The sequence below is a fragment of the Amaranthus tricolor genome, chromosome 1, assembly GCF_026212465.1.
Source record: "Amaranthus tricolor cultivar Red isolate AtriRed21 chromosome 1, ASM2621246v1, whole genome shotgun sequence".
NCBI classification, from domain to species: domain Eukaryota; kingdom Viridiplantae; phylum Streptophyta; class Magnoliopsida; order Caryophyllales; family Amaranthaceae; genus Amaranthus; species Amaranthus tricolor.
In genome coordinates this window covers 10,303,554-10,360,291 of record NC_080047.1, presented here as the reverse complement: position 1 = coordinate 10,360,291, position 56,738 = coordinate 10,303,554, and the positions used below count along the sequence as shown (strand labels likewise).

At 31.3% G+C, this 56,738-nt stretch overlaps 3 protein-coding genes across 3 annotated transcripts; 2 read left to right on the top strand and 1 right to left on the bottom strand.

Moving 5' to 3' along the window:
- Nucleotides 1-27,444: 27,444 nt before the first annotated feature.
- Nucleotides 27,445-33,506, top strand: LOC130825270 (wax ester synthase/diacylglycerol acyltransferase 4-like). Its single transcript, XM_057690412.1, has 6 exons — nt 27,445-28,797; nt 30,425-30,497; nt 30,747-30,814; nt 30,956-31,174; nt 31,886-32,026; nt 33,141-33,506. The coding sequence occupies exons 1-6, from the start codon at nt 28,045-28,047 to the stop codon at nt 33,285-33,287; spliced, it is 1,401 nt and encodes a 466-aa protein (XP_057546395.1). The 5' UTR covers nt 27,445-28,044; the 3' UTR covers nt 33,288-33,506.
- A 10,500-nt stretch (nt 33,507-44,006) lies between these two features.
- LOC130825263 (protein IN CHLOROPLAST ATPASE BIOGENESIS, chloroplastic-like) lies at nt 44,007-48,966 on the top strand. The gene is made up of 11 exons (XM_057690400.1): nt 44,007-44,227; nt 46,383-46,466; nt 46,828-46,902; nt 46,989-47,031; nt 47,134-47,191; nt 47,377-47,544; nt 47,630-47,692; nt 47,781-47,875; nt 47,989-48,070; nt 48,377-48,487; nt 48,619-48,966. The coding sequence occupies exons 1-11, from the start codon at nt 44,014-44,016 to the stop codon at nt 48,757-48,759; spliced, it is 1,134 nt and encodes a 377-aa protein (XP_057546383.1). The 5' UTR covers nt 44,007-44,013; the 3' UTR covers nt 48,760-48,966.
- LOC130825254 (filament-like plant protein 7) lies at nt 48,926-54,429 on the bottom strand. The gene is made up of 6 exons (XM_057690390.1): nt 54,145-54,429; nt 53,511-53,680; nt 53,260-53,392; nt 51,551-53,171; nt 51,313-51,379; nt 48,926-49,763 (listed from the first exon to the last, which is right to left on the bottom strand). Exons 2-6 carry the CDS (start codon nt 53,607-53,609, stop codon nt 49,317-49,319), a joined length of 2,367 nt encoding a protein of 788 aa, XP_057546373.1. The 5' UTR covers nt 53,610-53,680; nt 54,145-54,429; the 3' UTR covers nt 48,926-49,316.
- Nucleotides 54,430-56,738: the final 2,309 nt, after the last annotated feature.

Here is a 56,738-nt window from a genome sequence, read left to right as displayed (position 1 = left end):
TATCTGTGATGGAATTTGTTGATTTGAGAGCTACTAAAAGTAATGCCCACCAAATGTTTGTATAAATGATAATGATTTATCATGACATAATATCTATGTGATATGTTTTAGGGAATTTCTCAAATAGTAACTACTTTCAGGGCAGCATGTCCCATAATTAGTTTAATTCCTGTGAATTTGGCAAATTGACGATGTATCCCGGAGTGTCATTATCTTAAACAAACTTACAAGGACGGAGGGAGAGATTGAGTGATTTGGTGGTCAATGTAGAATAGTAGAGATTGAGATTTGTAGTGTGGTGTATTCATTTATCCTTTGTGATAGTGAAAATTTTTGCAAGACAATCAATTTCTCTGATTATTTTGGGGTGTTTTGGGTAGCGGAGGGTAAGACAATCATCCATATGTTGTTGCCCCCAGAGAGTTTGAACCTTGGATTCGCCATTGATGATAAGCATGCTTCTTTTTGAAGGAACAAATGATTTCCAATGTCCGATGTTGAATGCAGTTACGATTTTCTTCTTTTTATTTTTAAATGTATATTAAAGGACACTCTAATTAAATGAATTGGATAATTTCTTATGCAGGCTCCATTGAGGCATGTTGCGAGAGCTAAGATTGCAAGTTCTTTGTTGTTATCTCATTTCAACAAGAAAAGATCTCAACTTTTAGATGATATGTCCAATTTCAAGGGGAAAAGACGCTCCATTGCCAAACAAGTTTCAATTAGAAGGAAAAAGATTCGCCAATGGAAAAAGTTTTTAGTTGTAGAAAGCTGAACTTGTTTTGTTTTTGTCTACTAGTTTCAATTAGAAGGAAAAATATTACTAGCTAATGTGATTAGTATAATTACTTTAGTATTGTAAATGGTGTCTTTATCAAGAACATATTGATAAAGAACGAAGATAGTAACTATATACAGTCATAGTAACCTTTAATCATAACATAGTATCTTTTTCTAAGAACATAGTAGCATTCACTTTTGCAACAAAGATTTTTCAAACTTACAAAAGAGAAGACAGTAACTATACATAGTCATAGTAACTTTTAATCACAACATAGTATCTTTTTCTAAGAACATAGTAGCATTCACTTTTGTAACAAAGTTTTTCCAAAATAAAAAAAGAAAACAGTAACTATACATAGTCATAGTAACCATTAATCATAACATAGTATCTTTTTTTAAGAACATAGTAGAGTTCACTTTAGCAACAAAGTTTTTCCAAAATTAAAAAAAAAAACAGTAACTATACATAGTCATAATAACCATTAATCATAACATAGTATCTTTTTCTAAGAACATAGTAGCATTCACTTTAGCAAAAAAGTTTTTCCAAAATTAAAAAAAGAAAAAAGTAACTATACATAGTCATAGTAACCATTAATCATAACATAGTATCTTTTTCTAAGAACATAGTAGCATTCACTTTTGCAACAAAGTTTTTCCAAAATTAAAAAAAGAAGACAGTAACTATATATAGTTATAGTAACTTTTATTCATAAGATAGTATCTTTTTCTAAAAACATAGTAGCATTTACTTTTTGCAACAAAGTTTTTCCAAAATTAAAAAAAGAAGACAGTAACTATACATAGTCATAGTAACATTTAATCATAACATAGTATCAAATTACAACAAAATAGTGTATTCAAAACTTTTAAACTTCTAAATAAATAGTCATCTTAATAATCTCTTCATCTTCAGAATCTGTTCTTCAGCATCAACTTTTCTGCATAACAAAAATTTTGCACTTTCATTTACATAATCAAATTATTAAATAAGAATACATTAAAATATAAGAAAATAAGGATACATAACCAAGAACACAGTAACAAAAAAAATCTTGCATTGTCGCTCCCACATTCTCATAACCCCCAACATTTTTCTTAAACAATCTAAAGGATTTCACCGGTCATAGTAACTATACATAGTCATAGTAACCATTAATCATAACATAGTATCTTTTTCTACTAACATAGTAGCATTCACTTTTGCAACAAAGTTTTTCCAAAATTAAAAAAAGAAGACAGTAACTATACATAGTCATACTAACTTTTAATCACAACATAGTATCTTTTTCCAAGAACATAGTAGCATTTACTTTGCAACAAAAATTTTTCAAAATTTAAAAAAGAAAACAGTAACTATACATAGTCATAGTAACCATTAATCATAACATAGTATCTTTTTCTAAAAACATAGTAGCATTTACTTTTTGCAACAAAGTTTTTCCAAAATTTAAAAAAGAAGACGGTAACTACACAGTCATAATAACCATTACTCATAACATAATATCTTTTTCTAAGAACATAGTAGCATTCACTTTTGCAACAAAAACTTTTCAAAATTACAAAAAAAAAGACAGTAAATATGCACAATCATGGTTTCCTTTATTCATAACTTATAAAATGTACCTTCAAATTCAACCAATTGTAAAGGTGAATGTGATGATTCCTTTTCATGGAGGGTAGTTTCTTGTGAATCTTCCATTAATAGCACTGTCGAATAATTATAATTGGAAAAACAGTAACTTAGAATATTCATAGTATCCTTTATTAAGAACATAGTAACTTTTAATAAGGTTAAAGTTCAATAATTTCTAAGAAGATGGTAATCTTGATTACAGAATAGAGTGACAACATTGAATCCCAGTAACACTTTTTAAAATCAAACTTAAAATCAAAAACTATAATCTAAACATGACTTGAATCAAAACTTTTTAAACTCATAAACCCTAAAAATCGAACACAATAACATCAATGAAATCAAGAACACAGTAACACATAAACCCTAAATATTGAAATCATACTTTTAAACACATAAACCCTAAAAACAACAATTTATAATCACATTGAACAAAAACTAAGAAATCAATCAAAACAAATCTGAATTTATAAACACGTACACATAAGAAATCGAAAACAAGTGAAGATTTTTCGCAGACTAAGAAATCAAGAGAAGAGGAAGATTTTCGCAGAAGAAAACGAAAACTAAAAAATGAATCAAAACAAATCGAAAAATAAAAACTCAAAAATGGTAAATTTCTAATTTGCATACCTTAATTCAAGAGAAGAGGAAGATTTAACAGAAGAAATCGAAGGTTTTTGGACGATTTTGAAGGTTTTTCGAAGAGTATAGCTTGGAAGAGAAAGGCGCTATTGTTCTTCAAAAAAATCGAATCATCCTTTTTTTTTGACTTGCCCTATTTTTCCGGTTTGTTATCCAAGCCATTAGATCTTTGAGAAATCGAAGGCTCAAAATCCTTCTCATTTTCATATCCCTTCTCATTGGATCCCTCCCCTATATATATATATATATATATATATATATATATATATATATATATATATATATATATATATATATATATATATATATATATATATATATATATATATATATATATATATATATATATATATATATATATATATATATATATATATATATATATATATACATATATATATATATATACATATATATATATATATATACATATATATATATATATATATACATATATATATATATATATATATACATATATATATATATATATATATATATATATACATATATATATATATATATATATATACATATATATATATATATACATATATATATATATATATACATATATATATATATATATATATACATATATATATATATATACATATATATATATATATATATATATATATATATATATATATACATATATATATATATATATACATATATATATATATATATACATATATATATATATATATATATATATATATATATATATACATATATATATATATATATATATATATATATATATATATATATATATACATATATATATATATATATATACATATATATATATATATACATATATATATATATATATACATATATATATATATATATACATATATATATATATATATACATATATATATATATATATACATATATATATATATATATATATATACATATATATATATATATATATATATATATATATATATATATATATATATATATATATATATATATATATATATATTAACTTGAAACAACCTTCCTTTGTGTGACAACTTCCTCCATAGTAACTGCACTTGAGGTGAGTCTTGTCCTTCATGTCACGCCGGGATGAAGAATCTAACCGGTGGTGTTTAACGACCAACCCACTTTCGATTTCTAAGGGATTTTTTCCCGGTGATGAAGCGTGGGTCATGATGCCACGCCTTGAAATCTCACGCTGGATTGTAGCATATGCCATTTCAACTGTTGGAAGTGGGTCTTGATTTAATAAGTCTCTTTTTTCTTTGTCAAAGGTCTCGTTAATTCCGGCCAAAAACTAGAATAAACGTTGTTTTTGAATGAAAGTGTTGAAGATTGTGATATCTTCAGCATGTATCATCGGGTTTTGTTGCCGTCAATCCATCTCCTTCCAAATTGTGGTTAGTTTTCCATAAAAGACCTCCAAAGGGTCTCGATTCTGTTTTAGACTGTTGACTTGAGAACTCAGATCAAAGATCTGGAGTTTGTCCCTTCCACTGCTCAAAAAGACTTCAATCCCTTTCCATAAGTCCCTTGCAATAGTGTAATCTAAGAACTGGTTCATGAGATCTGTGTCGATATTTGAGATAATCCAAGACAGAACTATCGAGTCCTTTTGCTTCCATGTTCTGAAATTAGGGTCCGAGATGCTAGGAGGATCGTCTATAATGTGGCTGTGACGTCCCCTGCATTCTAAAGCAATCTGCATCATTTTACACCAAGTTGTGTGATTTTGGTAGGTTAATTTTTCGGCCAATTTCAATTCTGGTGATGTAGTTTCAAGGGTTGTGTTTGGTTTGTGCATCTGTTGAAACAGTTTGAACATATGTTCCACCTGTTCCATGGTTATGAGTTGTTTTGGGTCGGTTATTGTTTCAGGTGAGGTTGTTAAGGTAAATGATGATGACCAAAGGTGTTGTATGTTCCGAAAAACACCTTTGGCTCTGATACCATGAAGAAAAGAACAAGTGGAATTTAGTATAGGTTAAAGATGAATACTCAGTTTATATTACTTTTAATCACAATTACAACTCCAACATATACAAAGACTATGAGCTAATTGAGGAAATACTTAAACTAGGAAAACAAAAATTGCCTTAATACATTCGACTAATTAGAGAAACTAAATATCTGCAGAATCATATAACAATATTCCCACAAATCATAATTATATTTCCACATAATTATGTATAATAAAAAATTATAAAAATTTTATATTAATAAGCTTTATATGAAGACGAATAAAAAAAAATCTCACTTGACTATGTTTTAACTTATTGATTAAAAATTAATCACAAATTAAGGAAGATAAATAAACAGAATAAGTATTTCCAATATTGAATGGTTAAAGTCTAAATATTTGCCTCCTCAATTTTTCACGCTAGTTTCATACTTTTATTATTCATGCTCCCTCTTTCCTTATGAATTACGCCTATTTCATTTATATTATGACACTTAATTAGTTTCATTTAATTATTTCATATTTGTACTTATTTTTCATATTTTATATTACATTAGTTTTTTTATTCTCATTTATTGATTTTCGATTCACTTATGTGTACTCCTTGAAAGATGAACCTAATTAAATTCGTTATGATGTTCCAGCTCTGAAAAAAAGAATTCACCTCACTTCCATGATTGCGGTCGATCTGCGTCAAAACCCTTGCTTACATATACCGGTAATTAATACTTCCTTCATTCTATCTTCATTCTACAATAGTGCATTGGATATCCAATATATTTCATTCGATATACATTTAACTCAATAATGTTCGATATTTTATAAGAAAAATTATCGTAAATAGTATAAATTTTTAGTGATGTTCCTAAAATAATACTAATTTTTGTTTATACTTTATAGTAGTATTAGGTTATTTGAAAAAAAACTTAATGGTTAAACAAAAATTGGTATTACTTTAGGAAAACACCTTTAATTTTGTACTATTCATGATTAATCAAGCGATGGTATTATTGTAGAGAAATCCACCAAAATTTGTGTTATTCGCAATAGTTTTAATTTCCATATATTATTTTTGAACCATTAAATTTCAAAAAACCTAATGAAAAATGTTGTAGTAGTCGTAAAGATTCCAATCCATTGAAATATCTGTTTTTACTTCTAAATTGTTGATGTTAGAATTCTTTGGATGAACAGAAGAGAAACAAATGCAGAGAAAATAGGAAGTATCAATCAACCAAAAACAGAGAAGAATTTCTCTTATTATGATCCTCTTGAAATGCAGAGCTATACATGAATATATATAGAAGGAATTAATACAAGCCTAGTAATCAAACAAAAGAGAACTCAGCAAACAAGACCGGAAACCGTTATGACTGGTTTCTAATCTAAAGCTTATCAGAATGTCCAACACCCCCCCTCAAGGTAGGCAGGGTTGTAAACATGCCTAACTTGTGAAGAAGTGTATGTAATTGAGCAGAGGGAAGAGCTTTGGTGAGAACATCTGCTAACTGATTGCAAGTAGGTAAATAAGTCAGTTGTAAGAGTCCTTCTAAGACCTTTTCCCTTGTGAAGTGGCAATCGAGTTCTATGTGCTTGGTTCTTTCATGGAAGACTGGATTTTTGGCAATGAACAGAGCACTTTGATTGTCACAATGTAAGGTGACAGGTTTTAGTTTGTCAACACCCAACTCTTCAAGCAGTCGAACAATCCATGTTACTTCAGCTGCAGCACTACTCATGGCTCTGTATTCTGCTTCTGCTGAAGACCTTGAAATGGTACTCTGCTTCTTACTTTTCCAGCTAATTGGTGAGTTGCCTAATAAAAGAATATACCCAGTAATGGAGCGTCTGGTATCAACACATGCTCCCCAGTCACTGTCACTAAAAGCTTGAAGGAGTAGTGTGTCACTGGCTTTTAGAAGAATACCCTGGCTGCTGGTATTGTGTACATATTGCAGAACATGCTGTAGAGCAGAATAATGAGAGATCTTTGGTGCTTGTAAGAATTGGCTTAGTGTTTGCACGGAATAAGCCAAATCTGGCCTGGTATTTGTTAAAAAAATTGAGCTTGCCAACTAAACTTCTATAAAGAGTTGGATTATCAAAATCAGGACCTTTAGTAGCACTTAACTTGAGATGCAGTGGTAAAGGAGTGTTTGTTCTTTTTGTAGTGGTGAGGTTTGCCTCAGTGAGAATCTCCTTTGTAAATTTGTGCTGTGTTAAAGAGATACCTTCAGGTGTGTAACCAACTTCAAAGTCAAGAAAGTAATGAAGTAAGCCCAGATCTTTGATACCAAAAGCATGATGTAGGTGATGCTTGAGATTGTGGATACCAAGCTGATCAGTGCCAGTAAGAACTATATCATCTACATACACTGCTACAATGATGACCCCAGATGTTCTCTTTCGAATGAACAAGGAGTGATCATTTTGTGATTGATTGAACCCTTGATGTGTAAACTCATGAGTAAGCTTAGCAAACCATTGTCTGCTGGCTTGTTTCAGACCATAGAGGGACTTCCTTAGCTTACAGACTTGATCTAGTAAATGAGGATGACCAGGGGGTAGTCTCATGTATACTTCCTCGTGCAAATCCCCATGGAGAAAAGCATTATTCACATCTAGCTGATATAAGCTCCAACCCTTGCTGGCAGCAATAGCCAAAATACACCTAACTGTTGACATTTTGACGACGGGAGAGAAGGTTTCTGAATAGTCTATGCCATATTTCTGTGTGTATCCTATAGCTACCAAGCGAGCTTTGAGTCTCTCCAAGGTACCATCAGCATGGAGTTTCGTTTTATAGACCCATTTACATGCAATTGGTTTCTTTCCAGTTGGTAAAGAAACAACATCCCAGGTGTGATTCTTTGCTAAGGCTTGTAATTCCTTTGTCATTGCTGCCACCCACCGAGGATCCTTTGCTGCTTCTTTATAGCAGGTAGGTTCTTTTGGGATGTCCAATTGAGCAAGAAGAACGGAGTGAGATGGTGTGTAAGAGGCGAATTGACACCAATGGGTACTGGTGTTAGCTGAGTGGCCAGGAAGAGAGTAAATAAAATCATCAAAGTGTTGTGGAATTTTAGTTTGTCTCTGGGATCTTCTGAGGGCAGGAGCATCAGGTGCAGAAGAAGAAGTTGGGTGGGAAAGGTCTGAGAGATCTATAAGGTTGGAATCAGAGGAAATATTTGAAGTAGAAGAGGAGTCTGTGAATTCAGAAGCAGAGGAAGGAGAAATGTTGTTTGTAGACTGAGTGTTATGTGTTTTTTGGTTGAGGTTTGTGAAAATATCAGGAATGTCATGATCAAAGAAACTTGAATTAGTGGTAGTGGAAGGGAGAAAAATTTGAAAGAGAGAGGTAGAAGGAGTTGAGGGAGATTGAGAGAAATGAAATGGGAAATGTTTTTCGTGAAAGGATACATCTCTTGTAATATGAACTTTGAAAGTGTTGAGATTTAAGACTTTATAAGCTTTCTGATTTGGCGGATACCCAATGAAAGCACATGAAGCAGCCCTAGGATCAAATTTGGACCTTTTTTGTTTCAAAGTAGAGACTTAACAAAGACAACCAAAAACTCACAAATGATGCAAACTAGGTGATTTTCCATATAATTTTTCATATGGACTAATGTTGTTTATGGATTTTAATGGGGTTCTATTTATGAGATGAGTAGCAGTAAGAACACATTCATTCCAATAATAAATAGGAAGTTTGGATTGAAAGAATAAAGCTCGAGCAGTTTCAAGGAGATGCCTGTGCTTTCTTTCAACAATTCCATTTTGTTGAGGAGTATCAGCACAGGTTTTTTGTAAAACAATTCCTTGTGTGAAGTAATATTGTAAAATTTCACCCTCTGTGAGTTCTTTAGCATTATCACATCTTACAGTTTTAATTTTCAATTGAAATTGTGTAGAAGAATAGGCAACAAAATTTTTCATAATGGAAACAGCATCAGATTTGTATTTCAAGAAATGAACCCAAGTATGTCGTGAGTAATCATCTACAATAGTAAGAAAAAAATTACATTTGGTATAGGTAGGAACTCTATAAGGTCCCCAAATATCAACATGAATAAGCTCAAAAGGTTGAGTTGTTTTTATTGTACTATGGGAAAAAGAAGATCTAGTTTGTCGTGCTATAGGACAAATTTGACAGATACATTCCATAGAAGGACAAGAAACAATATTCTTGGTAGCTGTTTGTAGTTGAGGAAAAGGCAAGTGACCTAAGCGGAGATGCCATAGTTTAGCAAGATCTGCATTGGGGAGATGAACAGCGTGACAAGAGATACGGGGAACTGGAGTGGTTGGAAACTGGAATTCATGTTTTGTGCAGTAGAGGCCTTGATGAAGATTACCAAGAACTTGAGGAAGGATCAAGTGAGGGCCCTGGATCATACAAGAAGAAGCAGAGAAAGTGATGTCACATTTGAGGTCAAGACACAATTTATGTATGGAGATAAGATTATAGTGAAAATCAGGAACATGGAAAACATTTCTCAAAGTGATATTCCCTGGTAAAAGAACATAACCTATATGTTTAATTGCAACTTGTCTACCATCAGGTATAGTAATAGTATGAGCATGGGATTGTAATGGGGTATAAGTAGAAAAGAGACTTAAATCGTGGCAAATGTGGTCTGTGGCACCACTATCCAGAATCCAAATAGGATTTCTACAGCTTATCATACAGAACTTATAGCTAGAGAAGAGGGCCGGAGAAGTACCTGCTTGCATTATTGGTGTTTCGGTATTATTGTTTTCAGAATTCTGATTCTTAGATAAAAGACTCATGAGTTGATTGTATTGATCAAGATTGATAGGTGGAGGAATATCAGAGGCGCCTTCTTGAGAATGCATATCAGATTCATCAATATTGTGACAAAGATTGGCAGATTTTTTATCCCTATTCCATGTGTTGGGGTATCCATGTAGCTTGTAGCACCGTTCAATGCTATGGCCTGATATTTTGCAGTGATCACAAAACCATATTGAATTCCTCTTGGTCCCAATCATTTTATGTGCAGCAGTAGTTGAATTGGTATTATAGTTGTTGGTGGGGTAAGTGTGTTTGCCATATTTATGAGGATCAGTAAAACGTCGTCTGTCAACTGCAAAAGCCATAGATTCAAGTTGTGTGGCTGTTGTAGCCTTAGTTACAGCCTTTTGATTTTCTTCTTGTAAGCACATTCTATACACTTGATTTAGAGGAGGTAGAGGTTGTATCATTAGAACATTACTTCGAACTTGTTTGAAATCATCAGTTAACTTCATCAAAAACAGCATAACTCTCCTTGCCTGCTGGGATCTTAGATTGTTCTTGTTAGAAGTGCAATTGCAAGCATTACAGGAACATACAGATAAAGGTTCATGCATATCAATTTCATCCCAAATGCTTTTGATTTTGGTGTAAAAATCAGCAACTGATTCATCAGGTTCTTGTTTAACATCCAACAAACTTTGCCTTAAAGAATATAATTGGGAGGCTATAGCTTGACCATATCTTTCTTCCAAATCATTCCATATTTCAGCAGCAGTTTTGCAATAATATACACTCTTTGCAATTGTTTTTATCAATGAACAATGTAACCAATTCTTGACCATGTCATTACATCTATGCCAGGCAACGTAGTTGATATGATTTAAAGGAGGTTCAGGAAGGGAGCCATCAATGAAACAAAGTTTATTTTTAGGGGATAAAGAAAGCATAATAGATCGTTTTCAATCAATGAATCCTGTGCCATTGAAGGGCTCAGGAACAAGTTTGATAATAGTAGTATCGGAAGGATGAATGTAGAAATGGCTTCCATAAATGGTGCAAGGATCTTGATTGTGTTGAGTATTAATGTTGTTATTTGGTGAATTTTGTGTTGGTTCAGACATTTCAACAAACACTTGGTCGACAGAGAAAGAAGAAGAACAAGAACGGAAGAAAAAGCTAATTGAATTAGTGAAACAAAAACGCAAGAAACAGAAAAGGGTAAAGAACACATGCAAAAGAGAGATCAATAATGAAGGACGATCAAGAAGCAAAAGAAATAAAGAGGCAGAATTGGAAACCTTTAATGGCGTCTGATACCATGTTAGAATTCTTTGGATGAACAGAAGAGAAACAAATGCAGAGAAAACAGGAAGTATCAATCAACCAAAAACAGAGAAGAATTTCTCTTATTATGATCCTCTTGAAATGCAGAGCTATACATGAATATATATAGAAGGAATTAATACAAGCCTAGTAATCAAACAAAAGAGAACTCAGCAAACAAGACCGGAAACCGTTATGACTGGTTTCTAATCTCAAGCTTATCAGAATGTCCAACAGTTGAAGATTTAAAAATATAAGAAAATTGAATGTTGAAAAATAATGATAATTTTCTCTAATTAGGAAAAGTCTTCATCAAATATGATGAAAAGGTTAGTTCATCAAATAATAATATAATTTTCTCTAATTAGGAAAACTCTAGTTGTGGGTTCTCATCATGGGGAAACAAATCGAGCTTAGTACTTCTGCCGACATGTTATTGTAATGGGCTGAGTCCATTAGATCACGTGAGGACAATAAAGAAATCTATGGACCGAAAGAAGCAATCCTATGAATCTCAACTCGTCAACTCCGCTCTTAAACTTTTGACCTTCCTTTTAGGCCCAAAGGTTAGTTCAATTTATATATTTTTTTATTCTATACATGAGTCAATTAGAAATACATGTATTTTTTTCATTTCAAAACAAATTACTCACTCTATTCTTTGGAGAAATTTCCATTTTTCATTTTGAATAATTCAATTATTATTCTCAGAAAGAATCTTTTTAATTATATCCCAAATTTTGAACAAGAATAACATTATACATCCTTATTTTAATTTTTTAATAACGTTTATGGTTCCTATGTATCTTCCACTAATTTCCTTATAACATTTTTACATTTCTTATGGTCCGTACATATTTTCCATTAACTTTAAAAAATATTTTTATATTGTTGTGATTCTCATATTTTTTTTCACTAACTTTCTTTTAATTTTTTTTAATGTCTATTATCCTCACTTTTACTCTACTAAATTTATTATGCAATAAAATATTATATCCTCTATCTAAAAAATTTTATATTTTTTAATTTCCGTAAACAGTCTTTGTGGGAACTTCATTAGAGAACCGATGGAGTACATCTTTACAATGGAGTAATTAAATTACTTATTTATGAGCAATTGTAAATGATATTTGGTGTGATGAGTCCGTCCTTTAAAAATAATCTCTTTGTTATTACATATGCCCCAACAATTTCACTTAGATTGGAGACACTTAATGATGAAAGATTAATAGAATATGAGATACTCTTGTGAGATACCGTTTCTTGGTAAGACGATCTCACACAAGGAATTCATATTCTCATAATATGTACTTCTAATAGATGGACTACTTAACACATATATAAGACACGACTGACAGTGAAATTGTCTTATACAATAATATGTGATAAAATATTGTGTACTATACAAGTATATTTTAAGAATAACTATTATGTGATAGATATTGTGTACTATAGAAGTATATTTCAAGAATAACTATATATGATAGTTCCTACGTTTTGAAATATTTGCTATAAGGACGGTTATTGACACTATTCATCATCAAAACTTATTTTATATATTATGATTAATGTGTAAGAAAATATATCGTCAAAAGGAATCTCATTTGAATCATTTAATAACATTCACACTTTCATAAAATTAATTTATTATAATGTTTGGTTATGTATAATTCAATATAAAAATATAAAAATAATGCATCAACTTGCATAAAAATTCAAATATAGCAAGTATAAACATTGTCGATAATCCAATATTAATATAAAAATATCATCAAATTTAATTATTTTTGTTGAACTTTAGAATAATAATGCAGGCAGCTAGCTGGTGCAGTCAAAGAACACTAAGTAACACAACCTTGATAATATCAAATATTATGTATCCTTCTAAGGAGATTATTATTGCTGATAATCCTGTTAACTATATAAGAGTGAATATCACAGCCTTACGCCAAGTATGTATTGCAGTTTAATTAATTTCATAATTTCTAATTTAAATTTACTATTTAGTGAAAATAAATAGACATAGATTATTAATTATTTTTATTTATTTATTTTAAAATTTTCTAATTTTTAGTGATAAACAGGGGATTATACAGTGCATATGGTAAGTTATGCAGGAAATGCTGATTTACAAATAATGGTAGCAAAACATATTATTACTGAACCTGAATTTCTATTAAAGTGCTTTCAAGAATCTTTAATTGAAATGAAGAACTCCATTAAGATGAACGACATCGTTTAGATAAAAAATAATGGTAGCAAAAAATAAAATAAAATAATTGTAATAATAATAAAAAAACAAATTAATATTAAATAATAAGATAATAATAATAATAATAATAATAATAATAATAATAATATATAATTATAAATTATTTAAATTAATAATAACAAAATAATAATAATGTTAATAATATAAATTATAAATTACTTAAATTAATAATAACAATAATAATAATAATAATAATAATAATAATAATAATAATAATATTATTATTATTATTATTATTATTATTATTATTATTATAATTAATTTACTACAACGTATATTAAAACATAATAATAATATAAATTACTAAATAAATAAAAAATTATAATGTAAATAATAAAAAAAATTTTAAATAAAAAATAATAAAAATAAAAATTAGTCGCACAAAACGTGCGAGTATACCACGGTGCAGTCACAAAAAACGTGCGAGTGAACCACGGTGGTGTCGCACAAAATGTGCGACTGGACCGCGGTTCACTCGCACGTTTTTTGCGACTGCAATTTTTATTTCAAAAAAATACACCGATTCAAATCGATTAAAGTACATACCCAATCCGATTCATAGTCGCTTTCGTTAGCCATAGTAAATCGATTGCAACTATCAGCTTGTTTAAAATCAAAGAACGTTTTTAGAGAGATTTTAGAGAGATAGTATCGTGTTTGAATTCGTATATCATGTAAGGGCGTTACTGAAAATTCAATATATATAGGGTCGCGATAAAAATGTTCGAGATTACGTTTAAACTTTAAATTTAATGTATTTAAAGTAATAATAGTGTTATTAAGTGCGATTTACGTTTGTTAAACAAATTTTAAGTCTAGGAAAAAAATCGTAATTTTATTGGAGTGGAGATAAAATGAAAAACGACGTCAATTTATAACAATACCCATATAAAATCACCCTAAGGTACTATTTTTAGCTTATCATTTTTCTTATAAATTTAATTAATCAATAATATGTTGCTTGAAATTAGTTGAAGCCATTTTGGCTAGGTGAGGTGCAACTTTAAAAAAATTGTGATGAGGAAAAGTTTATTAATAATTTGGCAAATATTAACAATGAATATTGATAGAGGATGTTTAGTAAATAATTGTTAGCTAAACTCTTGGATTAAGTTGTAGCTTGGTTTGATCAGCTGAAAATATTGGCTGATAACCCAGCTTATTAAGCCAATTGTTATTATAGGCGGATCCAGAATTTTAAATTCCTGGTGGCACTAACATATTAGAGAAATTTTAAGAAAATATTGCAAAATATTTGACAAACTTTTATTTGTACAAGATTTTTTTTAAGAAAACCTAACATCAATTACCACTATTTGGTGTCATAAAACCAATCGAGTTTAAATTTGAACGATCATATTATTTATATTTATTAGAATCTGTTAAAAAAATATTTTTTCAGAATACGTTCCTTCACATATTTGTCAGCATATAATAATGAAATTTCAATAGCTTTATTGTTCTAAGTACGTAAAATTAATAATTCTAATACTATCTCTAACAATTAAGTATCTATTTATTCACAAATTATTATATACCTCTAATACTATCCCTAACAATTAAGTATATAGTAAGTAATTAAAAACTTTAAAGTTGTTATTTAAAAAATAAAGATATCAATGTAAATGGAGCAATACAAAAAAATAAACAAATCTTGTAAAAAAACTCTTAACTATTCATTAATACTTGTAACTAATAATTATATATCAGGAGTGATTGATCTAGCGTTTAACAGTGTATACGTGAACTTTCGTTTTAATTCTTCATTCATCTTTGTTTCGGTCATGAAACGATGAATTGTAAAAGACACTTAAAATACCTGGAGATAGGTGTAATCGGTACAACCATCAATATGCTGAAAATGTTTATGATCCTTCCGCTGATGAGACCTCAAATCCTGCAATACAACGTTAGCCTTGTCCGGGGGTGATTTCCCGGAAAACCCCTCCGACGCTCAAGTCAGATCGGGAGACAGAAAGTAATGAATATATGATAATGAATGAATACAAGATTAACGGATTGTAGGATGAGTTCAGATCAATTGAAGGAATATTTGGTTCAGTATAGATTGTACGTAGGAGGGTGAATATTTATTGTGGTGTAACGATAGCAATATAAAAGCTTAGTCCGGTGCAAATGATGTACGCGACATGTATTTATCATGGTAGAATGGAGGTTAAATGGTGAATAAATGTGGGAATCATGGGGATGATGGGTGAGTGGTAGATTATGGTGAGTAATGGGTAGTTATTTTAAGAAGTTATTGGACCGAGTTGGGTGGTTAGGGTTTGACTAAATAAATTACGGGTTTATTTATTTGACCCCATAACATTAGCCCCACGCATGAAGAGTGATAGATGAGGGAATTTAAGGTAGCGAGGGTATCAGTCTTTATGCGGAAAAAATCATACCTGTGATGCAGATCAAATAAATATTCGGAAGAAACCATGCAATAAGGTCCGAATAAGGTAAACTTCGAATTCTTGCCTCGATGGGCCCATGATGGTGGAAGCCCCATGAATTATAAATATTTGGCCTTTGGGCCACTTTTGATGATTCGACTTTTAGAGCCTGATATGATGATATGGCCTGACAGTCAAACACCTGTGACTTAGATAAGGAATCATACTAGATGAATCCTTCGAAAGCATTGATGAATATTCGGATCAGACATAAGTCTGCATTTAAGGAATATTTGGATCGGACGTAGGTCCGCATTGCCCAGCCGTCAATCACCCGGGACTTAGATAAGGAACCATACTAGGTGAATCCTTCGAAAACATTGATGAATATACTGATCGGACATAGGTCCGCTGAATAAGTGATCGAGTTATCAAGCTAGGTGATACTCGCTAGAATATTTTGATGATCGGACGTAGGTCTGCATTGCCCAGCCGTCAATCACCCGATATATGTTGATAAATAAAAGTAAGAGTAACTGTATGATCATCATCAGATTAATATAATATATTCTTCACTTGGCAATACTAATCAAAGATTTGCATCCTTTATGTAGCATTTCATTAGAAGGCGAGGATGATGATTTTTCTCCATGCATCGAGTCACCTCAGATTGAACCACCGTCGGATCATATTCGGATTCAGCCAATACATTGAATTGGGCAATATTTGGAGTAATTTTTTCAGATTGAAATCACGTAGCTGAAGCTAGTTCGAAAACGTTCTACGGGTCATTTAATCCTTTAGATAGTGCATCAAACCGAACTTCAACAATGAGACTGAATTTTTTGGTCAGTTGAAGTTGGTTTGGAAACGTTCTATGGATCTAATAACCCTTTAGAAGGTGCATCAAATCAAATTTGGGTCCGACTTTATGATAATACGTCATGACAATTACTCAACCGGGTCTTCGATGATTCGGATGTAACATAACTCGGCTACATTCAATACTTAGACAATTTTGCGAAATTATTGGAGGCCCTTGGGGGGGGTCCGAGTTTTTAATATTTCGGACAAATTGATGATACGGCAAAAGACAAAACTTGTATAATAACCTTAGACAAGAGAATCCGGCTATTCGATGGTACATAATGACTCATCGCATTCGAATCGCTTATGATATATAGCTTATTCATTAGACGGTCACGTCTGGAGTTGACAAAAAATGGTGAAATTAAAAAACTAGATATAATATATCACATAATTAGACGGTCACACATGAGTGGGAACCTTCTTTTCCTCATAGCAAAATGATCTTCAAATCAAATCTTCATCATTAACAAGTAATTTTCGAATCCCCAAAAATAATGGGTGCCGAGAAAAATTCAGGAAATATTCACATACGGCACAGTAAAGATAAGATGATGGTCCTTTAGACCGAAACCACTTAGTTTAAGCTAGTTTGGAAACGTTCTATGGATCATCTAATCCTTTAGAGTGTGCATCAAACCGAACTTCAACATTAGGACTGAAATTTTTAGTCGATTGAAGTTGGTTTGGAAACGTTCTACGGATCTAATAACCCTTTAGAAGGTGCATCAAACTGAACTCAACATTGAAACGGTATACATTGATGAATAAGAGCAATAAGATCCAACTTTATATCCTTGAATAATGACAAACACTTGAAATGATTTGGCCCAAATATTCTCAATCAAGTTTTTCTCCCAAAAGTGAAGAGTTAATAGTATCTAAAAACAGAGAAAAAAAATGTTTTCTTTTTTTGCTTGTTACATTCCTCATCATAAAATAAAAACCGTGCGGAAAAACGGTTATTAAAGCAGGACCGGACCGGGTTTCTGGAAGACCGGACCGGGTCCGTATGTTGAGAGTTTCCAGAAAGCAGAAATCGCAGGACCCGACCGGGTTTAGGCAAGACCGGACCGGGTCCGTAAGCTGAAAGGAAATCTGATGATTTGGTTTGTTGAGTGGTGATAGCCGAATGAATTTGGTGATATACAAAATATAATCATGATTGGAAAGTACATGTTAATGGGAATTAATTACTGATAGGAATTAATAATTGCATCCAATTCTCAGTATAAAAGAAGTTGGATTAAGCTTCTTCTCTATTGGATTGTCAACTCAATTGATCGAGTTGAATATGAATCCTGATCTTGCAATGAAAAATCTAATAACTTTCAGCCCTAATAATGTTATTATGAATATAAAGAATAATAGCTGAACTTTAATAAAGTTTTAATGTATATTAAAAATGCAATAATACCCCAAGACGGTTATTTCACTTCGTTAGCTTGTGATGCAAGAAGATTTCAAAGGACGATCCAAATATTAACTTGGACGTTTTTTTTTTTAATTTTTTTTTATAAATCCAACCAGCAAAAGATATAGCAAATACTCCCAAACATTACTCCATTACAGTTCCTGACTTATACCCACCGAAAAAATAAAATGATGAGATAGTTATACGCCATAAAATTGGGTATCTGTGGAGTTGTTCGGAAAAGGCGGCAGTGAGGTTTCGTGCTAGCATGTACAGATCACGGCGAGTCACGGCTTGATTGTTAGCGTGACCCGCTGAAGTGTCTGTATCTGTGCTATGCACGGTAACGGTTTGTGTTGGATTTCTTTTGGAAGCCATGACTTTTCGTTCAGTCCCCACAGACGGCGCCAAACTGTTTCGGTCATGAAACGATGAATTGTAAAAGACACTTAAAATACCTGGAGATAGGTGTAATCGGTACAACCATCAATATGCTGAAAATGTTTATGATTCTTCCGCTGATGAGACCTCAAATCCTGCAATACAACGTTAGCCTTATTCGGGGGGTGATTTCCCGGAAAACCCCTCCGACGCTCAAGTCAGATCGGGAGACAGAAAGTAATGAATATATGATAATGAATGAATACAAGATTAACGGATTGTAGGATGAGTTCAGATCAATTGAAGGAATATTTGGTTCAGTATAGATTGTACGTAGGAGGGTGAATATTTATTGTGGTGTAACGATAGCAATATAAAAGTTTAGTCCGGTGCAAATGATGTACGCGACATGTATTTATCATGGTAGAATGGAGGTTAAATGGTGAATAAATGTGGGAATCATGGGGATGATGGGTGAGTGGTAGATTATGGTGAGTAATGGATAGTTATTTTAAAAAGTTATTGGACCGAGTTGGGTGGTTAGGGTTTGACTAAATAAATTACGGGTTTATTTATTTGACCCCATAACAATCTTTTAATTCATAACTTCTCCATTTAAATTTTGTCTTCTCTCGCTTCGCATCTTACCATTTTTTACTTGTTTTACTTTCTATTTTTCCTTGATAAACATATGAAAAGTGCAGTAAAAATTATATTGCATATGGTAAGTTATGCAGGTAAAGCTGATTTACAAGTGATGGTAGCTAAGGATATCATCTCTGACCCTGAAGTTTTAGTCAAGTGCTTCCAAGATTCTTTACGTCAAATGAAGAACTCTATATATTAAAATGTAATTAGTAATCTAATACTCTATTAAAATTCATCAAAGTACCACCGCTCACAACCATCTATTGTAGTGGATAATAATTGATTATATGATATTATTTATCTAATTCAGAATTTGAGTTTTTTTTTTAATTTGGAGCTAAATAAGATAAAGTATTTTTTGACTCTATTCGTCGATCACTCTTAATTTTTATTTTATTCTTAATCTAAATGTCAAAATATATGTCATCAAGTGAAATCATGTTTGATTCATTTCCATCTAAATTTTATTTATATCAATTTTTATGATTTTAGTTATGCACAATTAGAGATATTTAAAATTAAATTAATACATTAAATATAGCATAAAAACTAAATGGGATAATTGGTGTAAATTAAAGTTATTTATCCAAAACCATTGATAGTTATACAATCCATGTTATGTGTTTCATGTTGATGTTTATTCCATACATCCATGTAAATACTTTATCTCTCATATTTTACCATCAATCACATCATACACAAGAAACAAATGAATAATCATTAATTTATATTCGGAACTAACTGAATTTATTATATTTTTTTGAATTGTGTCTTATTTATATTTATTAATCGGTTTCTGAATTTAATTTTCAAAAGTTAGCCATATAAAATGGACCCTTAATTTAATAGCCAAAATTTAATGACAAAAAAATGACTTACACAGGACATGCTAGAAGAGGTTACACGTATATAAGTCATGGGGTTATTGCCACCGGCAGATAATTTCTCTTGTGGACCCACTATGTTTGAGATAATGAATGTTGAGTTACTCTTAATCTTGTGATTAAGCTTGGCGGAAACCTGAAGTACCAAAAAAAGATAATTAAAGGTAACTTGTATTGTTATTGACTTATAACTTAATTCTCTCAATGATTCATTTTCAATTTTAACTCATTTTTCCAAAATTATATATATATATATATATATATATATATATATATATATATATATATATATATATATATATATATATATAAAATATATATATATATATATATATATATATATATATATATATATATATATATATATATATATATATATATATATTAGATGTAATAGGAAAGGGTTTAAAAATAAGAAGGATAGGAAGAAATTTTATTTGTCAGATTTTAGATCAATAATTCATCTTGCACGCAGTTCAGAACAAAAAATAAATTGTGATGTTTTCTTAATTAATATGTGATAGTTTGTGTATAAACATGTGTTACTTGAAATTGTGATGTTTTCTAAATTAATATGTGACGTTTTCTTTATAAACATGTGTTAAATTAGATATTTTGATAAGACAACTTTTTTTAAACCGTTAGATCTTAATTAATCAACGGTAGTTATTCCTTCCTATCCTTCTTATTTTCACACCCCTTCTTATTGAATCTCTACCCTATATATATATAGGATCAAATGAGAAGGGGTCTCAAAATGAGAAGGTTAAGAATGAATTTTATCCGTGTAACACCCCGGCCCCTCGGACCGCTGATGACTACTCTTGGAGACTGTAGACTAGCCCCACAAACCAACACAAGTCTTTCCAGCGCACTTTGCCCTCACTCGTGCGCACCCGGGAAAACTTCCCAGGAGGTCACCCATCCTAAGATTGCTCTCCACCAAGCACGCTTAACTGTGGAGTTCTTAACAAATAGGCTCCCTAGAAAAGAAGATGCACCTTGTTAATATGAGTAGTCTATCAATCCTTTTTCAAGCTAAATCTGGAGTATTACAATCCGTCCAGATAAAAGATCAATGGTCAGGATGAGTTTGATCCTTGCACGCGGTTCATGGCCTTTTTTAACCGGTTTTTTAGTTTTTTTTTTAGTATCAAACCGGTTTACCCACGCTGTTCACTTTATTTTCTTCTCTCTCACGCGATTTCTTTTTCTCTATCTTTCTCATACGATTTCCATTCTCACAGTTTCTTGATCTTCAGTTTTACATTTTCCTTTTCGATTTCCTTTGCGGTTTTTGCGCTTGATCTTCATCACAACTTCAAGGCTACTCTGCGTTTTATTCTTCGAAACTTTTAGGTTCATCCATCAGTGATCTGATGTGTGATTATTTTTTCCTTTTCTTATTTTTTTTTTAGTTTTTAGGTTTTTTAAAGCTTCGTATTCGATTATTTTTTGTTTTTAGGGTTTATTCTGCAATTTTAAGTGTTTACTAGTTTGTCATTGATTTTTTAGTGTACAATTTCAAGGTTACTCTTTCTTTTGTTCTTTGAAGCTTTTATATTGTTCGATTATTGGTTTGGTATGTGGCTATTGCGTTTTTTTTTTGAGTTTTTAGGTTCTTTGTAGATCATTATTCGATTATTCATGTGTTTTTAGGGTTTATTCTTCGATTTTTAGTTTTTATTTGAGTATTATTCTGGTATTTGATTTATAGGGTTTTTCATTAGGTTTTATTCTGCGATTATTATCAATTATAGGCAATGTCATGTGAATACAAATCATGAAACTATCAATTATTGCGTTTTTATGCTATATGATCTAGATAAATTCTGTTGGTTGGAATGTTTTCTTTGTGTGGATAAATTATCAATTATCAATGTGTCTGTGATAAACCTTCATTTTGTGTGCATTAAAATGCACATTTGTATGAGAGTTGACAATAGTCTTTCATTTTGTTGTATTTATTTTGCTGTCTTGATAATAGTCTTTCAATTGTTCTTTTGTTGATAATAGTCTTTTTACAGTATGGCAAGAACAAGGGGTGGCTGTGTTGGGAGCTCAAGAAAGAGAAGGGGGCAAGATAATGCAATTGGACAACAAGAGGCTAAAAGGTTATTAAATACTCATGGTATCTTGTTATTCAATATATGATTAGTATCCTCTAATTAGAACACGGTAATTTTTTAGTTTGTTATTTATATGTGTTATAGTACCTTGATTCTTGAATATAATTTAATTTTTAGACTTGGTATAATTATGTTTTGTTTATATGTGTACTTTTGAACATTGTATAATTTTCTTATTGTTGACAGGTTGAAATCTACATTTCAAACGAAAAGTAGACCTTTTCAATTGATCAAATCGATGAAGGGTTTCACTGAGAAACAAAAAAATTCAGTGAGAGAAATTGGTTTTGGGGGCCTTCTTAGTTTGAAGTTATGTAGAAATCCAACATCCATATTTGGTTGGCTTGTTGATTGTTTTGGTCCAAGTAGTTGCATGTTTTCCATAGATTCTTTGAAGTGCTTTTCAATTTTTGAACTCGATGTATATCATGATGTGTTTTCCATTAGTTAATTGTTGTGATACTGAGGCTGTTATTTAGTAATTCTATATGATTAACTTTATAAAAAAGACAGTAACTATTCATAGTCATAGTATCCTTTAGTGATAACATAGTATCTTTTTCTAAGAACATAGTGGCATTAACTTTTACAGCAAAGTTTTTTCAAATTACAAAAGAGAAGACAGTTACTATACATAGTCATAGTAACCTTTAGTCATAACATAGTGTCTTGTTCTAAGAACATAGTAACATTAACCTTTACAACAAAGATTTTTCAAATAACTGCACACAATAATTTTTTGGTACCTTGATTATTGAATATATTTAAATTTTGGACTTGGTATAATTATATTTGTTTATATGTGTAATTATGAACATTGTATAATTTTCTTGTTGTTGACAAGTTGAAATCTACATTTCAAAAAAAAAGTAGACTTAGCTTGTTTTTAGTGATATATAATATAATTTTATTGATTCAGTGATATATAATATACAGATTGTTGTTCCGATACTGAAGGGTAGTCAGTACTTCTTACTTATTTTAAATATGAAGTTAAGAATAGTTTAATGGATTGACAATGTGAACCATACCGCTATTTCGGAAGGATAAATTAGAAAGCTAGATGACAATATGGTATGTGTAACATTTTATTATCTTAAAAACCTTTGCCTATGTTGCTAAGAATATGAAATTTTTATTAATAAATATTTAAATGAATCTTTTGTAGAAAGATTTGCTGTCAATAATTTTTGATGATAAGATGCAAGCTACTAATGTTATTCCTCTATGAAAAATGGAACGAGTTTTCACTAATTGGAAAACGACTACTAGGATTAACATTGAAAGCGATGTATTCATGATGATGAGCATGCTGTTTTTTGAGGGAACAGTTGATTTCCAATGTCCAATATTGAATGCAGTTACGTTCTTCTTAATATTATCTTTAAATGTATTTTAAATGACATTCTAATTAAAACATTCTAATTAAATGTATTTTCTTCTTATGTAGGCTCCATTGAGACATGTTGCAAGAGCTAAGATTGCTGGATCTTTGGTGTTATCTGATTTGAACAAACAAAGATCTAAAGTTTTAGATGAGCTGTCCAATTTTAAGGATAAAAGACGCTCCATTGCCGAAAAAGTTTCTATCAGAAAAAGAAAGATTCGCTAATGTGAAGTTTTTTAGTTATAGAAAGATGAAGTTTTTAGTGGTGAAGTTTTTACTTGGTATGGAAAATGGATCTGATTTTAGTTGGTATGAAACATTTGATAGAGTTTGTATCTTTTGATTTGGTATGAAACATATTCATGAAGAAGCACGTGAATTGTGTTTTTGGACACTTTTTAACTTGATTTGGTTTTTTTTTTCAAATGAGTGAAAGAATTAGAGAAGAAGAGTTATGTTGCTATTGTTAACAACTTTTATGACTTAGAATCTTCAAATGAACATATCTTTTACTCAGAAACTTCTAATCCTAACTATAAATACTCATAGTAACCTTTAATCATAACATAGTATCTTTTTCTAAGAACATAGTAGCATTAACTTTTATGGCAAAGTTTTTCAAAATTACAAAAAAGAAGACAGTAACTATACATAGTCATAGTAACCTTTAAACATAACATAGTATCTTTTTTTAAGAACATAGTAGCATTAACTTCTATAGCAAGGTTTTTTCAAAATTACAAAAGAGAAGACAGTAACTATACATAGTCATGGAAACCTTTAATCATAACATAGTATCTTTTCCTAAGACATAATAGAATTAACTTTTAAAGCAAAGTTTTTTCAAAATTACAAAAGAGAAGATAATAACTATACATAGTCATAGTAACCTTTAATCATAACATAATATCAAATTATGTTCAAAACTTTCAAACTACAAAAGAAATAGTCATCTTTGAAATCTCTTCATCTTCAGCATCTGATATGCAGTATCAAAAGGTTTACATAAATTAACTTTTCTGCATTAAATCATAATCAAATTATAAAGTTAAATTAGTTTTTTCACAATTATCAATAAAGATACATTAAAATATAAGCAAATTTATGTTATACATACCTTAAGTGGGGTATCTTTTGTTAATGGGCAATTTTGACTATCGTGATAATCAAATTTACCACAAGTTTTGCACTTTCTTTTGGGCTTCTTACTTTGCTAAATATTTTGTTCTTTTTCCCCAATTATTCTTTGTCTTTTTCCTTTGTTCTTTGATTGGATTGGGTTGAGGATTTTCATTGTCGAAGATGAACTTGAGCCTACTAATAATTCGATTTGTTGCTCTTTAGTAATTTTCACCCTCACATCATCACTTTCCTCTAATTTGCTACTAATTTCCTTTAAATTTTGTAAACGTGATAGTAAATCACTCTCACTCCTTTGAGCTAAACCCACAGAATCGAAAATTTCATACCAAACTTCCCCAACAACTTTCCCATGCTGTCACACTTTTTGATCTCTTCAAGGCAAAGAAACTGCTTCTACCCTTTCTAAAGTGCACAGAGTAGAGAATTTCTAAAGCAACAAGATAGTTAACATTAGTCCCCTTCCAGGCAAGAAGCTATTTTGGTAGGGAGAGGTAAGGGAATTAAGGGAAGGGCGAATTCTTGCTACCAGGATTTTTTGTTTCGTAGGGGCGAAATTGCATTCCTACGACTTCAATTTGCCAAATTTTTAGTTGTAATGCTATGCCTATTAACATTTTTGTCCACGGCCAAACATTAATTCCCTACCATTTTAAGTTTTCTAAATTATAAACTTTCAACCATTTTTTGATGGTTTGAGAAGAGAAAAATTTATGGTTCAAATCACACAAAACAATAGAATTTTGATTATTTCAGAAAAAAGTTTATTATGCTTGTCTTAGTGTTTAAAGAGATAGAGAAATCAACTTCAGTCATACGTACTAGAGATAATTATAATTTTGTGTGCTTAAAAAAATTGTGGTGAATATGGATCAAACACGTGACCTTCAAATCTTCAGTTTGACGCTCTCCCTACCGAGCTATCCCGGCAAGCTAATAGTATAAGCTACTTAAATCATTACCATCATATTTAATGTATACCGCACATAGAAATGTAAGTTACTTAAACAAATATATAAAAATAAGTCTAGATAAATTTAAAAACTATAGAAGGGAGCTTATGGCTATAGTTTTATTTGTGAAATGGCTTATGGCCATATTAGTTAGTTTAAAACAATATATTCGCTAAATTTTAATTAGGTAAAAATAAATTTAGTACGATAAAAAAAAATCCACACAAAAATCATATTAATATTAATACAAATAATTAGCGTACGGAATATAGAAACAACATGGAGTAAAAAGTTATAAAGGAGATAAGGTTTGTGTTTTAAAAGTTGTAAATTCCCATTCAAGGAGGAGTTCTATAAATACACGTTCAGAGGATAATTGCGGAAATGAAATAATAAACCAGGTAAGTAAAATAAAATAATAAAGACTTTACAAATATAAATATATATGAATGAAAATTTTGATTTTTAGAATATTGAGTCAAGAAGCTATAGAAAAGAAAAGAGAAAAAGATAACATAATGATTATCTTTGCCTAACAATCCATCCTCAAATTCCACGTTTTCTCAAATCATGAAACGGGATTTTGATGCTTACAAATGTTGGAATCTCTTGTCAAAGTTCATTTAATTTCCAAGGTAATTTAAAAGAAAAATAGGAAAAAATTATTTAATGGACAACTAATAGCATCAAGGTACTTTATTAGGACAACTAATACGTTTGGTTAGTGGTATTAAATGGTAGTAATGAGAATGATTTATAGTGTAAAATTTCATCAAAAATTTCATATCATTCCCATGGTAATGAAACTTTGATCACAAAAAAGTTTTTTTGTTTACAAATTTCTATTAGCACCTAATACCACCTCTCCTGATGGTAATGCAATGGAATGAATTTAATGAAGAAAATGAGATAATTGATGTTAGACAAACATGTCCATCAACGTAACTAAGAAATTTTTCAACCAAAATTACATTAATTTTTCATTCCAATTACTATTATTTATTGCCACCTACCAAACAGGTCGGTAATAATACTAAAATTTTTATGTAGCATTCCTAAGAGAAATACTTTACAAGTACTTTTTAACGTTGTAAACATTCGTGCTTCATAAATATATTCACCAATACGTCTTAAAATTAGGTTAAATGAATGATGATAACAATTCATTGGTAGAAAATATAGAAAAGATTGACACGACAGACATTTTTAAAGGGAAGGATAACTCAGAACAAACAATCACAATATATATACAGTTGACACTCACATTCATGGCATTAACAAATGGGTCGAGTTATAGGGGTTAGGGGCCAACATAAAATCATCTAATACAAAAACACGCACAAATAGCAACAATACAACGCATTGCCTAGAGAACGCTATATGGATTTAATTTAGCAACGACTGGACTATAGGACAAAGCTATTAAGGCATAAAAATCAAAAATTCATACCAAAAATAGAAATGAGACAATTAAGGTGACTTGACTATAAAAGAAAATGGGACACATAACCTAAATAGAAGGGAATATTAATTATTTTATTTTATTAATTTTTATATCTATTTTATTTTAAATATTTTATTTAATAAAATTTACCTTATTTAAATTAATTAATATAGATAATAAAAATTCAAAAAAAAATTCTTTCATTTTTATATTATTATTTACAATGAATATGTTCTTGAAAAATTCTAAAATGAGAATTAGTCTTAAAAATCCAAAAATAGGATAAGTGTTAAAAATTCCAAAGTAAGAGATGAGAAATCATAATTGAGCGAGATGAGAAATCATTGAAGAAGTTGCAAATGGAGAAATGAGTTCCTTTCATAGATAACGTTTGAACCTAATAAAACACTGTTTACGGCTTGACGACTGAAGTAGCGACAACCTGACTACTGCTTGACAAATGAAATAGCGTCGACCTGACTATGGCTTGACGACCACACCAAAGGTGGAGATGACTTGATTACGATCCTAGTTCGTCATTATTCTTTTAGAAAATTGGCGAAGGTGTGGCTACCGCCGCAGGTCCATGCCCCTATTAGCAATGGCCTAGGAGCTAGCAAGGCTATCGCTCTAGGGAAGTCTTTAAGCCATTGCCATTTTGACATCTACAACTACATAATATTTTGGGGTCGTTAGCACGTGGCGAGGGCATCTCCATTTTCTGAAAAGGTGATGACCTAATTAACAACTATTTGCCAAATTAACCCATTATAATTCTTTTAGCTTTAACCATCACCTTACATCTTGGTTAAGTTGAAAGTTAGAGTGACAGAAACTAATTAAAGTCTCAAAATATATTATATAGATTATTCTTGTCGAAGAAAAAGTGCAGTATAAATAGATGGTGTTACTATGTATATCAAACTCACCCAAGCAAAAACACAATATGTACTTCTCATACTTCCTTAAAACTTAATTAACTCCAAACGAGATTTATTTTTTCTTGTTTTCATGGAATACATTAGCAGAGATGAACCTCTAACACCAGAGGGACGCCTCTTTACCCAACAAAAACTGAATATAGTAATGAATTGTGCAATAGGCTTTAGAAACCCTATTGATATTGAAGCCTTAAAAACAGATTTCTTAAACTCCTACCTCATGAAACACCCTAGATTTTCCAGTCTATTAGTATTAGATCATAAAGGGAGAGAATTCTGGAGAAAAACCCATGTCAATATTGATGATCATTTTATCATTCATCATAATAATCAAAACCCAATTTCTGATCAATCCAGTAATAATGAAGAACATGATCATGATGATAAAATCAATGCTATACTAGCAGATTTTGCAGTTTCATCTCCATTGAGTACTAAAAAACCCTTATGGGAATTTCATATAATTAGTGAATTAAAATGTATGATTTTTAGATTTCATCATGCTTTAGGAGATGGGATTACTTTGATGTCAATGTTTTTAGCTTCTTGCAAGAGATTTGATGAAAATGGTGGGATTGAACTGAAGCAAGAAGATAAGGTGAAAGAAAGGAAGAAGAAAAAGAAAGGAATACTAAGAATATTGAAAACGGTGTGGTGGAGTAATATTTATGTAATGAAGTTTACTGGAAGGTCTTTGTGGGTTAAAGATAAGAACACGGTGTTTAGCGGCGGAGATGGGGTGGAGCTGTGGCCAAGGATGGTGGCTACGGCTAAATTTGATCTTCAAGATATGAAAATTGTCAAAAGAGCGGTTCCTGGGGCGGTAAGTTATACTCCCTCCTATGTGTCCCATTTCCTTTTATGGTCAAGACACTTTAATTGTCTCATTTTTATTTTTGGTATGAGTTTTTGACTTTTATGATCTTAGTAACTTTATCCTATTTTCAATTATACCCTCCATTACCCATACTAATTTTTCTCCCTTACATTAAAAAACTCATAATACTACTCTCTTTCCTACCTTTAGTGTCCCACTTTTGACTCTCCTTAAAATCCATGAAAAGTCAAATGAGACTCCTAAGGTGAATAGAAAAGTGTATCATTATTCATTTTAAACATGCTATTTGTTATAGATTCTCTTTGAATCTTTCTATTTATATTATATTTTTTTTGATATAGTTAGTCTTATTTTTATTATCTTAATATTTTTCTACTAATTTTATTTTATTTTCTTTTAATTTTTTAGTCTTAATACTCTTTTAGTATTAACATTTTTTTTAATAATACCTGATTCATTAATAAACAGGCATACGACATCTACATCATAGATAAAAATTAGCAAATACATAACAATTTTAACCAAAAATAATTCAAAATTAACTAAACTACAATCATTGTGTATGAGATCTGACAATTCTAAATATCCTCTTCCACATCGCTGTTTGATACAGCCTTCTACCAGGGGGTCTTTTGATCTAATTGTAGTTTTGAGATAGAATTGAATTTGATGTAGTTGATAGTAATTGCAATTTTAGGGTCTGCTGCATTGTTGCTTTAATCTCTAATAACAAATCAACTAAAGACCAAAATTTGTAACCCCAAAATCTCATGAGGAGAGATTAAAACCCAATATATGGGTAGAATCAACCCAATAAATAGGTAAAACAACTCTCATATAAGGAAAGGACAAAATTTATTCTAATCATATTAAAAAAGCTTAAAACAGAGAAATTAGGGGTTTACCATCAACCAAAAGATTGATGATAACCTCAAACCAACTATGGAGATTAGGGTTTTTTTAAGAGAGAGTAGAGAGGAAAAAGGGAGGCGACTAGCTAGCTAATTGATTTTTTTAGATAGTTTTTTTTATTATTATTGTTAACATTATTATTCAATAACATAATATCTCTACCATCTAAAAGATTCAACTTTTCTTAATTTTCATGAACATTTCTAGTACTAATGTTCGTCTGATAAAGAATGAAAATTATAACCAATTTGTCAAGGAATCAACTCAACCAATAAAGCTTAAGCTTATAGTTGAGTCTCTAAGATATGTTATATACTCTAATACGCCTCTTTCACAAGAGCATTTTCGGTTAGACGTATGGATGCAACATATACTAGGGTTGAACATTTCACTTGGGGTTATAGAGATTGATCAAACTTATTACCTCTTGTCATATTGGCTTCTGATATCATGTTAAGAAACCAACCCAACAAAAAACTTAAGCTTGTAATAAAAGCCTCATGATATATTATATAATTAATTTATAACAAAACTAATATTATTATTATGAAATAAAAGGTTAAAGAATAATAATATTTACTTGATATATATTTTGTTATAGAATTACACTAGAAACAATATTAATGATTTGAATAAATAGTAATTTTCAAAAAGATAAAGGAAGGTCTTGTATTAAAATAATGTTGCCACCTATTTGCAGACTATCAATGACGTTCTCTTTGGAGTTCTATCTTCCGGATTTTCAAAATATCTAACTAGTCAATCACCTCATGGTAATTAATTTTAGCCTTTTTATTTATTTTAACTTTAGCTTTTAATTTTTTTTTTGGGTATATAGTCTTTTAATTATCATAGTAATTTGATATGTAGTATGCGTTAACTTAATCTTTTAGTTGAGAACTTGGTCTATTGACAAAAATTTAATGCTCTATTTCATCAAATACTCATATGAAGCTTATTTGTAGATTAAGTGGAATAATTTATAAGAGAAATAACCCATATTTTATTATGGTATATATTAGGTTTGAAGAAGGGAATTCAAATAACAGGAATAGCAATGGTTAATCTAAGACGACAACCAGGAATACAAGTATTAATTCACAAAATTTATTTATTTTTGACTTTACTATTTTACTCTGTTTGTTATTATGAGTTCGTTTATTTATCTTTTTAAAACATGCAAAAAAAAGCAGTCAAATGAAGTATATAATTTAATCAATATTAAAATTAGGAAATTTCAACAATGATGGAAGGCAACTCAATAGGAACCAAATGGGGCAATAAATTTGGATTATTTCTCTTGCCAATTCATTGCCATACAAAAAGTGGAGAAAATCCTTTAGAAAATGTGAAGAAAGCAAAAAAGATGCTTGATCGAAAGAAGCAATCCTTGGAGGCTCATTTCTCTTACAAAACGGGGAAGTTAGCTATGTCCCTATTTGGACCAAAGGTTAGCTATCTCCCATTAACAAACCAACTAAACTTTTACGTACTAACAATATTTTGTATGAGTCTCGCCCACCATGCACATGCAAAAAAAAAGTCACTACCATGTTGTCATTTTCTGTTAGTTGTATGGTCTTCATTTATAGATTTAATTTTATTAAAAATAATGTCAAATAAACAAGAATAAGGTATGTTTTATAATATTTCCTTTAAAAATATGTTTTTATAAGTAAAAAAATTAAGTTTAGGAAAAATAAATTCACTGCAAATCGAATTCATAATGTCAAAAAATAACATTAAATTAAAAAGGTATAAATGAACTAAAAATAGACAAAAGTTTAAATTGATAGCTCTGTTATCATATGTTAGTATATAAATTTTAAACATTTAACATTTTATTATCATGTTGATTTTTTATATTGTGTCAACTAATAACTCAAATAATTAAAAGTTAAATTGATAATCACAATATTTTATACAATCTATCTTAAAGATGTAAGTCACTATATACTCTTACAAATAGAAATTTTTTTCATATATATATATATATATATATATATATATATATATATATATATATATATATATATATATATATAAAAGTTAATAAAGGAGTTCAAATCATCGTATGAACCATTGAGAGAATTAAGTTATAAGTCAATGACAAAACAAGTAAATAAACTTTTATTTGTAACTTTTTTTGGTGGTATTTCAGGTTCCCGCCAAGTTTAATCACAAGATTATTAGCAACTCAACGTTCACTATCTCAAACGTAGTGGGTCCACAAGAGGTATCGGCTTTTGGTGGCAATAACCCCATGACTTTTATGCGAGTAACCTCTTCTAGCCTGTCTTGTGTAAGTCATCTTTTTGTATTTAAATCTTGACAAGTAAATTAAGGGTCTATTTTATATGGCTAATTTTTTAAAATTAAAATAAATATAAATAAGACAAAGTTAAAAACAAGAGTATAATAAATATGTTTAGCTAATAGCTAGCTCTGGATATAAAATGATTTTTCTTTCGTATCATGTCTATGATATAATTGACGGTGAAACATGGGACATAAGATGCAAGATATCAATAATTTCTGAGCAATAATCTTAATTTGTAAATCACCATAAAAAAATAAAAAATTATTTAATGATAAAATAAATAAAATAAAAAAAGTAAATTAAAATCGCAGAACTCTCATCCTATTAAGGGTGATTTGTTAATTTCACAAATTATCGTTTTTTATTAAGATTTGCTTGCAAGATATTTAAGTGGATGGTTAGTAGAAAGTAGAAACATCAACATGAAACACAAAAAAGTGTAAATCTTGCAAAAAGAAATCAGAATCTACTTGTAGATGGGTTGGTAATGTTAGTTAAAACTAATAGAGTATAATATTTCTTTCATTTTTATTGATGTAAGTCAGATATTAATTTTTTGGGATTGATGCTCTAGCGTTATTGTTGTTATCATTCATATTGTGTATTTTTATTTTCGACAGATATATTCAAATCATCGCCGAAATGTTTATGCTTTTAAAAACTAAGTTAATGGTTCTAACTTCAATATAATAAGCGCTAATAAAAATAAATATAATTAACTTCAATAGGCATCTCTTTTATTTCATTGATTAGTTTTTTAAAATTATCGGTTGATAGAAATTTGGGTATATGCGGAATTCGTGATGGACACATATACAAGTATTTGATTACATCATAAATTGTACATAATCAATTGGCTATCAATTGTTACTAAATTTTTCTTCCATTTACTAAATTTTTTTTATTATATTAATTTAACATGGACATCATTCAATTTTTTTTTTTTTAAATATCCCCATATTTTAAATTCACAATTATTTAAAACATAACCCAATTAAATACTTGACAGTTGGCAGCAATAATAATAATAATAATAATAATAATAATAATAATAATAATAATAAGTTTATTTAATAAGTTTGAAAATTTGAATTAGGGCATAATGATGCACATGGTGAGCTATGCGGGAAAGGCCGAGATGCAGATACTTGTAGCTAAAGACATCATCCCTGAGCCACGAATACTTGCTAATTGCTTCCAAGATTCCTTGATTGAGATGAAGAATGCTGCTTTACTTTTGTGAGCTAGCTATATATTTTATTGTAATTACCTAATTTTGTTCTGCATATTTAATTAAGCCTGTCATTGCTGCTAAAAAAAGTTTATGTATATTATGCTTTTATTTATCACTGGGTTAGATGTGAATGAACCCATAATTTTTCTCAAAACTTAATTTTGTTATGTTTTGATTTCTCTACTTATTTCTACTTGTGTAATGCCCATGCAATACAGAATTTTTTAATTTTTCTTACATATATAGTAATTTTACTATTTTGATGATTTTTTCTTAGCATAATTAATAATTATACAAATAAAAAAAATTTAATAATCATATTAAAAAAATAAAAATACTCCAATCAAAATAGATATTAAATATTATAATGTGAGTTATTGACAAGGTACCTCTTAATACAACAATAGCAAAAATAAATTTAATATATATAAAGATATTATATTTTACTCCCTTCGTTCTTTTTTTATCTTCCACATTACTATAACGGGTAGTTTCAAAAGTTCTTCCACTTTAAAATACTTTCTATTTTTTGAAAGTTTTTATCCCACTTTTACCCCTTAAACCCCTCCCCCTTTTCTTTTAATGTACCCCTTTCCTTTTATTAATAATTATTTTCTCTCTCATACTTTCAATACAATCATCACTTCACACTACTATTTAATTAAAATAATACCTACTACAACCTCATACTTCCAATACAATCATTACTTTACACTACTATTTTAATTAAAATAATACCCACTACAACCCAAAGATTTTATCTTCCTTAATATGTGTGAAAAATCCAAAGTGGAAGATCAAAAAAGAACGGAAGGAGTATAAGATATCCACTTAAATTACGCATATGAAGATGACCACTTGTAATTCATATGCAAAACAAACTTTTGCCGATATGAAGACATATTTTTGTTCACGTATATAAAAGAATTGAAAAACTATATGTTTGAAAGACTCAAATGAGGAATGAATGTGAATAAATTGATTTGGTAGATGATAAAGTATCTAGTACTTTTCTATATAAAAGCAAAATGTGCTTAATATAATATTTAATAACCAGAAATATTTTAGCTTTTTAGTGAAGTTTTAAACCTTTAAAGAAAATGTGTATAATATAATACTTAATAACCAGAAGTATTTTAGCATCCTAGGGAAGTTTTAGACTTTTTTAAAATGCTTTGTAAGGAGGCTATGTGGCAAGATTTTATATATTTTCAACTCTAATTCTCCTATTATCATGCGGCAAGGTGGTTGTTGAATTAGAGTATTGTTATGATTCGTAGCCAAATTAATGTCAATAAGTCAATGACTATCTTTTAGAAATGGTTTATAAGACATATATATTCTCTTCGTCCCTCTCAATTTGTACCATTTTTTATTATAGTTTGTTCTATTTATTTTGTACAATTTTTCTTTTTGGTCTTTCTTTAATTTAATTTCTATTTACAAATTTATTATTTTTCTCCATCTTAACCAATCATTTTAATCATCCACTCAACTTTTTATCTTCTTCTCTAACCCAATTTTCATTTCCACCAAATTTCACTTAAAACGTTTTGGATATATTCTCATAGGGGCGGATGGAGTATATCTAAAATAGATTGTTTTTGGGTATATTCTATGATTCTATCCACATTCAAGAAAATGATTATTTTATAATCATAAATTCACATTAGATGTTTTATCTTCATAAATTATTAGAATAAATATAACGGTTTTTCTAACATATGTACCAGGTGCAAAAGTTAAGTTTACAAAATAGGTGAATTTATTAGAATAATGATTTTGAGTATACTCTAAACTTGGCAACTTTTAATAAATTTTTAGAGAATATATCACTTCAATTTCAACAAATTACATATTTGATAATTTAAACATATGTAGTTATGCAGTAAGTACATAGGTTACAAAAACCATAAATATAATAACTAAAATAGAAGTCAACTTGTGGATTGTTGGCTATAGAATATTGTCTTCACTCAATTGTTACAAATTATGCATCTCTCTGGTAGAATTCATAATTAGATATGTGCAACAGATGGGATAACGGGGGTCGAGCTTAAAAAAATGAATCGAGGGCTCAAACGGTTTGATCTGTTAAACGCCTCCATATTTTAGGGTTGGATTCGAACTCTCAATAGGCCCTAGACACATAGTACAACTCTATATACAACGATTACGATTTTTTTTTAGAGATTTTCTCCTATTTGAAGTGCGATAACTTTCTTGAGAGACCATCTCTCTGAGGTGCGGCTCTCGAGAGTTCCAACCAATAAAAATTGATTAATTAAAAAATGCTAATTAATTATCTTATAAAAATCAATATGGTGAGGATTTAGGATATACCAAGTAGGGATTTAGGGCATATAAAATAGGAATTTAATATATATTCAGTAAGGCATTTGGGGTACATTAATTAGGAATTAGGGACATACCAGTAGGTATTTGGGGTTGGCAAGTAAGAGTTTGAGATATATCAAGTAGGGGTTTGAGATATACCGAGCACGTATTTGGGGTATACCAAGTAGGCATTTGGGGTTGTCAAATAGGTGTTGAGGTATACCAAGTAGGTATTTGTGATATTCGTAGAGGTGTTCTTTCGGGTTAGAGGTGTTCATTCGGATGATTGGATCGGTTTCGGACGGATGTCATTCAGTTCGGTTGTATTTCAGATTGGTTATATTTCGGATGCGTGTTACGATGGATCACACTCGGGTCGGGTCGGTTAGTCACGGTGCGGTTGAAGATCAATTATTTGAGCCATTGGGTTAGCATCAGTTCGGGGTCAGTTGAAGTTCATGTCGAGTTTCAATTAATCTCTGGTTGTCATCGGTTAATAATTAGTTCGATTTTATCAGGTACAGATCGGGTTCGGGTATTAGTATTTTCCAAGTAGAATTCGGCTACGAATTATGAATTACTAATTACTATCGATCGAGTCAGTATCGGATTAAGTTGTTAGTCATTTTTTAATTGATGATAAGGTTCCCTTTACTTAAAGAAAAATAGTTAAAGTGCAAATCAATTAGTGATCATTGTTACTTTTATTTGTTTTACCGGAACTTAAAATTATAAAGTTCTATAAATTTTCATCTAATTCGATTAAAAGTAGTTAAATAAACATTGACCATTGATTATTAACTCTAAATATAGGAAACCATGTATTTATTAAATTTATTTTATTAAAATATTTATCACTTTATTAGAATAACAAATAAGATGATTGAATATGAGTCTATCATACTTTTATGTTAAAAATTGGTTCAGGTTTACAGCAGTTTGATCTAAACTTCATTCGGGTTAAGTCGGTTTTAGCCGGATCGATTTGGGTTTCGAGCATGATTCGGGTCGGATATGATATGACTCGGTTCGGTCATTATTAGGTATGGGTAATCTCGGTTAACGGTTATGTATCAGTTACAAAAATCGGTTACAGCTCGGGTTCAACTTACCCATTTTCGGTTGTCAACCAGTTCGGGAATAACTTCGGGTCGGGTAACTTCGGAAATAACTTTTGAATAGCTCTAATTCGGGTCATCAGGTTGATTTCAATTTAGGTGTTTCAGGTTAATTTTAAATCGGATTTACAAGGTGGGGTAACTTTTGTGTCATCGGGTGTGTTTTGAACACCTCTAGATATCCCAATTTGGTATTAAGGGTATACCCAACAGGTGTTTGAGGTATGTCAGCTAGGGATTTGAGATATACCAAGTAGCTATTGCCGTATTAGGTTATACCAAACAGATATTTAGGGATGTCAAGTAGGTGTTTGAGATATATTAAGTATGAGTTTGTGTATGTAAAGTAGGTATTTGAGGTATGTCAAATAGTTGTTTGAGAAATGTCAAATAAGTGTTTTGAGGTATACCAAGTAAGTGTTTGAGGTCTACAAGAATAAACGATTAAAACCACCCACTTGACAGATCAGCATGTTAAAAACACCTACTTGACATATTATGAACCCCTACTTGATATGCCCTGAATGGTTACTTGAGATATTCTAAAACCCTACCAAGTAAGCGTTCATTTACATTACATTTTCCTTATTTTAACAAAAATTATATAATGAGCCAACCTAATTGAAGATGGTCTCTCACAACAATTTGTATTTAAAGTGTCTTTCTCTATTAAAACAAGATAATATTGCAATGACTGATTGCCTACAAATTACAATTATTAAAATAAAATTAATACGAATATGTCATGTAATTAATTTAAAAGGGATGATAATAATATTAGAATAGAATATCTTTGAATAAAATAATATCTTGTATATTTTGTAAATCTTTTGATTTGGTAATTTTTTGGTAGTTATTTAGTTTCCTAAACCTAGAGATTACCTTTTGTATATATTCATCAATTTATGAAAAGAATGGCAAGGGAAATCATTTTTCAATATGGTATCAAAAGCCTAGGTTTTTGATTCTTCACAACCTTTGTCTTCCACCTCCTTCTTTCTTTTTCTTTCTTTCTTTCATGGCGTTCCCTTGTCCATTTTCTACATACAATTAGACTAAACAAAAGCCTTAATCATCTTCCTATGGTGCGCTTGGAGTTCTAGGGCCACATCCGGCCCAAAATTTTTGTACGGGGTCTCGTTCTTCTATGGGTTATTGTCCTACGGAAATTGATCACGCCATGCACAATCTTTCTTTATCTTCTCCGGATGAGCAATATTATATGGATATCGGTGCGACATCTCATATGTCACATTCTCGAGGTACTCTATTGAATTATTGTTCTTTGAAGCATCGTTTTATAATGTAATTATTGTTGGTGGTCATATGATCACGGTCACAGACATGTTTCTCTCCCTTCCCCCAATCAACCTTTAACTCTCAAAAATGTCCTCCATACCCCTAAGCTCATCAAAAATCTCATTTTCGTTCGAAAATTTACTAATGATAATATGGTCTCTATTGAATTTGATCCTTTTGGATTTTCCGTGAAAGAATTGGACACAAGGAACATAATTATGCGGTCTAATAGCACTGGTGATCTCTATCTTTCATTTCTCGACACATGGAGCTACCTTTTTCTCATCCCCGTCATCCGCTTTTTCCGCTTCCTCTTCTAGGAACTGACACTCTCATTTGGGGCATCCGGGCAAAACTATTTTAGATACCTTGTATTCCTCTCGATTAATCAAATGTAATAAAAATCCTAATTTTGTTTGTCATTCTTGTTCTTTAGGAAAACATTTTAGCCTTCCTTTTCGTACTACTATGTCTATCAGTTCTCGTCCCTTTGAAATAATACATAGTGATTTATGGACTTCTCCTGTTTCAAGCCCATCTGGGTACAAATATTATGTTCTTTTTCTTGATAATTATACTAATTTTTTGTGGACATTTCCTTTATTTCGTAAATCTCAAGTTTATGAAATTTTGCCAATATTAATACTTATGTTAATACCCAATTTGAGCTACAACTCAAATCCTTTCAATGTGATCATGGGGTGAATTTGATAGTAATCTTTTTCACCAATTTTGTGTTTCTCGGGGTATTATTCTTCGTTTTTCTTGTCCTCAAACTTCTTCTCAAAATGGCAAGTCCGAGAGAAAAATTTGTTCCATCAATAATATTATTCATATATACCCTTTTGCGTCATGCTTCTCTTCCTCCGTATTTTCGGCCCCACGCCTTAAATACCGCAACCTATCTCCTTAATATTCTCCCGTCTAAATTACTTGGTTATCTCACTCCCACTCACTTCTTTATCACAAAACTCCTTCTTATGACCATCTGCGGGTTTTGGGGTGTTTATGTTTTCCTTTAATTTCTTCCACCAACTCTAACCTCGATCTTCTCCATGTATCTTTTTAGGCTATTCATTATCACATAAAGGTTACAAGTGCTATGATATCGTGTCTCGTAAGATTCTTATTTCTCATCATGTGATTTTTGATGAAACGGTTTTTCCTTTTTCCCAAGACTCCAAACGTACTCCTTACGAGTATGATTTTTTAGATGATCCCAACCCTTATTTCTTTCTCCACCATTCTCAACCCAGCAGCAACATCCCATTATCTAACCCAATTTCATTTCTTACTAGGCCTCACCTTCCTAATGGCCCAACATCATCCCCCCATCAACAAACTCCTTCCGTTTCATCTCAAAACGTTGCGCTTAGCCCAGTTGACAGCCCGCCAGCCCTTATCCCCCTTCCTATTGAGCCTACATCACATGGTTCAGCACCCCACCTTTCCAGCCCATCCGTACCTTCATCCTCCCCCCTTCCTCCATCCCCTTCCGGTGTGATTACGCGTAGTAAGCATGGAATTTTTAAGCCCAACCCAAGATACACATCTCAAGCCCTTTCCATTTCTTTTTCCCCTCTTCTCAGAAATCCCATACATGCCCTCTACGACCCGAACTGAAAACAGGCCATGAAAGAGGAGTTTGATACTTTGATTGAGAATAATACTTAGGATCTTGTCCCTTGGCCCCCTAATGCTAATGTGATTCGTTCTTTGTGGATTTTTCGGTCAAAACCAAGTCTGATGGTTCTTTTGAGCGCTATAAGGCACGTCTAGTTGGTGATGCTAAGTCTCAACAGGAAGGCATTGACTAAGATGAGACTTTTAGCCTAGTGGTCAAACCCGCTACCATTCGCATTGTTTTGAGTATTGCTTTGTCCAAGTCTTGGTCTATTCATCAATTAGATGTTAAAAATGCGTTTCTTCATGGTCACTTGACTGAAACTGTCTACATGCATCAGCCTTTGGGTTTTCGCGATCCTACTCGTCCCGATCATGTTTTCCTTCTTCGAAAGTCTCTTTATGGTCTTAAGCAAGCTCCTCGGACCTAGTATTAATGATTTGCTGATTTTGTGACTACTATTGGTTTTTTTAACAGCATTTATGATTTTTCTCTTTTTATTTATTGTCGCAGGTTCGACATTACCTATATTTTGTTATATGTGGATGACATTATTCTTACTGCTTCATCTGATTTACTTCGTCAGTTTATTATGGCTAAATTGAGTTCTGAGTTTGCTATGAAGGACTTAGGTCCTCCTCAGTTATTTTTTGGGTATTGCTGTTTCTCGAAATTCTGCAGGTCTATTTCTTTCTCAACACAAGTATGCTACTGAGATTCTTGATAAAGCATACATGTCTCAATGCAAGCCTGCTCCCACTCCTATTACTACTTCTAGTAAACTTGGTGCGGATGCTGGTTCTCCTCATGATGATCCTACTCTGAATCGTAGCTTAGCTGGGGCTTTGCAGTATCTCACTTTCATCCGATCAGATATGTCTTATGTTGTTCAGCAAGTTTGTGTTTTTATGCATGATCCTCAGGTTGAATATATAACTGCTCTTCATCATATTCTTCGATATGTGCAAAGGTACTCTTGATCATGGACTGCAGCTATATAAGTCCTCCATCTCTTCCTATTATCGTACACCGATGCTGATTGGGGCAGTTGTCCTGACACCCGTCGTTCTACTTCTGGCTATTGTGTTTTTCTCGGTGAGAATTTGATCTCTTGGTCTGCTAAGCGCCAACCTACGGTTTCTAAGTCCAGTGCTAAGGCTGAATGTCGTGGTGTGGCTAATGTTGTTTTTGAGACTTGCTAGCTTTGTAACATACTTCTTGAGCTTCATTTTCCCATTTCTACGGCCACTCTTGTTTATTATGATAATGTTAGTGTTGTTTATTTGTTGGGCAACCCAGTTCACCATCAACGCACTAAACATATTGAGATGGACATACATTTTGTTCGGGAAAAAGTGCAATGTGGGGATGTTCGTGTACTTCATGTTCCATCTCGATATCAAATTGCCGATATTTTTACCAAGGGTCTTCCTCAGATTATCTTTGATGATTTTTGGTCCAGTCTCAGCGTTCGCAAACCTCCCGATTCGACTGCGAGGGTGTATTTGAATAAAATATCTTTGAATAAAATAATATCTTGTATATTTTGTAAATCTTTTATTTGGTAATTATTTTGTAGTTATATAGTTTCGTAAAACTAGAGATTACCTTTTATATATATTCATCAAATCATGAAATGAATGGCAAGGAAATTATTTTTCAATAGATAACTGATAAGAATGTAGATCTGATTGATAAGTATTTCTTTTCGTGCTTTTAATTCAAAAATAGTACAAAGGCCCAGCTTAATTCTTCTACTTGAATTCAACATAAAAGATGTATTTGAAGTAGTTATCACATCCAGCAAATACTCAGCTCATGCCATATATATCAATTTCAACAAATAAGTGTTCACCAAAAGCAATGGTCCATCTCTTATGATATGGTGATACACATACAAAAAAATCAGATGATAAAAATAGGTAGTTATAAATGAGAAATAATAAATTTATTGATAAGATTAAAAAAAGATGGTGGATCTGAGTAAAAAAACTGGTGCAAAATGAATGAGAATAGAGATGGTTATGGATCCAGAACTCTATTAGGCTCGTCCCTATTTTAAAGTATGAGTCTCATCTTTTGAGACCTATTAGATCCGGTTTAGGTCTGGATCTCAAAAATGAAAAATGGGTCTAAGTCCAGGTTCGAGTCGAGACCATCAAACCAACACCCGACATCTAAACCCACACCCTAGATTCGCGCCGTAGATTAGGTCCAGACTCTAAAATTTGTCACAAATTTTTATGTGAGATAATTTCTTCATAAGACATTCTCCACACATAGGCTGCATAGCTTAATTAGTTGAATTATAAGCATATGAATTTCTGTAATTGGTTGACAAACCCTCTTGTATTTATCAAGTACATAAATCTTTTAACCCTCAAAGTTAAATGCCTAAAATAAAGCACCGTAATTTTTTGTACATCTGCTATAAGACTCAAGTGTACAACATACCATTGTTTACTCGCCAAATGGCAATTGAATTGAATGTTATAATTGATATGCATGCCATGTATAGTGGGATGGCAGTTGGCAACGTCTCGGATTTAGACCAAATTTAAATGGGTCCTGATCTAGTAGATTTATTTTTAAAAAGAGGACCCAGATTCTGAATTATGGATCCATAATCACAATCCGGGATGAAAATGATTCCAAGCTTATTTTTACACATTTAATTGAATTTTGCTTTTTATTGCAATAATCATAGGCTTTAGACTAACTAATGATCATAATACATAAAATTATTAATTAAAATGCAAAATATATCCAATAATGTAATAAAAACTACAAATGTCCATAAAATATCAATCTGATTTCAAAAGTTTCTCACATAAACAAAATTCATTCAGTACATAACATAACATTCAAAATAACGCTACTAAATAAACAAAGTAAATTAGAAGATCGTTAATATTGTTGTAAATATATATATATATATATATATATATATATATATATATATATATATATATATATATATATATATATATATATATATATATATATATATATATATATATATATATATATATATATTAAAAAGTCAAATTGGTCTCCTTGATCCATAGATCTGAATTCCGATATTTTTTCAAGACCCGGATCCAATCTTGATTCAAAGAGCTAGTCCAAAAAAAATTTAGGACTGATTTTGCCAAAACGAATTAGGTCTAGAATTCATTGTCATTTCTAATAGGAAAAATTACCATAAATAATGCAATCTTTTGTCAATTTTCTTACAATAATACCAACTATTGATTAAATATGAATAATACCAACTTAGAGGGTATTTTCCTAGAATAATACCAACTTTAGTTTATTAACTAATATATCAATTTTTATTTGTCTTATAATTACCTATAGTTTGATTTTTAATATGTTAGGTATTTCCTAAGAAAACACTCCTTTAAATTGGTATTATTCATGGTTAATCAATAGTTAGTATTATTATAGGAAAATTAACAAAAAGTTGAATTATTCACGGTAATTTTTTCCTTTCTAATACGAATATCAACTGCATCAATACTAACTGTTTTATGTTTTGCTTGTTTATATTTTTGTTTCTTGTATATTGTAGGTGGTAATTGTTTTCTAGTGAAATAATTTTAATTAGGTTTTAATGTATGGAAGAGAAATAAATTTTAGATTTACAAGAAAATTATAAACAAGGTCATATCCAAAACAAATAAGTATATAAGGATAAATCTGAGAGATAGAGACAATATTTTATTATACAAATACTATGAAAACTAAAATCTATATGTTACATTTTTACGCTTGTTCATCTTATTTTTTATATTTTATTAAATTTTATGGTCCTTATATGTTTTCCGCTAATTTTATTTAATATTTTTTAATTATTATGAATTTTATATTTTTTTCCGCTAATTTTATTTTAATATTTTATAACGCTTATGGACCCCACTTTTTTCCATTATCTTTATTATTCAATAAAATAATATATCACAATCTAAAAGAAATTTTTTACCGTAAAGCTGACATATATCCTAATACTTCGTAAAATTCTTGCGTGAGATGATCTCACCGTGAAACACTCTTCATACATTGGGCTGAATAATCCAACTAATACAATTATTAACATATAAACTTCTTGTTTTGAAGTTGTTTAATAGAAAGACGGTCTCTCAGAAGAGTATCTCAAGTATTTCTTCATTAGTATATTATATAGCATTGTATAAATTAGACTATTTAACTCATGTATAGGTTGCGCATGCTAAGACCATCTCATACAAGTATTAATAAGAGTTGAAAGTGTTCAAACATACAATGGGCTTATCCATGTTCCAATATCATACCATGGGCCTAATCGAAATGTACTGTTAACTTTTTCTTAAATTAAATGTTTTTATTTTCCTTTTTTCTAATATTTTATTCCATTTTCCACTTCATATTTTTTGGCAATCAAGAAGATCAAATTAACAGAAAAATAAGGAAAATGAGAGGAGTGGTAGGCATTTTCCATGGAGGTTCTACGCTCACTCCTACCATCACTGCTCCACGGCTGTGCTCCTTTCAATCTTCTCTTCCTCAAATTCGATGTTTTTCATCTTCTGGTATGTTCGCTTTATTTAATTTGCTCTACAAATAAATTTCTTCTGAAAATTTATTCTCCTATTTTTTTCCTTTGAATTGTGTTGGAACTTGGAAGTTCACTTATCAAAATTATGGAGTATTCACATCAAAAATAGATTATGGAGTATTATGTTGCGTTTTCTTGTTGATGGAGAACTGTGTTGTATAGAAATGTATATTAATTTGTACCCTTGATGTGGGTTTTTGTTATGTGTTTATGACAATATGTTAGTGTTACAAACACTTTTTTAAATTGCCAACTGCAATGGCGAATCTAGAATCTACTATACTAGTATAGAATCTGGATATGTACTGAATCAACCCGGTTACCAGTGTGTAACATGTTATAGAAGTACATTTCAGTACTAACATAATTTTGAAAAAATGACTTGAGCCATGGCCGGTGTAGGTCCGGGCCTAGATTCCCTAGTTAACAATGGTGGAATGAGATTGAATTGATTAAGCAGGAGGAAAAGGATGCCGTCAACGGTAGAGTGACATTGTATTGCATTTTGGCACTGCTAGTTTGAGATAATATGTTGGTTGGATGGCAAGCTGCCCTCAACAAATATATAATTAATAGGTTGTTATAAATAGCCTTTGAAGAATGGTAAGATAAAAAAATTTAGATTTTAACTCTGAATAAGCTGTTAGATAATGAAATTGGCAACTCATGAACTTAAGCAGTGAGAATCTGGTTCTAAATCAAAATTTTTGGATTGGTGCTTATTTAGCAAGCTTTGTCTGAGTAATGTCCATAGTGCATTGAGATTGTGAATGAGGATGAGGGAGAATATAGGGGAGGAAATTGGATGGATGACATCTTCATAATATTTTCTACACTAGACAGATTTGAAAGGAAAATCCATTTCTCTTCGCTCTTTTTCCATTTTCTCCCTTCTTCTTCCTTCCTTCTTCTTTCTTTATCCAAACGTACTATGAAATTGATATTAGTATTATCACCCCAAGCTTTAATTTAAGCACATTCTTTTTGCTGGAACACAAAATAAGAAAGTAGAAAAGGGGTTGAAATGTACCTATATGCTCATGCTAAATGAGATAAGTGGGTAATGTTGGAAATACTTTACAACAAGATCCCACATGTGAGACAATAAAATAGTGGGTTGTTGACTTGCATATATAGTGGGTGAGCTAATCTCCTACTACCATATGGTTTTGGGAAATAATGAACCTCACCAAGTATATGTGCAAGTCAACGCTCTTGACTCGTGGATTTGTAGGCTCAAGCCCACGGGTCTCCCGTGTCCACACGTATGTGACGAATTGTCACGTCTTAATATGGTATCCGAGCTGATGGTTCGATCAACAATTTAAAAATGGTAGGTTCGAAAAGAATGGCGTTCCTATCCTAATTGATTACTCCCACATGCAAACTTGACGGGGGTTCGCATGTGAGGGGGTGTTGGGATGAGTTATCCCACATCGATAAATTGAAAATGGTGTGCACGCTTTATAAGCTATTAGAGACCTTCTTCCCATTGCTATATGGTTTTGGGATGGTATATATCTCCTTGGCTTATGAAGTGTGTGCACTTGTGTCCCCCCGTTAATATGCTGGCATTCACAATAAGTCCAGCCTAATTTAACAGGTAATTAATGTGAGGAGGGGTAGGCTAAGATGTCAATCAAACCTAATAAACTTTCTAAAGGGTTATCTTTCTCTTATTAAGAAAATTTTCAAATAGGAAATGATGCTTCTAAAAGAACAAAGGAAGATAGCCAATTTGGGTTTGGTAAGGCTGTCACCCTTTATGCTTGCAATTTGAGCACATTGTCAGCTAAATGGTTTCTTGGACGTTCTATAAGTTGAGGTTGCTTGTTTGAAGGTTTCAAGAAGAAAAAATACATTCTATTTGGCCTTTCTGTAGCAGCTTTCTTATTTGCAATTTATCATTGTGTGAGAATCCTAACAATTTATGCTGATCATTATTGCTGCCGCATGAATTGTTCTTTGTTCCTGTAATTAAAGGATAAGCTGGTAGATACTACATTCATTAAGGGATGCTTCTTATAATAATGTTCGATGAGTTGTACTTGTATGTGATTCTTGTTTTATGTTGTTTTCTTTCCCAACATTGCTTATCTTTTTTTACAAATATGTTAAAATATACCCAGGACATATATCATTCGTAAAGGATGTTGCTTGCACCCAACCTCCTGAGCATCTACATCATCTGTTGAATGTGCTACAAACAAAAGGTGTGTTTCTAGCTCTATCGTCACCTTGCGAACATTAGGATGTATATTGTTTAGAGCAGATAGTTTACGAAACTTCATCTTAATGTGTTAGGTTTGGTTTTACATGGAATTTCAACATGTTATACAGTTGAATATACTTATTAATATAGAAGTTGTCCTTTTGTTAATGAGCAAACATAAATCTATGGACTTACACCAACATATCAGATCCCATCATTTAAACATATTTTTGTAGAAATAGGTGAAGAGAAACAAATCCCTTACGACTGCTATCTCTTTTTCTTGGGATAAAAAGGAAAAGATTTTTCACTCTTGTTTTGTTTAAGAGAGCTTAGGTCTTACCGTATTATGCTTCAAACAGGTGAAACAATCGTTTCTCCTGGAGCTAGGCAGGGCTTGCTTCCCCTTGTTATCCCGCTATCTGAAAATTTATCAGGTTATAAGAGTCATAATTCTTCTTCCATCTTTTTCCCTCTTATAGTAGACTTCTTCACATCCTCATTGAGCTATTAACTTCAACAGGTAATGTAACTGCCTTGCTTCGCTGGCCAACAGCTCCACCAGGGTAAAATTTTCAAAAACCAATATATCTAGTTCTGTGAACTTCTTACGCAAGTTTTCATAAGCCTTTTGCTAAGCTTTTAGACTTCCGTTTTCGACACTGCAGGATGGAGATGCCTGTTGTGGAAGTTACCAAACATGGGGTGTGGCTTATGGCGAAGAATGTAATAAGTTAAAACATACATTCACGTGCGTGTAGACAAGTATTAGAATCTATTTAAAAGAATGTTGCTCTCTTGTCCCAATATCTGCTTCATGTGTCTTCCACCTCTTACCTTCCTTCTCCATCATTTATCTTTATTTAGGACAATTTTGGGATCAAGGCCTTAGTATATCATTTGTAATCCAGGTGGATCAATATATTCACAGAGTTCTTGTTGAGGAAGATGCACTAAGCAAGGATGATAAGGAAAACATGATTTTTGATGCTTCATCTGAGGCTGGCAAAAAACTTTATAAGAAGGGTGACTTTGCTGATTCTCAGACTCCTAACCTTGATACATATCTTCTGAAAAAGGTTACGAAACAAATTAAAAACTTGCTTCAAATCACAAGTTAAATGGATTGAACAAGTGTATATTGACTCTTTTTTTACTTATTAGGTGGGTTTGTTTCCAGATATTCTTGAGAGAAAAGTGACCCGACATTTTGATGATGGTGATCAAGTGAGACATTTTGATCCACTCTGTCTAGTCGTTCTAGTTTATTTGAGCTATCTGTTTGTATAATAACATTTTTTCGTATGAACTGAAGGTTTCAGCATTGATTACCGGAGAATTTTATACGAAGAAAGACCTTTTTCCTGGGTTTGCACGGCCATTTGTCTTCTATGCAAAAATCCTGCTCAAGTATGTGGACTTCTGTTCCAGTATTGATAGTCAGGACTCAGGAGTGGTTAATTTGCATAATATGGCTTTAGAATTGTACTTGAGAGGTTCTTACTAAAAACAGCATTTCCCAGGGTTGGGCGTGTTTCAGAAGCGAAAGATGCAGCAAGAGTAGCACTAAAATCACCATGGTGGACTTTAGGTTGTCCGTACCAGGTAACTTCCTCTCTTGGTTACTTTACTCATTCATTTATCTACGCTTCCTCCATGTGCTACTCCAAGCTTTTCACACTTTCGGTTAGATGGGTGATGCTTCTGCATGTGGAGGCAGAATTTGGTAGTGTGTTAAGCATCATTACAACTCTTGTATCACATAATTTATGGAAAATTTACTACACATTTGAGAATTTCAAGCGGATGAATAAGGATGGTATATTGAGATCGCATCATTCTGCATCATTACTAAACCAGGAATTTTTTAATTCAATATTGTGACTTGTGATGTCTATTGATGTTGATCAGGAAGTTGCTGATTTGGCACAATGGGAGGATGAACAAATTGAATACATCAAGGAAAAAGTGACTGATGAGGGCCGGCAAGAAGATTTGAAGAAAGGAAAAGATCCTCTCCAGGTACATGAATATCAGATTATTTCTTCTGTTATGATATAGGAAAGATGCCAGTATGAGAGCTAAATCATTGAAACTATGGAGAATTCAGGGCAAGAAATTTAAAGTAACTCTTTGTCTTGATCAAATCTCAGGTTGCTCTAGATGAAGCTGCTTTTTTGTTGGATTTGGCTTCCATTGAAGGATCTTGGGATGATTGTCTGGAGCGAGTCGCTGAATGCTACAAGGAAGCAGGACTGGATGATATTGCTAGATTTGTTTTATACAGAGAATAAGTAGAAAAGAGGTGATACTCCATTTTTCAGTTTTGATCGCCTCTGAATTTTATATCAAGTATTCAAACATCCTAACTATTGTTTCTTGCTTTTACCTTGTATACACAATTAAGAAATTCTTAGTTGTAAGAGAGAAACTCTTAAATAGAATCATGCAAATGAGATAAAAGTACTACTACGATCAGCATGATGGAGATTTTGGCATTAGATTGTTTCAAGTCTTATTACAACCTTTGTATTCTAATGATTCGTTCCACAAATTATGTACATACAACCCAAAAAAATTTTAAGCAATCGAAATGAAACAGACCTTACTAGGGCCCCCCACCCCAAGAACTCCTTACTCATGAGAATCTGGGGAGGAAAGGAAAACCCTATCCAAGATCCCGTAGTGGGAATTGAACCTGTAATCTAATAAACACAAGTTCAAACTATGACCACAATACCAATATGGCAACATACAAACTAACAAGCAACAAACAAGACTTGTAGGAAAATCTTTTTAGAAAATGGAAACAGTTGAACAAAAAATAAGGGTAACACGTCTCTGTACCCCGTTAGACCACTAGCAAGACATCCCTTTGTTTCGTCAAGGCGCTTGAATTACGCTGCAATGAAGCAGCCTTCATCTTGCTGTTTCCTTTCTTCCTTCTGAGGAACAGCTTTGTGATAAAACCAAACCCTCCACCTGACTTCTTACTTGGCACAAGAGCCAAAGTGCTCGCTTGTTCTAGAGATTGAACCTTTAGTCCTGGGGGAGGAGGCAGAGTTTTTAACTCACTATGATTGATACTCTGTTTCTCTGTGCTGTCTCCATTGCTACTTTCTTCCTCCTTCATACGATCACGTAGAGTAGAGCGTTGGATTATCAGACTCTTTTTATCTGGTGCTGAGGCCTTTTGGAGGGTGATGGCAGTACTTAATGGAGAGAGAAGGTCATCAAATTGTGTTATATCTGGTGATGGCAATGCCTTGAGTTGCTTTGCTAGTTTTTGAATTGTTTCCTGTCATTCAAACAGTATATATATCAGCTGAGAGTGCCAGGTCTAGCTGAAGGGGGTCTTATAATGTAACACCTCTGAATTTCCGAGACCCTTGATACAAAACCAAAATCGTAAAGGATGGGAGGAAATTGAAGTGCTACTAAAAAAATAATATAAAATAAATAAACAAATTAGAACTAATTTATCTATAATGGCTTTCAGAATTGCATATACATTTCGATGGCATCTCTCTTGAAAGTTGGAGGTATGAAAAACAACCATTCATAACAATTATGAAAATATAATTTGCAGGCAACGGTCTTGAATCATTTATCATAGCGGTATGAGTCAACACTGCTTCTCCAAATATCATGTCTAACATGGATCGTGGTTCCAATATAAACGCTTTAGTTTGAAAATAGCAAAAATCATTTAAAACATTCAAACTACAAAAACAACGCAGCGGGAAATTAATTATACAGTAGGAGATTTACAAGCCTCCACCAAAAACATATACAACCAGCAAATTAGGTTGTACATAGAGTTGAATCTTCCAAAGTTGTTGCAAAAAATATAAGATATATGCAATGCAAAAGGACTCTATAGCTGAAAATAATTTTGTGATTCCTCTGCTGCTCAACATAAGACTGAAATTCAAATGCATTGTAGTAGGACCAAAAGAGCAATGGTAAAGAAAACAAGCTTATACACGTCAGTAACTAATACGTTATGATAATGTCAATAAACCGAGCAATAACTTATTATACCACGGTATAGAGAGGATCCTATCGTACTCTCTAACAACCACTCTCAAACTCTTGTCATCGTTCTCTAATTGTCACAGTCATCAAAGTACATGTTTCAACCTTTCTTTCCTCAAATGATAACATCTCTCTGAGGCACACATGCAACCATCAAAACACACTTCAAAAGCACAATCAACTATCATTTCCACTCTCAATTCAAACCCCAAATTAAAACATGCTATCAATAATGTACCTCGCAAAATAAATATTTTAATAATATACTCCCTCCGTTCCTCAAGATGCTTTAGAATCAACACCTTCTGTAGTGTCAACCACTTGTTTTAGAACCACTATGGTTGGGGTTTACATTATTCAAGGTTGATGTGTGATCCTTTTATGGGGATTTTTACTCATGGTTTAGGATACAAATCTCCAATAGGTCATACAACTTTTTCATACAACCATAATGCAAAAACAAGGTGTATCTTTGCTCTATGGTTACAACTGCATATGATACGGTGGTCCTAGACCAAATCAGAATTTCTTAAGAAAGCAGAGCACTATCTTGCACTTTAGTAGTTCAGCACCAAATTTCACTCGTACTAGTTTTGCTCCTATAGCACTTAAAATGTTGAAAAACACTAAAACCAGTGTCACATAATTTGTAAATATTTCTCGCAAATTGAAAAAAAAATCTATTAGTCGGTTTTGGGCTATTTCGAGGCTATCTTGAACATATTTCGAATCCAAAAGGCGAATTAACTATTGAATTATGTTACAAAGACTTAAACTAATACTTCTATTAGGCTAGAAAATTGACTCACAGTTCTAAATTTTTTTGCCACTTGATTAGCATCATTTCCTGGAGATTCCTTTCTTGAGATCCTGCTCCTGCAGTCATATATTCTAGGATCAGATCAATTGTATTTCTTGCCATATTATTTTTGGAATTCAAATAAATCGGGGAGCTATTAATGGCATTGGGGTAACGAAAATTTATTTTTAATGATAATCCAATTCTGATGAGTCCACTTGGAGGGTAGGGGAGGAAAGTTCTCTTACGTTTCTAGCTGAAGCTGAAGCTCAAGGCACGTTGCTTCCAATTCTTCACAGCAATGACTCTTATCCTCCAATTCTACCTCTAAGGATGATACTTTGTGTAGAATTTCATTTAGTTTGCCTTTCGCAACTGTAAGATGCGTATCAAGATCTTCATTGATCAACCTCTGGTTTTCTACTTGTTCCTCCATTAGTCCTTCCGATTCCTTCAGAGATTCTACCTCCCTTTGTAAGTTTCCAATCGCTCGCGTTGATTCTTCAAGCTGGTTCCTCAAAACTGAATTCTCGTCAGCCATACTCTGTAGCTTCTCTTTCACTCTCCTGTTCTCTTCCTGCACTGCAGATTGTAGTGCTATCATTTGTGCTAGTGTGTTATGACGATTCGGGGAGTCAAGTTCTATTCGAGCTTCACTTTTTGATCGTTCAAAATTCAAATGCCGCCTTATTTTCTCTCGTGAAAACGAAGCATCTTTCATATCTAAACCTTTGATATCGTCCATCGAGACACTGCTGCTAGTTGAATACTCTGGAGGAGTAGAATCTACGGATTCCCATGTCAGAAGACCTTGGATATCAGACCTTTCATTTTCCGAGCTTTGCAAATTATTGCAACCCAAAGCAATTTTGATATCTTGCAAAAGCTCGCCCAGATTTCTTTTTGTAGCTCGATGTTCTTCTAAAATCACCTTTAAGATCTCATCCAGCCAAGAATTCTCCTTGTTTACAGAAACTGGAACAAGTTCTTTACTGGTTACCATAGCAAGTTTCTCTGTTTCTGATTCGTTCGTGATTTTATTTTGTCTGAACTGTTCAAGTTCCCCTAATAAAGTAGTAGCCCATGATTCCGAATCACGAATTTCATTATGATTATTGAATCCTAAACCAGATATAGCTAACTGCATCGAGTTTTCAGCTTCCGAAAGCTCATTGAGCTGTGCCTTAAGTTCCGCTACTTTAGAAGCCATTTGACCATACTTCATTCTCCATGTTTGTAGTTCTGCATCACTTAAAGCCAAGATCTCTTTCAACATCTTATTTTCCTCTTCAATGTTGTATACCTTCTCAATGGGGCCCATCTTCGGATTGGATCCCTTCAAAGGAGCAGTCGGAACTTGCAGCCTTTTCCTGATTAGGTTTCGCAACTGCTGGCATTCAGCTTCTAACTTCCTTATTTGCTTTGTGTTTTCAAGCTCCGATCTTTGACTATTCTTCATCTCCTTCTCCATCACTTGGAACTCGTACTTCAGAAAAGTATTCTCTTTCTCGGCTGAATCAATCCTATCTATTAGCAAGCCAATTTCGGCCTCCAAACCCGCTTTTCCTTTATCAAGATCTTGAACCAGCTTCTCTTTGCAGAAAAGGGCCTTCATCAAGTTGGCATTCTCAGCTGATAAGTTCGAAACCCTTTTGTTAGATTCGGCTAATTTACCCTCCAACTTCTTCGTTTCCTTCTCAAAATCCACCGTCATTTTCTGTGCAACACGAAGAGCTTCTATCTCCAGCATACATCCCTCCAACGCAACATTAAGATTAGCCAGTTTTTGCTCCGCCACTTCTCCTTGCTGCAGCACTTTTTCCAGCTCTTGCTTAAAGTATGCCGCCTCTGTTTCCGCCATCTTTTGGCCTGTAATGTAATAATATTTATACTTCAGAATCCAGATTCAGAAACACATGATCAGAATGATTCAAAACAATAAAACCCAGTTTTCAACCTGCTAGTGCTTTTTCTGCTATTCTTGCTTGCTTTCTGATCAGTTTTTCCTTAGCATTACAATCACAGATGAATAAACCCGAACCTTCACTCACATTACTTGCACATTTACGATGTTCTACTCGTTCTTCATCCTGTAATCAATTAGTATCAAACTAGTAAATATACAACAAGGTTAAGATTTCGCACATAACCCTTACACTTCACCTAAGTGGAAGTCGCCTTGGACCAAGGCGGGCGAATTTGCCTTACCTCAAGTAAATCTCTTTCCAGACAAAGACTAGCTCTTCCGTTATCAACAATAGTCTTCTCTGATCCCTTTTTCCGCCAGCGCCATGATTTTTGTTCCATAGCTTCTTCTTTTTAGAGTTCGGGTACATAGATCAAATAAACCCTAGTGGCCTAGTACATTATCATACTACCTGCAAAATTTAGTGAACATCATGATTCATCACTTTTCTTTTAAATATTGACCCACTTAAATAAAAAAGCAACACTCATTTCTTAATGGCAATTATCATTTTTGATTTTAAAACGCCACAAATTGTAACGTTGTGAAGAGAGCAACTCGCACCACTGAATACAACCAATTTTTGGTACAGGGTAGGCGGGAAAAGGAAGGGTGACGAGAATCGAACTCGAACTTAGGTGATTTCACCAATTCTCACCATTACAGGCCAGCTACTTAAAACTACTGTTTTACCCACTAATAGTCACTTAAACTGCTACGTCAAACAGGACAATCATCATACTCAAGACTTATTATAGAACATAATGATGGAAAAAGTCATTAAACCCCATATTTCTATGGTTCAATCAGCATAGATTTAATGAAAAATGACAAAAACAGAGTGATAAAAACATTATGAATGAGAAAAAGACTTACTTTAATGTAGTGGATTAAGAAGTTCTAAACAATAACCATCATGTTTAAGTTCACCCAAAATGGTTGATCATGTTAGCAGGACGCCATGGAAACTCCACCGACAAGCACTTAAAAGGAGAAGTAATAATGCAAATGCTATGGCCTGTGTCTGTGTGTGAGAAAGAAAAGAAGTACTGATAAAGAAACAGTGAAGGGTTAGTAGAGAAAAGAAAGAAATGGGTCCGTTAAAAAAAACAAAAGCAGAGAAATAACCGAGATTTAAGGCAGCAGACAGGACAGTGACTATCATGCTTTTTTGACCAAAATAAAAGAAATGATCCTATGTTATGAAGAATGTTATAGACCTAGAAAATTTCTTAACCCGATTCTTATTTGTCACCGCCTTTTTCATTTTATCGTCACCCCTCAAATGAAATTATGAATTTACCCCTGGAATTTAAAAAATTACAACTTTACCATTGGACTTAAAATTTCTTATTTTTATACTAATAATAATAATAATAATAATATTTAAAAAAATAAATTAAATATAATAATTAAAACAAAAATAAAAATTTAATAATAATAATAACAATCACAATAATAATAATAATAATAATAATAATAATAATAATAATAATAATAATAATATAAATAAAATTAATAAAAATTTTTTAAAAAAATAATATCAGTCTCACAAAAAGTGCGACTGCACCTAGGTCGAGTCGCACAAAAAGTGCGACTGTGCAACTGGTATTTTTTTTTTTTGAATTTCGAATTATAAAATTTCTTTTGTTTAATTAATTTATTTTTTAAGTTATTTTTATTTAAATAATAATAATAATAATAATAATATTTAAAAAAATAAATTAAATATAATAATTTAAAAATAATAATAATTTAATAATAATAATAATAACAACCACAATAATAATAATAATAATAATAATAACAAAAATAATAATAATTATAATAACAATAATAATAATAATAATAATAATAATAATAATAATAATAATAATAATAATAATAATAATAACAATAATCATATATAAATAAAAATAATAAAAAAAAAATTTAAAAATAAAAAAATACCAATCGCACAGACTGTACCTAGGTCGAGTCGCACTTTTTTGTGCGACTGGTACTAAATTTTTTTTTTATAAATTTTTTTGTTTAATTAATTTATTTTTTAAGTTATTGTTATTTAAATAAATGTTGTAATAAATTATTTTATTTTAATATGATATTATATTATGATAATGTTATGATAATAAATAGTTTTGAATTTAAATAATTTATTTGAATGTTTAATTATTTTTTAATATAATAATAATATATTAATTAAAATTTAATTGTTAATTAATTTTTAATATTTTATTAATAATTTTTTTATTAATTTAGTTGATGATAATGTTATTAACTCCAATGGCAAATTTGTAAATTTTTAAAGTTCAGGGGCAAATTCGTAATTTCATTAGAAGGGGTGGCAATAAAATGAAAAGGGTGGCGACAAATAGTAATGCCCATTTCTTAATTGACATATAACTATTCATATTTGAGTTGATATTTAGGAAATAAATAACTTATTAAAATATGTAATATTTGTTAATTGACTATAACTATATATGATGATTATTAAAATACTATATTTTCTTATATAAACCAAAAGACTAATATACATATTAATTTTTATATTAACTTAGATGATAAATCATCATCATATAATAAATAAACTAACTAATTTGGCTATTTTTCAACTAAATTCTCACTTTTATCTATCATAGTTGAAGACTTTTTAAATTTTATTTGTCTCATAATAACTACTATGAGTATATGTTTTAATATTGGTGTATGATAAATTATTTATTCACTTTGATAATGATAATATCATAACAATATAAAGATTTAAGAGTTACGTTTATGTTGTAAGTGAATTAATTTTATAAAATGATATTATTATTCATATTAGTTGATATTTATAGTATTTGTATTTTACACGGGACTCTATGTAGTATAAACTATTGAAGGACATGTCTTGACTTACTTGGATGATTTCATCAATATAATATAGCTTAATGATAATCAATTCGTAAAGTTTATTGATTGATGGTAAATTTTTTGTTTATTTTTTCACAGATATGTTTTAATATAATTGTATAATAAATTATTTTCTCGCTTTGTCAATTATATTATTATAAAAAATACAAAGAATTAATGATTAAATTTATGTTGTAAATGAATTAATTTCATAAGTTAATATTAATGTATTCATAAAAGTAAAAATATTTATTACATTTGTGTTGTACATGAAAATCTATCTAGTAAATATTAATAAAGTAAATAAAACAAAAGCCTATAGCTTAACCCTATCAAATTCTTCTACATAAAAATAATTTATCAATATTACAAATAAACATTATTTACTGAAACTACCTCTTACTTGTACGCCTTTGTTTTGTGTGGACTAATAATAAGTAGACGTTAACATAATCATCTAATGTTATAAGGTAGAAGTAGTTTAAGTAGCATGTTCAAAATCACTTGATTAAACAGTCACCTTCAATGAGCTTTCAATTCTTTGTCAAAACCCATTTAATAAAATCTGAAGCAAT

What these genes read in the sequence shown, in the direction of transcription:
- LOC130825254 (XM_057690390.1), bottom strand. Translation starts at nt 53,609, where the DNA reads ATGGAACAAAAATCATGGCGCTGGCGGAAAAAGGGATCAGAGAAGACT. An exon ending in CTTCAGCTTCAGCTAGAAAC is followed by an intron (nt 51,380 to 51,550) that starts GTAAGAGAACTT and finishes ATATGACTGCAG; the next exon opens with GAGCAGGATCTCAAGAAAGG. An exon ending in TGGCAAAAAAATTTAGAACT is followed by an intron (nt 49,764 to 51,312) that starts GTGAGTCAATTT and finishes TTTGAATGACAG; the next exon opens with GAAACAATTCAAAAACTAGC.
- LOC130825263 (XM_057690400.1), top strand. Translation starts at nt 44,014, where the DNA reads ATGTTTTTATTTTCCTTTTTTCTAATATTTTATTCCATTTTCCACTTC. An exon ending in TCGATGTTTTTCATCTTCTG is followed by an intron (nt 44,228 to 46,382) that starts GTATGTTCGCTT and finishes AAATATACCCAG; the next exon opens with GACATATATCATTCGTAAAG. An exon ending in GCTATCTGAAAATTTATCAG is followed by an intron (nt 46,903 to 46,988) that starts GTTATAAGAGTC and finishes TAACTTCAACAG; the next exon opens with GTAATGTAACTGCCTTGCTT.
- LOC130825270 (XM_057690412.1), top strand. Translation starts at nt 28,045, where the DNA reads ATGGAATACATTAGCAGAGATGAACCTCTAACACCAGAGGGACGCCTC. An exon ending in AACTAGTCAATCACCTCATG is followed by an intron (nt 30,498 to 30,746) that starts GTAATTAATTTT and finishes GGTATATATTAG; the next exon opens with GTTTGAAGAAGGGAATTCAA. An exon ending in TGTCCCTATTTGGACCAAAG is followed by an intron (nt 31,175 to 31,885) that starts GTTAGCTATCTC and finishes GTGGTATTTCAG; the next exon opens with GTTCCCGCCAAGTTTAATCA.